General features: G+C 46.1%; 2 protein-coding genes and 1 long non-coding RNA gene across 4 annotated transcripts; 1 reads left to right on the top strand and 2 right to left on the bottom strand.

The window, feature by feature from the left end:
• The first annotated feature begins 2,899 nt into the window (after nt 1-2,899).
• On the top strand, nt 2,900-8,954 carry LOC124076418 (uncharacterized). The gene is made up of 3 exons (XR_006846353.2): nt 2,900-3,034; nt 3,323-3,397; nt 8,321-8,954. It is a non-coding gene; the product is annotated as an uncharacterized LOC124076418 (long non-coding RNA).
• On the bottom strand, nt 4,973-21,978 carry Tbkbp1 (TBK1 binding protein 1). Of its 2 annotated transcripts, none has more exons than XM_046420327.1 (10): nt 21,868-21,978; nt 19,763-20,016; nt 19,347-19,469; nt 18,984-19,088; nt 17,462-17,642; nt 16,717-16,892; nt 16,540-16,601; nt 8,436-8,554; nt 7,495-8,213; nt 4,973-6,487 (listed from the first exon to the last, which is right to left on the bottom strand). In XM_046420327.1, exons 2-10 carry the CDS (start codon nt 19,985-19,987, stop codon nt 6,359-6,361), a joined length of 1,839 nt encoding a protein of 612 aa, XP_046276283.1. In that variant the 5' UTR covers nt 19,988-20,016; nt 21,868-21,978; the 3' UTR covers nt 4,973-6,358. The 2 variants fall into 2 exon arrangements, with proteins under 2 accessions (XP_046276283.1, XP_046276284.1); XM_046420328.2 differs by lacking the exon at nt 21,868-21,978 and adding an exon at nt 20,407-21,298.
• An 8,142-nt stretch (nt 21,979-30,120) lies between these two features.
• On the bottom strand, nt 30,121-60,302 carry Kpnb1 (karyopherin subunit beta 1). The gene is made up of 22 exons (XM_046420329.2): nt 59,905-60,302; nt 59,746-59,804; nt 57,431-57,613; nt 53,112-53,312; nt 51,498-51,650; nt 49,993-50,052; nt 49,146-49,235; nt 48,488-48,598; nt 47,604-47,705; nt 45,400-45,624; nt 43,534-43,725; nt 42,111-42,241; nt 40,774-40,921; nt 40,276-40,347; nt 37,587-37,731; nt 36,355-36,437; nt 34,884-34,991; nt 34,279-34,422; nt 33,863-33,968; nt 33,350-33,464; nt 32,642-32,803; nt 30,121-31,557 (listed from the first exon to the last, which is right to left on the bottom strand). Coding segments are annotated over exons 1-22 (2,631 nt in total). The 5' UTR covers nt 59,945-60,302; the 3' UTR covers nt 30,121-31,556.
• Nucleotides 60,303-65,805: the final 5,503 nt, after the last annotated feature.

The raw sequence follows: 65,805 nt of genomic DNA on the forward strand, positions 1-65,805 counted from the left end.
TAGCCATTTTTAATATTTTATTTAGAGACAGAATTTCTTAACTCAGAGAGACTGAATTCCTTAAGGCCTCACTAAGTTGCTGAGGCTAGGTTTGAATTCACGATCCTCCTGCCTCAGCCTCCTGCGCCAGTGGGATTATAGGTGTGTACCACCGCGCCCGGCAGTTCTTCCTAAATTCTAACCTAAGTTTCCCTCTACTTGCAGCTGTGCTCATGAGCTGGGAGTCCGACCTTCTTCCGACCCCAGTCAATCTTCAGGTAAAGCTGGATTCTCAAGCAGAGACACAGCCAATCTCCAAAAACGAAAACAAAAGTCTCTGCTTATCCCAGCATGCTCTCTATCTATACGTCCTGTCCTTCCCCTGCACCCGGCCACCACAGAAACCCACAGGGCATTGGAGCCTTCATCCCAAAATGAGTCAGGGCCTCCAGAGGGCTGAGCAGGGCTGCAAGAATTTCCCCTTTGTGCCAAGCAAGGGCTCCACTTGATAGTGAACCCCATCCAGCCTCCTTAGCTGACCTTTGGAGGCAAGCTCAGTGGCCCTGGAAGGGCCTCACCCTGGACCCATTCAGGCCCTGAGTTTAATGCCTAAGTATGGAGCTGGGGAGTGGACATGCTCGACATGTGCTCTGTGCCTGCACCACAGTACCCCTCCACATTTTTATTCCAAGCTTCTTCCTTGGTCTGAAGCTGCGGGGACCCCCGAGAGGGTGCTAAGAGTCCAGCTCGCAATCTCCTGGTTCATTCTTTCTACTCTCATGCTCAAGGGAAGAAGACTTTCTCAATGGGAGGGAGGTGCTGGAAGGTTCCAGGACCACTGAAGATGGCTGAGAGAGTGAAGGCAGGGGGTGGCCTGGCTGACCCGTGTAGAAGCTGGTGTCCTCCCTGCACCCTGGCCCTGCACTGCATATATTCTCTCCCCCAAAATAGCATCTCTTGAGGGAGAGTGGGGGAAGTTCTCAGCTCATCGTTCACTCCTTCCCACAGTGCGTTCACAACTCTCCCCGCTGTCTCTCGCGACCTGGTTTCCCTGCCAGGTTCTGCCTCCACCCTCACCCCTCACCCTCCCAGGTCCCAGGACCCCTCTGCCAAAGAGAGCGCTTCCTCACCACAGCCACCCTCCTGCCATCTCTTGTCCCCCAGCTGTGTCCCCCTTACCCTCTTTGGGGCAGAAGTCAACTCAGTGCACATAAATTGAGCATCAGATATGGTCATGAGGGTCTCTGCAGTAGTCGCAGGGGCATAAATGTTGAAGTGGGGCTGGGGGTGCATCTCTATGGTAGAGCACTTGCCTAGCACGTTGGAGGCCCTGGGTTCCATCCCTGGCACCACAATAAGTAAATAACAAGAAAGGCCATCTAACTAACAATCCTGACCCTTTTCTCAAAGGTCTCATGAGGGGGAGGCCCTGCATCTGGAGAGCTCCTCCAAGTGCAGGAGGACTAAAGGCCTATAACAGGCCTCTCGGCCCCCACTACACATCCCCAGGGATAGGGTCTCACACTAGACTTTGATTTACCTCATGCCATTTCTAGAGATTTCTAGAATCTAACCACAAGTTGTCCTGATATTATCTGGACTATTTCCCACAGAGAATGGTCCCTTAATGCTTCTCCCAGACTGGCCAGGGAGGTTTGGCCCCTGGCCTTGGGAAATGGCCAATCTGATGGGGAAGGCAGGATACAGACTATAGGACATTGGCAGAGATGAGTCCCCAGCTGGGCAGCACTGGTCATCACAGTTGCAAGTGGGGCCCTAGGAGAGAGCCCTCAGATGGGGCAGGGTTAAGCGGGCTCAGGAAAAAGGGCAGCGCTGGGGTGTTTGGGGCCAAGGGCAGTGAGAAGCTGGGACGAGGTGTCTGCCTAATGTGAGGGTGGATGAGCAACAGTGGGTGCACTTCCCCTGATCAAGCCAGCTGTGGGGTGACCTCCTGCCCCTGGTACCGTGGGAGTGTTGGAGGCAGGGAAAGAGTGCCTCAAAGTCAACCCCCCCCAAGGGAACCACCTCCCCCCTTGTTATTTCTGGCTCCATTTTCTTGGTCAAGAAGGGTGTCAGTGGTAATGCAAATTAGGAGGTGTTGGAGGTGCTGGCCGACACCCATCCTGTCCCCTGGCCCCTCCCCCTCCCCCATGCCCGCACTCACACAGCCAACTGGAACATCTGTGCCATGCGCCTGGGGACCCTGCCCTCTGCTCAAGTGGCATGGAGGATTGCTGAAGCTGTAGGTGGGGGCTGAGTTATAACCCAGTCCCTTCCTGCCCTCAGCCCTGCCAGGTCTCCCTGGGCCATGAACATAGTCACATGGCATCTGCATAGATGCCAGTGCCACAGACCAGCAGGGACTTCATACCCGAGCCTTCTCTCCCAGGCTGCTGATAGGCAGGGTACGGGCTCCAATCTGCTGAATGCATGGCTCACAACCTCTGCAGATGGGGGTCAGATCTCAAGAGGCACTTAGGCAACCAGGGGGAGCTTCCCGGGGTGCTGAGAATTTCTCTCACGGTAGAGAAAGTGGAGGAAGGGCAGGAAGAGAGGCAGGGTGCTAGAGGGTTTCACACTTCTCCCCCGACTATCTGGCCTCTGCCCTAGATGCCTTTTCCCATTCCTCCCAGCAACGACCCCTCTTGCCCTTGATAGTTCGTCCTTGGGTCTGACCTCAATTCTTCCAAATTTGTGGTTGCCAAATCTGCTCAGTTCGTGTCCTTGCTGAGGGAGATATAAGACTAGGGAAGCTGTCCTGCTCCCCCTACCTTATAAAGATATCACTAAGTAATGCCCACACCCTCTTTTCTTCATCAGCCCTAATCAGCTAGGTAAGGTGTTTCTCATTAACAGGGCTCACCCACACACCCCTCCCTTTGTTGTCGATCTGCTTCTCCTCCACATATACAGTGGTACGCATGCACACACCACCAGCTTCTGACAGGTGCTGCCCTCCTCGGCTGTTTACCTGACCCAGCTTGCATGGGGCCAAGGATCCGGGCAGGGGTCCCGGGGCCTGGTAACTCTGCCGAGAAACCCTAAGGGGAGAAAGGTCAGGATGGAGAGGATGTTGAAGGCTGGCTTTTAATTTGGCATGTGGACTCACGCCCGAGGATGGCTTGGTCTCTGTGAAGTCATCTCCCCTAGCCCTGTCACATCTGGCTTGGGGTGTATGCTGGGGGGAGTGAGTGGGTTCCCCAGGTGTGCCTTTTCCAGACTTGACAGAGGTCTTTCCTCCACCTGGTTAAAGGAAAAATTGCCCCCCTCCCCTGTCCAGAAGCCCAGAGATGATCAACCCTTTGCCCCTGTGTTTTCTCAATCCCTTGTGCCCTCTTCCCAGCCTGAGAGCAATGAGTAGCAAGAGCAGCAAGTGTCCTGTCTGATGGCAGTCCTGTGCGAGAGAAGAGGGAGAAAGGTGAGTGTCTCCCCTGCTCCAGCCCCTCCCCAGCTCTCCCTCCCCCAAGTCCTCTCCTTTTGGGGGCATTAGATGTAAGCTGCAGCTAGAGGACCTGACTAGGGAAATGCTGGCTCTTTCTCTCTTCCCCTCCTTCCGCCCCAGCCCCCAGCAGCTTTCTGCCCTGCACCTGAGCCCTTTCCCAGGTCTCTAGAAATTAAGGAGACAAGCTGACAGAATCTGTACCCTATGTCCCCATGCTCCCCTCACCCTCATGACAGAGCAATTGTCCAGGCTGTGGGATACCTAGGTTCCCTCCCACCTTCAGGCACACTCAAGCACTGTGCTGAGGTTACCTGGGTCACCTCTTGCTTGTGTTCTAGCTCATTCCCTGGCCATTCTCAAGAACCAGGATCTCCCTTTGCTTGTATGTCCCTAGACCACCTCTTATCCTTTCACACCACTCTAGCATTTCCAGAGATCTGTCGGGTCCAGATCCAGAAACCTGGGTGCTGCCTTCCTCCATGACAGGGATGTGGGGACTGTGGAGGGCACTGAGTACCCATGCAACAAAAGCTCCGGAGCCTTCTTTCCTAGGGCTATCAGCCAATCCAACAGGGTCAGCTGGCCCCACCTTTCCTAGCACTGAGGCCTTGGCTCCAGACAATAGTTGTTTATTACAACAGAGAGGTTGGGGAGGCCACTCGGGACCTTGGCATGGAATGGAGAGGGATATCTGCCCTGAGTCTAGAGAGAAGTCTCAGGCTGCCAATGAGCAGCCAATGCCCCCTGCCTGCCCGTGTGTGTGTGTGAGTTTTCATGTGCACACGTTGCTGGGGATGGGACCCGGGGCTTGTGCATGCCGGCAAGTACCGTACCACTGAGCTACATTTCCAGCCCTCTCCTCCTCAAGCCTTCCCTCAGTCCCTTTTTAAGTGAACCTTTGGCCAAAAAGGAAATGAAAGGCAGCCAGGACTGAGAATAAGTACTTTAGGCCCTTTTTTGCAGAGGGCATAACCCCAGTTGGGGCAGAAGTCATGAGTTCATGACCCAGTTCTGACCTCCCAGGTGTGGGACTTCTGAGGCAGCAGGGAGGCTGGAGTCTGGCCCCTCCCGTCTTTAACCTGTGAGGACCTGGAACACTAATGCTCTTCTTCTGTGAGGCCCCGTGTTGGCTCCTGGAATGCAGTATTCATTTGATGAAGAAACAGTCAGATTATTATTTCTGTGGTGCTGGGATGGCACTCAGGGCCTCCTGCGAGCGAGGCAAGTGCTCTACCACTTCCCTACATCCCAGGTGCCCTCGGGCTTTAGAGGCTCTCTACTGGCCAGATCCTCTGGGAGGAAAAGTTCATGAGCCCCTTGCCTGGGGCTGGCTGGAGGCTTATCTATGTTCTAAATGAACTCCTCAAGCCACTTGTGACCACCTGCATGTCAGCAGCTCCAGAATCACTCTCAATGTGGGCGTCCCATGTCCTGTCCCCTACTTGCCAGTGCCCACCCTCTCATGGCTGTGGTTCCCTGAGACAGTTTCCAAGACCTCCTGCTATTAGGCACTGTGGCCCTGCCCCAGCATAGAGGAGGCACAGCCCTGGGGCAGATGTAACAGGTTAAGTTTTATTTGAACTTTCAACTTGTTCAGAGAGCACAGGGCCCCCCTCCACACTCCAGGCCCCCTTCCCCATGTCCCCTCTCTGGGGAACACTCAGGGTACAATGACATGTGTCTCTGGAGTCCTTGGCCCCTTCCCGGCCCAGCACACCCCTTCACTCCCCTGCACTAAGGAGGGGAGGAGTGTGAGGAGGTGGGGGACCTGGAAGATTTGGATCAGAACGGTACATGCGCTGACGATAGCATCCGCTGCCACCTGCCCAGGGCTGAGGCCTGGGGAGGCCTGCAGTGGAGGGGTGGATTCATTGTGGGCAGCAGGCTCCCTCTGCAAGAGGCTCCCCACCTCAGCTCTGGGGCCCCTGGCCTCCTGCGTACCCATCCTTCTGAGGGTATGACTCTGAGGTAGATTTCACAGAGGGAATGTGGGTCGGTGGGGTGTGGGAAGGGGGTTAGCTCTTTGAAGTTGATCTCCACAGCACCCTGGGCCCATTCGCGGGTTCTGGCCTGGGAAGCAGGCACTGATGACACCCACCAAACAGAGGCTGAGTTACACCTGGGCCCCAGGGCATCTATGGTGTCAGGGGCTCCAGTGAGGGAAAAGGTGAAGAGGAGCATCTGCCGTTATGATCTGGGCCTGAGTGTCAGGGCTCCAGAAGGAGGGCATGGGCCTGGGAGCTGGCAAACGGTCCCTTATCCTGAAGGTGATGACACAAGACCCTCAGTCTCAGGGTACCCTCTTTGGGCTGGCTTCTTCCAGCAGTTCAGGGGCCTCCCTTTCCTCTCCCACCCTCCCTGTTCCCCAGGGTGGGCAGAGGGGGAAGACAGGGCTGGCCTGCTGGGAATGACAAGATGCCTCTTTCCCCCAACAACAGGAGCCTCAAGATGGTCATGGGATGGAGGAACTGGCATCAGTGTCAGAGCAGGCTCTGGGACCCTACAGGGGCGTAGTACAGTGCCTAGGAAAGATGGGTGTGGGGGAGGAGCTCAGGCAGCTCCTGGAGTCATCCAACACCTTCCCCCTCGCCTAGGCCCAGCTACTAGACACCTTCTTGGATCCAACCCTGTTTAAGAACAGAAAGGCAGAAAAGGCCGGAAGGTACACCCCTGCCCATCCCAGCCCAGATCCCATCTCCCCAGCAGAAACTGGGAAGATGGAGGGAGCCTCTGCTGACCTCCTGGGAAGAGCCAGAGCTGAGTGGTGCCTGGACCAGGGAAGACGGCACACACATTAACTCGGTAGCTAGTGGAGGTATCTGGGGATTGTAAGGGGCAGGCTCCACCCCCCGCCCCACGGGATTCATGCAGCATTCAAAGTGAGTGTTCAGGAGTGACAGGAGAGGACAGAGAAACAGCCAGTTGGGAGGAGGCGCCCTAGATCTTGCTGTTCTCCAGGTGGGAGTCAATGTGTTTGATGAGGGCATCATCCGGGTATCCGACAGGGAAACCCAGCTGGCAGAGGGGGCAACTGCGGATGTCGGAGCCCACTGTCTCCATCAGCAGCTGTGGGGAGAAAAGGGAGTCACTTATGGACCCCAGTCCCCACCCATGGTCCCCAAATCCCAGTCTGCCCTTTCCCAGGATCTAAGGCAGGGAGGGCTACAGCATTCTGCAGGGGTCTGGGCACCTTTTTCCCAGCAACACCCCCAACCAGTTCAGCATCTCCTCCCCTATCCCAGGACATAGGTTCCTCAGGAGGTGTGTATAGGACAGTCATTGCTCAGCTTGCCAGGGCATCTGTAGTAATGAGGAACGTCAACACCCAGACAGGTGCCTGGGGTGACTAAGACACAGTTTCTGGATAACTCAAAGCAATGGATAATCCCAAACAATGTTCAACCCCAAAATAATTTTCTGACTGGCTTTGGAATATATTTTGGTCCTTCTAGGTGGCAAAGGTAGCTCTGACATTCAGGAAACTCATTATTTCAGTAAAATGATGAATCCCTGAGGTGCAGCTAGCTGTCTTCTAGGGCAGACAGAAAACAGCAGGGGCTCTGAGGCCTGAGGGAGGGAAGTCCTGTCCCTGTGATGACCCCTGACCCACAGCCTTCAGTATCCCCCTCCACAGGTACCAAAATAAGAGAGGTTGCTTGAGTCAGGCACAATGCAAGCTACCTTAGGCTCACTGCCTCCCAAACCTCTCTAAGGTAATTAGATATTAACTGCCCATTTGGCAGATGAGGAAATTGAGGATCAGAGGAGAAAAGTTATACAGTTCCCACAGCTATTAAATAGTGAAATTGAAATCAAAGCCGGGATCGAGGGCCATACCCTTCACAGCGCAATAGACCAGTCTCAGTGGTGCAGGCCCCAATTTCCCCAAACAAAAAGCTATGCAGAGGGAGGTAAAGGGACTTGTACTAAGTCTGGGGTCTAGGGAACAGGCCTCTGCTTATCAGGTGTGAATATTTCGCGTGTTGACACCCGAAGGGCAGGGTCCCCAGGACAGGACAGGACTCTTGGCCCTGCATCTCAAGGTGCGGGCCGCAGGTGTGTGCCCCACTCACGTTGATGGATGGCCAGGACTGCGCGTGCTCTGCGTGGGCATAGGCTGCGGCGGCCGGCGACTCCGGGATGGGGAAGCCGGCACAAAAGGAGGCGCAGCGGATGGTGCCCGCCTCGGGGCTGGGCGGGCTGGCGGGCATGGCCCACTCCTCCTCCTCCGAGGGCTGCTTCTCAAAGCGTAACCGGATGCCCTCGAAGGCGCGCCGCGGGCTCAGCGGTCTGCCGGGGCCGTAGAGCTCGCCGCCGTAGGCGCGGGGCTTGGGGAGCGTGGCCGCCTCGGCCTGCAGCCAGGCCGGGGAGGCGCCCACGTAGGCCGCCCCCTCGGCCAACTCGGAGTAGCTGCGGCGACCCTGGAAGCCAGCCTTCACGTGGTGGCTGGACGGCTTGGCGTAGGCGCGCTCGGCCAGCGTCCTCTCCCCCGGCGGCGGCGGCGGGGGCGGCCGGGGCTGTGGGGCCGGGCAGTTGGGCGGCACCGGCGAGCGGCGCTGCGGGCTGGGCGACTGGCACGGCGGCGGCACCGGCGAGCGGCGCTGCGGGACCGGAGATGGGCAGGAGGGTGACGCCGGCGAGAGGCGCTGCTGGGGCGAGGGGCACGGGGGCACTGGAGAGCGGCGCTGCGGGACAGGGGACTGACACGGTGGCGCCGCTCGGGCAGGCGGGGAGGGCGAGGGGCACTGGGGGGCCGGGGAATGGCGCTGCGACAGCGGCGAGTGCCTCTGGCCTGGAAAAGAAAGTAGGGCGGGTTGAGGAACGAAGGTACGCAGGAAAGCCATCAGAACTGGCTAGCTAGAGGCTGGCGGGGTCCAAAGCCCACCCACTCTCCTCCAGGCAAAGAAGTCCAAGGTGGTACACAGGACTAAGGTTGGTTGCCATAGCCACCACCCCCATCCCCACCTGCCTGCCCGGTTCCGGTATCCTGCCCTGTCATCCTGCCCCATCTCACCGCCACTCCGGGACTGCTCCTGCAATAAGGTTCTCAGGATCCTCCCCTGCAGGGAACTCAACTCACGAAGCCGGCCCAGCTCCTCCGTCAGCTCGGTGTAGGCCAGCGCCAAATTCACCCTGAGGTCAGAGGGCAGGGAGTGGGACAGAGGAATGGGGACAGGGCTCTACAGTTCCAACTATGAAGGAAAAACTGGTTCTGTCACTGCACTGGGTCCCCACTCCAGGACCCTCCTATCCCAACTGCAGGAATTCTCTCTGCCTTTAAGGTTCACCTCAAATGCCATTTCTACCAGGGAGCCTCCATCTACTTCCAGAGACCCATTCCCCAGGCAGAGGCAGTGGTTCCCAGCCTAGGGGCTGGGATGGGGAGCAGAGAGATTGCCAGGGGTCCCCTATTCCCTATGTGCTCCAAGCATTGTCTGTGGCTAGATCATAGCTCACGCAGGTATGTGTGAATGTTTTCCTAATCTCTGCAAAAGCTGTGATGACAAATAAAACACAGATTCATCAAACAGCTGCCCTGAATTTATAGTAGCTTTTGTCACTGAGTTTTCTCATAGCACATACTAAAAGTATAACAGGAGCCATGTGCTGGGGGGAGGGGTCTATAAAAAGCATCCTCACCTTTGAAAAGGCTGGGAACTACTGCTGTACAGCCTATCATGAGCCCATTTCTAAGACAAGACAGAGCCTCCTGGCTGGCATAGGTGCCAACTGATAAATATGACTCCAAGTTGGCCCCATTCTAGATCCACACTCTTGCCTGGACCTCAAAGCTGCCTTTGGCTCTTTTCTGCCTTGCACCTCCCAGGACCTCCTCCTACTGCACTGCACGCCTGCAGGGGGGCACCCAAATTGAGCACCTCTCAAAGGCTACCTCATTCTAGAATGTTACTGGGAGTTCCTCAAGGGCAAGGATTATATCATTGTATTTATATTATCAGCACCTTGCCCAGGGCCTGGTACCCAGGAAATATTCACTAAGTTGATAATGAACTGAGCCTCTCTGTCCATTTCTTTTCCTTCTTCCCTCTCTTTCTGCTCAGACCTCCAGAGGAGAAACAGAGCTGTAACAGATTCTGGGTTTATTAAGGGACATCTCACCATGTCCTTTCCTTTGCTTTCTATGTCACTCTAACCCAGAACCATGAAAGATTTTTCACTCCAGTACCGCTCCTCCGCCTCGTCCACTGTGGCCTGCTCACCCACAGGGAGCCCCCTGACCTCACAGGAAGCTCTGCCATGGCCTTGGGTTCTGCCTTCTTTTCGGTTCCGGACTTGGACAGAGATTGGGATCTCCCTAAAAGCAGCAATTTGGGTTTATTTGACTCTCCCCACCTCCCCAACTCCAGAACAGACTTCTAGAACTTTGGAAGTCTGAGTTGGAGGGCAGTAGTAGATATCACTCCATGTGACTCTCCTCCTCGGTGAGGAAGGACCTCTTGCTCCAGGACAGAGGTCAGGGAGCAGCCAAAGTTCTCCAGCCCCAAAGGCTGTCCCCATCCCATGGCTATGGGGATGGGATGGGGTGAGGGCAGAAGTGAGGCCAGTCTTAGGAGTGCAAGGAAAGATGTCCATGTGTTCCTGTGCTTTTGTCAAATTCCAAAGGGAATGAGGGCAAATTGTGAGTTTAGGGCTTCAGAAGGCAGGAAAAGCCCAAGTGGAGAGGGCAGATAGTGAATGCACTCCTCCACTGACCTGCTGGCTGGCACTCTACTAATTCTGGCACAGGGCTGGAGGGTGGGGGGAAAAAAGTCCCCTTAACAACAAAACCATCTTCAACCAATTTGGGCCAAAGCTGGAGTCCTGCACACAAGCAGGGAGTCTAAGGGACGAGTCCACTTCTTAGGGAAGATGATTTCTCCCCACCCATCTTCAGAGGGATAAGAAGTCCTAGGAACCCTCACCCAAATCCTGTGGCCTGCGATCCCACCACATCTGGGCCCCCTAAATGTGTCCTGTGTTCCCCCACCTCATCTTACAGGTCTGTGGGAAGAAATGGCATCTCTCCCATGACTGTAGGTGCATGTATGCCCCACATCAAACTGGGGACTCCCCAAAGGAAGTCTCCTCCTTTCAGACTAAGGGAATCTGAAAGCAGGATATATGTGTCTCTTGTCAGACTGGGGCTACAGAAGGGCAGGACTATGCTATCTGTTCCGGGGAGGTAGGACACGTTGGGCAAGGCACTGATAGTGTCATTCTCCATCCAGGCTGCCACAGTTGCTCTCCCCATCCACCTTCCCTGCTGTATCTCAGGTGACAGATACAGGTCGTTGACTTCACACCCCACCTTGGAGATCTCACCTGCCACACTCAGTTCCCAGGCCCCGTCTCTCAGGAGCAACCCCAGTTTCCACCGCCTGGGTCCTGGTACCCTCCTCTCCCGAGCAAAAAAAAAAACCAGGAAATCCAAAGCAGCAGCCCCTAACTCAGAACGCTCAGCCCCTCTCTCCGAGTGGACACTAGGGGCCTAGGGCAGACTGGTTCTCTCCTCCAAGAGGTCCAAGCCACCCTCACAAAGATCCTGAGACCCTGGGCAGGGTGAGGGTCCCGACCTCCTCCTGATGCCTCATGGCCATGTGGGACCTCCCTTTTCACTGGGCATCTCTCCCTCCTCAAGATGCACATGCCCAGGCTGCTGAATACGCTAACGACCTGCATGACTCACTGAAAACACTGCCAATTCAGTGGAAAAAAATCTCAACTTCACAACACGACCCAAGAGCTGCACACGTGCAACTAAATGCACATCCATTTCCTGGCCCACACCTGAACACTTTTTCCATCACCATGCCTTTGGGAAGAGTGGGTCAGGTGAAGGGCAGCAGATAGCTGCAATATGGTGCTTCTCGATTGCTTAAATTAGGAAAAGTTCTGAGTCTGTCAGAACCTGAGAGGGACCCAAGGAGAAAAAAGAAAACAGATGATTTGTACAGGTGCTGATCACGGGCCAGGCACTGTGCTACGAAAATCATTTGTCTTCACAACAACCCTACAATGTTGCTACTGTTATCACCTCCATTTTTCAGATGAGAAAAGTGTGACACACTTGACCAACCAAAGTCCTTAAATCTTCTAAGTGGTGGAGCTATTGGGATGGAAGTTCTGGCCTCCTGGACTCCAAAGTCCAGATTACTGACCACTATACATACACCTCCCAAAGAATCAGCAAAGATGAGAGCGAAAAAGCAAGAAGGCAACAGAAGGGCAAGAAGAGGCTGGGGAACTTGGAAGTGACCTGGGAGCCCTGAGAACTGCCTGGGGAGGGGAGAAGAAGGTGCTAGACATGCATAGAAGTGGAAGATGAGAGCGGTTAAGAGCTGGCTCAAGGTCACATAGCAGCGGTGGCACACAGCAGGGATTCAAACACTTGCTCTTGGCACCTCAGCCCACTAGGCTGGCACCTTCAGAGGAGCCAGAGTGCAAATGGCAGAGCTGGCACCCTCGGCTGCAAATCATTCCACTCTTCATTGGCCTATCCTTTCATTCATTCTTTTCACAAGTAACTGGGGTATCTCACAATAAGCATTGTTGTTACTGATAAAGCAACTAAGATCAGTTAGATTAGAGATCTAAGCATCCTCCTTTAGGCCTCTTTCTGCCTCAAACCAGCTTTTGAGACCCTTGGGCTCTCCATGCTGGCTGCTACACTGGAGCTGGTGAGGAGGTGAGGATGCAGCAGGGTCAGAATTCAAGCTAGTATTGGGTGACGCGATTAGACCCAAAGAGAGGCTTGAGGTTCTAAAGTAAGCTGGGTTGGGGTCAGACTAAGCAGAGGGTTATGAGCTCACTGATGGTTCACTGTGGGTAGATATGAAGTCAGGGCTAGGATAGGGTAAGAGTCAGGGATGGGTTCAACATTAGGGTTAGGACTGGGGTCAGGACTACAGCTTGTCCCATGATCAGAATCATCATCTGATTCAGAACTGAAAAAACAGCAAGCCAGAATTCCCAGCCCTTCCATCCCTGCCCAGAGCTGCCCACCACTGCCCCAGCCACCTCACCCTGTAGGGGGAATTCAGGGGCCAAACTTTCCACCACCCACAGGCACACCCAGCATCAGTCTTCCCGCCCCGACCGCCCGACCCTCTGGGAGGGGACCACAAGCACCGGGCCCGTGGAGCGGACTTGAGGTTGCGGGCTGGGGGAGGAGGAAGTCGCTCTGCAACAAGCCAGTGCGCCACCACTTCCTTTCCGGGCGCCTTGAGTCCTTTACTCTCCTCGACCAGCTATGACTTGCGGTCCCCAGAGTACTTCATGGCAACCCCTGCCAGGTTTCCAGCACAGCTAGATATCTAATGTGCCTAGAAGCTTCCCCAAGTGAAGAGGAACAGAGCAGCTCACTGCAGGGCAGGAACCAGGGTCCCCAATGGCCCAGGACTGTCCCGTTCACGCTAGTTACCCCAGCATAATTATTAATAGCGCCCCCTTTCACTTTCAAAAGTGATCCTATTTGGTCAACAAATCACATGGTGCCCCCCCCCCCCCATAAAGGCCTCCTACAGAATAACCTGACGAGGAGAACCACGAGGTCCCACTGCCCCCACCTGCTCGGACCTGCTTGGCATCTGCACTGCAGTTCTCGGGTTCCTGAGCTTCTCTGCAACTCATGTTGTTTATGAGAATGAAACGAGATCTTGAATGCCCAGCCTCACCTAGCACCTCACCCAGCATCCTGCTCAGAGGAAGAATGAGGAGTCCTTGTGGACAGGCAGGGAAAGGGACAAACCTGTTTTGAGACTTTTTTTTTTTTTTTGAGACACTAGCTGAAAACTTGGTTTAAGGAGGAGGAGTGTTCGTGCAGTTTCCCATCAGGGAGACAGCAAGCAAGAACTGCTCTGGCAGGCCTGGTTGGCAAGCTGGGGGTTGAAGCCCACCAGTCCCTCAGACCCGCTTCAGAGCCCTTCCCAGCTGTCAGGGAGCCTGGAGGCTGCAAGTGCTCAAGGGTTAATTCCTCAAGGGTTAACACCGCAACACACACACACACACACACACACACACAGGGTACCCAGGCTGAGGGAGACTTGAAAGAAAGGAAGTAGGGAGGGTGAGAAGCATGAAAGGGGAGGCCCTGGGCCCGCTGGTTCTGGGGCATGAGGCTAAGCTCAGGGTACATAGGGGTCTCCAACTTCCGTCCTGACCCACCCCACACTGCCCTTGACCTCCGTGCAGAGTTTCCATCCTCTCTCTTGAGTTCACACTTCTCCCCCACCACTAACCGCAGCCCACGCAGAGGCTTGTGGGCGGAGAGAGGGGGGTAGGAGGGGTGGACGGAAAAGGGCCCAGGCTACAACACTGAGCCCCCCACGTTGGGAAAAAGAAAGACCTATAGTTTATAGTTTCCCCTCACCACCCATACTGAGTCCCATTTTCTAACTGGGGTCCCTCCCTAATAAGCCCCCTCCCTCACTGGGCCCTCACACCCCTCAGAGGGCCCCTGGAGTCTCATCCCCCTCAGGCAATCCCACGACTCCCCCTCCCCCTCAGCATTAATAACACCCTCAAAAAGTCCCACTCAGGAACTAGAGGGGAGTGGGCCATGGGTTCTGCACCTGCCACCTTGGCTGGGACCCTCCTGGGGTCTTTAGCTCTCTGAGCATCCTAAGAAGCTGGTGGGCTCTGCTTCCACCTCCTCCCTTATCATTGCTGCTGGCCCCTGAGACTCTTGGCATCTGGGGCAATTTGTCCTGCTGGCCTCTGGCCACCAAGAACCAAGGGGACCAAAGGAAATCTTGCCCCAAGGTCAGACCTGGAGGGTGGCAGCCTGTTCAGGTCTGGGCACCTATTTACAGGGGGACATTGAGGGCCACAGTTTGTGGACCAGGAACTAGGAAGGAAGGGACCAGGAACCTTAAGGCTGAGCTGTATCCCAGGCCTGCTCCCTAGCATGGACAGCACCAGGAAGGGGATTCACAGAGGATAAGTACAAAGGAACTGTTTATTTAATGGTTTGCGGTACTGGAGATTTAACCCAGGGGCGCTCTACTACTGAGCTACGCCTTTTTTTTATTTTTATTTTGAGACAAGGCCTTGCTAAATTGCCGAGGCTGGCTTTGAACTTGCAATCCTCTAGGCTCCCTGAGTTGCTGGGATTCCAGGTGTGTGCCACCCTGCCAGGCTAAGAGAGGTGTTTAGTGGTGAAGATTCCCAGAGTCAACCTAGCTGCCCTAGTGTTCAAGCCGATACGGAGGCACCTTTTAGGATTCAAGAGAATCCCAAAAGAATAAGATAGACTCAGGAACCATGTCTCCCCGCCTCAGCTTTTACACCCCAACTCAGGTAATCCAGCCCCAGCATAACACTCCTGGAAAATCCCACCTGTAAATTCTCATTAGTCTGCAGGGTCAGGGGAAGCAGAAGGAAGAGGGGGTTGGTGGGAAAGGCAGCCCACAGCAGGTGACCAAGGCTTTCTCAGGTGGGAGGGCAGGAGGTAGCCCTCGGGAAGTGCCAATTACCAAAAGGAGCTGAGTTTATAAGAAACTAAAACTACTGGGGGAGTGAGGACTTCCTCTGAGAATCAGCCTCTGCCAAGTTGGGGCTGTCCAGAGAAACCCGGCCTGAAAGGCAGGCATGCTGGGCAGGCAGAGCCAGGCTGCTGTGGACGCAGCGATCAAGGAGGGCTATGGCTCCGTGGGAACCACAGGAGGAGAGGATGGCACAGCCTCCAAAGCACATTATGGGATGAGTTCTCTCCACTCAGCACATACCCTAGGGACCCCCATCCCTTCTCTGCCCTTTCCCACCCATCTACCTCACCACCCTTTCACTCTCATTAATGACTGGCTCCAAGCCAGGAGAGAAACTTGGGGTCCAGAGAGGGGAAGCCAAAGCCACTCTGCAGCCTGGAAAGGCCTGGGACTCAAAGCCTGAATGGTCACACTTGGCTCTGCCAAAAAGCCTCAGAGTTCCAGAGCCTTCATTGCTGGTCTTATTAGAAGGGATCAGACTCAATGACGTGTAAGGGGGCCTGCCATATGACTTCTGGGGTAAGCTGGGATTCTAGAATATTTGGGTATGTGTATGTCCAGGTCTGGACACATGGGCAAGATGGGCCCAGAGCCCTAGGCACAGCTATGGCAGACCCTCCACAGGGGCCCTCACACTCCCTCAGTAGCCTAACTGAGGGGTACCACCCAGCAGTCCCACACACTGGGTTCTCACCCTCTCAGATATCACAGCTCCACCCAGGCCCTCACCCCAGGGTGGAGACGGAGATGAGGGGTATCCCCAGCTGTCCAGAAGCTGTGAGGAAGACCAGGAGGATGATTGCTGGGAGGGATGACCCCTGGAGACCTGGAGCTGTGTATGCTGTGTGACAGAGGGTTAGTTCCTGCCCCTTTCTGGGCCTCAGTCTTTTCCTTCAATGCACGTAAGGAGTATGTGCCACTGGCCTCATCTCAGAGGACTTGAGCGGAAGGAGGTTTGAGCTCTATTTCTCAGAAAGTAGGAGAGGAGGAGTTCGGCTGCAGATGTGAAAAGCATCAGGCGCCACCACTGCTGGGTGGCCTTGTGTCCCGCTGTTAGGTCCTCACCAACAGAGCTCCCACACTACTTCCTGCTGCCCTTCTGTCCTGACAGGATTCCAAGGTACCTTCTAGTTCCCCTGACTACTGCTGTGTGAACCCAAGGAAGACCCCACCTCTAAGCCAAGGGTTGCTCCCTTCCAAGACAAGTAGAAAGGGCACAGCAAATCTAGCACGAGGCCATCTCCTTCCTCCTCAATAGGGAGGGAAGAGTACTCGGGCCTTGTTCCTGCTATAGAAAAATGGGGCCCCAAAGAGGCCCCTAAACTCACCAGAGCACAAAGAACATAGCAACAAAGTCATTGAGTAAACATCTCTCAGCCCCTGATACCTCAAGAAGAAATGGACTTGGTCCCAGAAGAAGGCAAAAGGAACATCCTAGAACCTGAATACTCCAGAACCCACCTCCTTCCAGGTATGGACACAGAAGACAAGTGACCGAGACACCATACCCCTGAGGCCTGGGCTAGAAAGAAAGGTCATTCAAATAATGCAGAGGGATGGAAAGCAAACCTAAGGGGTACCTGGGATATACCTCCCCAGGTTAAGAGGGCAAGGGTTACAGATGTGACTTACTGATCGTCCCCAACTCTCTTCACCCACGCCATGTCCCGCTCTGACTGGTTGGTGGCCAGATCCTAAGGGGGAAGATCAAGAGGTCAGAGCCTAGCCTTACCCTTTCCTGGACCCCTTCTCGGCCATTCTGTCTGCACTCCTGGACGTCTAAGGTTGCTCTGTGCCCTCTGCCTTTACCTGGGCCCGGGTCTCTTGTAGCTGCTTCAATTCCCCCTGCAGCCGCTCGCATTCCGCCTGGAGCTGCTCCTCCCGGAGCTGAGCCCCCCGAGCTTCTCCCTGGGCAGCCTCCAAGGCCTCTTCCAGCTGCCGACGTTCCAGCTCACTCACACTCGGTGTGGAGCCAGGCCAGCATGCTGTCAGGGGACAGGACAATGTCAGGTTGGACTTAGCTGCCTCGACTGATATCCAGATCCACACAAAATGAAACAGGTGGAGACTACCGAGAAAAGCCAGGACAGACACCCAAGGATGAGACAGACTGCTACAAAGGGAGTGAGGAGGGAGGGGCTGACTGCTGTTTCTAACCTGGCAGGAGGCCAGGGGGGGAATGAGATGACCTCTGGAAGACATCCCAGACCAGACTGAGCAGCTAGGATATTCTCCCTGGGCCTCTCTCCTAACCACAACCTCAGACAGGCAAGGAACGCTGGGTGGGGGGCACCCTCTGCTGGCGAACCCAAGAATTGCAACTGGTAGCCAGGCACCTATCAAAAATGGCCAAGTGGGAATGTCAGTGGGAGAAATTAGGGAAACAGTGTTTGCAGTGAAAAAACAGTTGGAAAGGGAAGATGGGATGATTGTGGGAGAAAATTAAGGTATTATAACAGGGTTTTAGGTAAGCTACTGGTGTCCAGTGGTGTCCAAATGTGGATTTGGCTTGGGGACTTGGGGATTGGGAAGTCAGGGGTCACTGAGATCTCACCGTGACCCAAGGCAGATCCCCCTCTCAATGCCAGGTAGTGCAGGTCCAGATCAGCACAGGGTGGGGCAGAGGCAGGCGGAGGGCTCAGGCTAGGGAAGGCTGCATCCCGGAGGCCTTGTTGTTGCCGCAGCTGCTGTTCCAAACCACAGATCTGCCGCAGGTGGGTTTCTACCAGGGCCCGCTGCAGACAGAGGAAGAGGGTTGAGGGTCTGCACAGGCCTGACAGGGACTCCCCACACCCACGACAACGCCATGTCTGTATAATCATCATTCTCCAAACTGGAGCAGAGGCCACCAGATCACACATCCCATACTCTTGCTCCAAGTGGCCATGGGTGTGAGGCCTCTTCTTCCAGCAACTGCAATGCAGATGTTTCTGGCTACTGCCCCTGGCAAGGTCAGAGCAAATATCTCTGTCTTATGAATTCTCATAAGAACATTAAGCCTCCCGAGCACAGTGGTGCACGCCTGTAATCCCAGCAACTTGGGAGGCTGAGGCAAGAGGATCACAAATTTGAGGCTGGCCTCAGCAACTTAGCAAGATCCTGTCTCAAAATTTAAAAAAATAAAAAGGGCTAGAGATATAGTTCCATGATGAAGTACCCCTGGGTTCAATCCCCAGTAACAAAATACCCACAAAACTTGAAAAAACAAAAACAAACAACACTCAGCCTTGTGTCTAGTCACTGCCACCCTGTAAGATGTAGGCTGTTTGTATGTGCAGCTTAACTACTTCTGGGTTTCATCTACCTCATGTATAAAATGAACAGCAGTACCATGCCTACCTCTTATGATGGTTTTGAAAGCTAAAATAAGTAAATATGTGTTCAGATATAGGAACAGGGCCTGGCACACAATAAGCCATATGAGCATTTATGCTTACTAAAGCAAAATTGTTTGTTTGTTTGTTTGTTTGTTTTTCAGCACTAGGGATAGAACCCAGGGTCTCACACAAGCTACGTAAGTACTCTACCACTAAAATACATCCCCAGCACCAAAACAAAACATTTTTACACAAACACCCAGTTACCCTCATTACAGCTCAGAAGGGTTATTATTTGCCCCATTTTTCAGAGAGATGGAAGTTAAGTGACTTTACTACGGTCATAGCTAAGAATTGGCAGAGACCAAGTTTCTTGATTCTGACACCTGCTCACATGCACAGTCACATGTTGACTGATTCATACACACACCAAGACCCGTCCCAGCTGTCAGACACTTCTGGTCTCCTTTGTGATCACTCATATCACCTCCCAGGCGCAGTGCTACAGGCACAGGGTAGACCCAGCATGAGAGTCAAACATTCACACACAGTGTCCCATAGGGTCACTACATGACCAAATACAGTCACTCATAAGCTGGATGACACACAGAACCTCACTTGCAAAACCAAGTGGGCACTCAGATACAAGAGGAGTATGAAATGGGGTCACACAATCACAGGGTCAGAATGCTCACAGCAGAACCACACACCCACAACACCTGGCAACACCCTCCAGCACCCCTGCTCCCTGGTCCTCACCATCTCCCCCAACTCTGTCTCCAAGTCGCTCTTCTCCACACAGAGTTTCTCATAAGCCTGAATCATCTCCCCGAGCTGTTCTTCCTGCTCCTTATTCTTCTGCAACTGGAAAGGCCCAGAGGGCATATCAGAGTCATGCCTATCCTCAAATGAGCTCCCCACACTTCCCACCCCATGCCTACCACCCCGACTCCCAGCACTCTATGAAGGGGCAGGAGGAGCTGTAGCTGGTTTGGGTAGAACTGTAGACATCTCTGATCAAAGAAACAGAAGGCCAGAGGCTCTAGTGGGGTGACAGCATGGCAGTGGGTATCAGCAATAGGAAGCTCAGGGAGCTGGGCTAGATGGGGATCAAGGACTCACCTCATGCTGGAACTGGTTGAGCCGTTGCTGCAGACTGACCTTCTCCACCTCCAGCAGGGAGCCATCCTTGATTTCATACAGAGAGAAGCCGTGCTCCTCTCCAAAGTCACTGATCAGCGGGTACTGCAGGAAGGCAGGTTCTCAGGAGGGCTGAGCTTGGCTTCCTGCCCATGCCTGGGCCTCTTCATGCCCCCAACCCCACAATCTGCCTCAGAGTGTCCAATTTCCCCTCCCATTCTCCGGTAAGATTCACCACTCCAGAGCAGATCCTTCATGATTGCTGCTGGGTCACATCCCTCAGAGAGGACTGCCTCTCAACCTCTCTTCTGGATACCTGGAATCTCTACTGGACACCCAGTTCCTGCTACCATCCCCCCACAACCCATACTACTACCTTCCTGTCTCCAGATGCTGACCTTGACCTCATAGACTTTGAGGCGGCGTCGAAGGGTGGCATTCTCCCTCTCCAGGCCCCCTAGCCGCTCCTTGATGTCGCCGTAGGCTGTGATGAGGGCAAAGTGGGAGGCAGAGCACATGTCTCCACCCAACGAGGGGTCTCCAGGACCATCCAGCCACACCTCGCTGGGCCCTAGGGCCTCCTGGGTCAGGATGCTGATGTCCTCCTCAAACATGGACTCCATGGTAAGGGCCACAGCCCACACTGGGCCTCCTGGGAGAATAGGAACAATGTGGAGAGGAACACCTGGCACTTGTCCTCAGATCACTCATGCTGGCCAGAAGCATCCTGTGGATAGCTGAAAAGCAGCCTGGAAGATTTCTGCCCAGAGTTAAGTGGGGGACTGCCACAGCCCTTTCCCAGATGGCTAAGCCCCATCCTCTCTGCTGCCACTGTCTTGGTGGGGAGGGTAGGGGGAAGAGGGCAGGAATCACATGAAGACTTGCGAGTGGGGGAGCAGTGACAGTTGACAAATAGGGACAAGAAAGCGAGGTCAGCAGCAGGATCCTTGCAGAACCCAGGGAGACCTGTAGATGAGAGGGCCTTCCCAGCATGACACATCCTCAGACCCTTTTCCACCCCAGACCTCACTTCCCCAAGTACCTCACCAAGCAGCTCATCCCAGGCCTGTGGCACCCCAGCTCCTCCCTAAGGAAGGCCCAGTCAGCCTCTGGCGAGCCCCCGCCCAACTTCCCAGCTTCCTCCCGCAGGATCCCAGAGTTCAGGAAAAGGAAGTGCCTCCCCCTCTTGCACCGGGGGCCGTGGCAACCGTCCAGGCGCTCATGGCCCCTGACCTGGGACCTGCAGGAAGTCCTTGGCCGAGTGTCAACGGCAGCAAACTGGACAAGGGGACTCAAGTGATGAGGGACGCCAATAAAGTCCCCAGCCAGTCCCAGAGTGCCGGCACACAGGGAAATAGGGCGCCCTGGGAGGGGACAGGAATGACTCAGGGCTCCCGAAAGGAGTAGGCAGCGAGGGGGTGCGTGAGTACTTCTCCGGGCCCTGTTTATGAATGTGTGGTGGCTGGCATGTGGGGGGAGTGTGTGTCTGTGAATGAGTGTAGGTGTGTCACCGTCAATGAGTGCTTTTGCGGGGCGAAGAGTGGGGGTACGGAGTTAGGAAGCGGCCGGGAAGCTGTGTGTGTGCGCGCGCGTGTGAGCACGCGTGCGTGAGCGTGTGGGAAGGGTGGGCACGTTCGGGCCGTGTGTCACGTGAGGCACTAAGGGAATGTCCGAGGTGTGTGCGCGCGTTGGAGCGTGTGTGCGCCTGGGAAAGGGGGCTCGGCGGTGAGGCGCGAATTCAGACAGTGGGGTCTCTGACCTCCCCGAGCTGCGCTGCAGGAGCTTAGGGTGCAAGGGCTCAGGCCCAGGCCCCAACAACCCCCCGTAACCTCACCTAAGTACCAGGGAAACGCGTGTGACTGGGTCTGAGTAAGAAGTGTGTGCGCGTGTTTGTAGGGCTGGCCCCACCTTTAACCCTCTCCTGCCCACGCCATCCCCTCCCCCTACTCTGCTCTCCGGCGCTCACCACACCCCCTAGACCCCGGCCCGCCACCTCTGGCCCACCTCCACTTGCGGGCTCTGTCGCCCGGGCCGCCCCACCAATGCCGCCTTCCTCCGCATTCTTCTCCCGACACCCCAGCGGCCCGGCGGAGCGCGATGGAAGGCGGCTGAGGAGGGGGTGCCTCTGCCGGCCCGGGCCCCTCCTGCGGCCCCTTTAAGAGCCACCCTTTAAACCCCTTCAGCTCGGCTGACAGAAACTGTCGCCCCTCCCCTCTCGGGCGCTGAGACCGCGCGGCCCCCTCCCCCACTGCTGGGCGAGCCCCGGGCCCCCGGCTGCCCTCCCGGGGCCGGGCAAGGGGCTCCGGAGGCGGTGCGGCCTGAGGAGTGCCGGCGGACGGGGCCGGGAGAATGCGAGCGGAGGACGCCGAGCTCTTCCCCTCCCCGCCACCCAGTGCAAACTGCCTGCCAACCTCCCGCCCCCTCCCCGGCCTCCCCGCGACCCCCAGGGCCCCGCGCGGGCGCCGATCCCTTCCCCCCTCCCTCGCCCCGGCCGGGGACTCACAGCTGCCGCCGGTTCCTGCTTGTAATCGCAGCGTACCCCCTCTGCCTGCTCCCTCCCCAGACGGGCACCGGTGCCCCCACCCCCCTGGCACCGCGCTCTGCTCCTCGCCCTGTCGCCGCCGCCGGGTCTCTCCCCACCCCCCACCCCTCCCCCTAACCCCCTCCCTCCCTCCCGCCCCGCTCCTCCTCCGCCGCCGCCGCCGCCGTCTCCTCCGCCTCCTCCTCCCCGGCTGCTCCAGGTTTCTCCAGCTGGGAAGGCGCCCCGGACCCCGCCGCTGCCACCACCACGTGGCGAGGGGCGGCGGCCCCCGAGGTGCGGCCCGGCCCGGCCTGGCAGCGCGCCCGGCGCCCACCCGCTCCCTGCAGAGCGGCCGGCCGCGCGGCGCCCCCCTTCCTGACGCCTTGCAGCGCAGTGTGGCGTGGTGGCGTGTGTTGGGGGCGTCTGCGGACAGTGCAGGGGTGCTGCTGGTGTTTTGCCCGTTTGGTTCGGGGCTGTGTATTTTGAGAGAAAGTGAGGTTGGTTGTTTGCATGGTTTTAATCTTTGCTCATTTGAGAAGAAAATTGTTAGACCTGTCTACTCCTCTGCTCTGGGAGGAGGGGGCACTGAACACAGGGTGCAGTCGGAGAGATTAGTTAAATCTGTAACTTCGAAAGTAAGAGTGAACTAAGATCAAATGTTCATTTAGGAAGACGGACATTCCCCCCCCCCCCATATCACACAGAAGTGTCCACAGGCCAGAGAAATGAAGAAACAACATATTTTACCCTTTCCACAAAGATTATTTGAGCATCTGCCAAACCGCTGGGCAGGAGACACAAGTTTGTTACCCTGCCCCCACTTTCCCACTGTGTGACCTTGGGTAAGTTATTTAACCTCTGAGTTAGATTGGATATCATACTCTACCCCTCACCCTTATTGGGGAAGAACAGGGATCAGGACTAAAGGTACACTGTGAATGACTGGAAGGTGTTAATGAGTCATTTTAATTCCCTGGTAGATTAAAAAATGTACAGAGTTAGGGTCAACCTAGCCGCAGGTGGGGAATGACCAGGGGAAATTGGAAGACTGTGACTACAAAGTATCCTCAAGAGATGTGGAAGGAAACCCTGCAAGGGGGCATAGCCCAGGGAGGGGGCTCTTAGTGGGGTCAGCATTTTGTTATAAACGCTGCTGGGATCCTTTTTGATTGGGGGGGGGGCTGTATTGGAGAGGGGGAGGATGAAAGAAAAGGTCTCTTGCATCCTGTGAGCTTTGAAAACGCAACAGCAACTGTCATTTTCACTGTGGGGAGAAGACTGGACTAGGATAAGCAGCGCCCCCCAGGACCGCCAGCAAGAGCTCTCTTCAAAGGATTTCTCACTGGTTTCCTCCTCCTCCTCCTCCTGCTGGCTTCCCTTGCAGCCTTTCCTGCTGGCTGCTCCCTTTTATAGACCAGAAGGGAAGGCAGGTCAGCCCTTGCCCTCCCAGGCACCAGCTTTCTCTGAGCCATGTGGAATGACCCACCTACCCTCTAGATGTGAAGGCTGTGATGTGTGTCTTCCCCTAATCCAAGGGTGAGGCAGATGTCCCCTTCCTCAGTGCTCACAAGTTCTCTTCTGAAACAGACCAGGAAAGATTGGAGTGTAGGCCAGAAGGTGTGATGGGGTTGTCTCTGAGACCCTCAGTGAGCACTGACTTTGCCACAAACGTAAAATCAACTGAGGAGCTATCCCTTCCTTGCTGGAAAAGGCAGTAAGTCCAAGTACCCTCTGAGCACACTCTAGAATGTCATCAGCCCCTGCTGCTACTTGGATGCTTAGGGTACAGCCTAAATAAAGTCACCTGGTGAGATGGAGCCAAAGAGTTCTAACCTGGCAGGTAGAGGGGCAAAAACCAGAGATTAGGCCTGGTTCAAGTGCTCTAACATGTCCCTCAGCACCAGATCTGGACCTGATCTCATTATATTCTCCCCATTACTAGTTCTGTTGATCACACCAAACAGATAAATTTGGGAGCAGGGACTGTGTCCCATACAGCTTTGTATACTTGGGCACCCTGAGGGTACTTGTTCATTATACGCTTACTCAACAAAGATTTTTTGAACACCTATGTGTGTTCAACACTGGAAATGCTGTGATGAGCATGTCTCTCTTGACCTCATGTAGCTTATACTCAGAAGGGTCAGAAAATTAAAAAGACAAATCATTAAGACAATTACATATTCTGATAAAAGGTAAAAGGAATAAACGGGCAGCAACAGAGAAGAATAGGAGGACAAAATTGCTTCAGAGTCACCCAAGGTCTCCTGATGTGATGGCATTTAAGCTAACTACTAAAAAGCTAAGGGCAGGGGTTGTAGCTCAGTGGCAGAGCACTTGCCTCGCTTGCGTGAGGCACTGCCTCAGCACCACATAAAAATAAATAAATTAAATAAAGATATTGTGTCCACCTACAACTGAAAAAATATTTAAAAAAAGATAAGAAGGAATTTTCTTCGAGTGAATCAAGGGATGAAATTATGTGACTTGAGAGTCATTGCTTCACCTTTCTAAGACAGCTGAAGATTGGTGAGAATCCCTCCTAAGACTCTTAATAACTATCCAGGCTCATCATGGAGACAGAAAAAAGTAGAATCCAGGGGTGTGGCAAGGGGAGGGGAGGTGGAAAAGGGAAAGGCAAGCCTGGGGAAGCATTGTCAGGCAGTTGTGAAACCTTCCTCACTGGCCTTCCCAGGGGCAGTGAGAGAGGACCAACTGCTAGTCATTACTGGTAAGAGAGAAAGCAGGGCCCTAGCAAGTTTCCACCTAGGAAGCCATCAGGGAGATACTGTCTCCCACTTCCATGACTTTTGCTCTGGAGAAAGACTTTTTCTTTCTTGTCCCATTCTTGCCTGCAAAGAGTAGGAGGAGGTAGCGTTAGACTGAATCAAAATAAAACCCAGATGACTCAAATAGAATCTGGCTAGCAGAAAAATTGATTAGACACATGTGACAATGCAGGATCCAGTGCCACCTTCACCCCCCTCCTCAAGTTCCAGACCTTAGGAAATTAGGGTCACTGAAGAACAATCCTGGGCCTCCAAGTACAGTTGTAGGTCTCCCAGCTGACCAGAGGCAGGAAGATTGCAAGTTTGAGACCAGCCTCAGTTAGGACAGCAGGGGAGGACTCATTCCTTCACCAACTCCCCAAATTCTTTTACAGGTTATACAAGGCCTCTAATTGAATTAGGAGGGTTTGGTTGGAAATAGGGTTTGTTGTGTTTTGTTTACAGCTCTCTATATGCTTTCTCCACAGTTATGTTTATGTCTATCTCCCCAAATTTTTATTTTTGTTTTGCAGTGCTAGGGATGGAACCCAGAAGCTTGCACATGCTCAGCAAACGCTCTACCACTGAACTACATCCTCAGCCCCTGAATCCCCCCAAAATTATATTGGGGCTGGGGATATAGCTCAGTGGTAGCACTTGCTGAGCATGTGCAAGGCCCTGAGTTCCATCCCCAACACTACAAAAAATTATATTGAATTGTTGACCACTTCCTATGTATTATCCACTAGAACAATCGCTCCATAAGAAAGAAATTTTGTTTAGTTTGCTGCTGTACCCTCAATCTCTTGAACAGGGTCTGGTATATAAATAGTTGTTGATTAATTGATTAATTATGTAGCATTGAAGGCCCTGTGCTAAGAACTTTATGCATTATCTATAATTTGGATTCTTGTTTCACAGATGAGGAGACTATAGTTCAGAAAAATTGAAGAATTTTGATTTGGGAGGCTGAGGCAGGAGAATTCCAAGTTTGAGACCAGCCTCAGCAACTTAGCAAAGCTTAAGCAAAAGTAAAAAATAAAGAAAGAGCTGGGGATTAGGTCAGTGGTAAAGCACCCCTGGGTTCAATCTCCAGTACCAAAATAATAATAATAATAAAGTTGAAGAATTTGCCCAAAGTCACACTCAAAAAGACTAAAATATTGCAAAGGACAGTGCTCAGAAAAGAGGAAGCCTTGCTCATTGCTATGGAGAGCTTATTGACACAATTCTCTCTTAGGATGGTGACAGGCTGCCCCTCTGCATCTAGAACTCAGGCTGCTGCCAAAACTGAGATGTACTTTCCTTTCAGACAAAGGTCTGTTTCACAGAGGACAGCTCAGCTGGGGAACCTGTGGTCAAAGAGCACCTGGTAGAAGGACCAGCTTGGGCTTTGTGGGCCTCCTGCCTGTGCTTCGCTTTGCAAGATCAGTGAGGGAATGGGGTAATTCAGATGTGGAGCTTACTCAGCAGCCTAGTGGTTGCACCAGCCCTGGTTCTCAAAAGCTTCCAGCTCAGAGGAAAAATGGAACAGAAGTGCAGGGAGATGTTTTAGTTCAAACTCCAATTAGGAGGAAAGTTGAGTTTAGGTTAAGAATCACACACACACACAGCCCATTGAGTTAAAAGGCTCAGGATGGGTCTTATAGAACACAAAATGGCTTGGCTATTGATTTCCAAAATGTTTTGTTCAGGGTTTGCTCTGATCAATAGCTAAGCTCACATTCAACATTGGCACACATGGGTTGTGGTACAGGCACAATCTACAGTGTCAGCACTGCTTGTTAGCTTGCATGACTTTGGGCAGGACTTTTAGCCCATTTGCTTCCATTTCTTCATCTATAAAAATGGGACTAAAAGGGTACCTTTATAATAATATAAATGACGAATAAATTTATACTCTGTGAGATACTAATTACTGACTAATCTTGTCCCCATTCCTCCCATTAACCCAAAGCTAAGAGGCTAGCTGGAAGTCATCTAGCAAATGAGGGAAGAGCTAGAAACCCCACTTCTAAGGCCTGGCCATTCCTAGTTCTGGATGCTCTGCCCTTCAAACACTGAGGCCATCAAAACTCCCTGAGCTGTACTGACATGTCATTAGTTCAACAAATATTTATTGAAGGTCTGCTGTATGTCAGACACTGCTCTAAGCTGAGCATACAATTGTAAATAAAAGACAGACAAGGTCACTGCATTCGGGAGCCTACATTTTTTGCACAGTGCTGATGCTGGGGACTGAACCCAATGCTTACACATGCTAGGCTGTACCAGTGAGATATGCCCCCAGCACAGGAACCCACATTATAGTGGGAGAAACCAACAACAAATAAGTTAGTGTATGGGGCTAAAGGTGTAGCTTGGTGTTAGAGCACTTGCCTAACCTATGAGGCCCTGGGTTCAAACCTCAGTATCATGGGAAAAAAAAAAGGTTTAAGATATAGATTTATTTACCCATTTATTTTTTTGGTACTGGTGATGCTTTGCCATTGAGGCATCCCCAGCTCTTCTTACAAAAAAATTTTTTTGAGGCAGGGTCTCCCTACATTGCTTAGGGTCTAAGTTGCTGAGACCCCTACGTCAGCCTCCCATCACTGGGATTACACGTCCATGCCACTGCACCTGGCTTAAGATATGCTTTTATACAGTGCAAAGGAAGTGGGTGGCACATCCCAAGTGTACGGAACACGGACCTTTATGTTGTATTGCTAAGGTGCAGTTGTGCAGGGCGAAGAAGTGAGATGCTGGATGCTGTCTTCTGACTTACCTGGGTATTCCTGGCTCGCCTGAACTTGATCTTACATCAATCTTTCTACCCCTTCTTCCTCATCACTAAAACAATAATGGCCATTAAAGTTGTTATGAGTATTAATAATATAACTTTTTCAGTGTATTGTATTGTATTCAGGTAGATTAAGCTGGCCCTGGAAGGAAATGTAACATTGTACTGTTTTCTGGAATTGGGCGGAGAAATATTAGGACTTGTTTCTCATGTAACTTTTTAATTTCCATTTTTATCTTAAAATTATATAACGTGGGTTCAGGTGTATATAAACACATGGGGAAGTACGTGTGATCAAAATTTCTGATGGGGGCTGTGGTTTGCTCACTGGTAGAGAACTTGCCTAGCACGTGCGAGGCACTGGCTTTGATCCTCAGCACCACATAAAAATTAATAAATAAAATAAAGGTATAAAAAAAGAAAAAAAAATCTTATGGGTTTGCAGTAAGAAAGGGTTAAAGGTAGGCCAATTAAACTCAGCCTTCATTTTACTTGCCCACCATGAACTAAGGTGTCAGTTAACTTGGTGCCACTATGCTAATCAATAGTAGAGTGAAAGAAAGAACCCAGTTTAATCCCAAATTACAGTTCTTTCAGTTTCTGGGGAAAAAAGGGAAGGGGAAACTAAATGCATGTTGCAAGATAGGTAGCAACTTTTAGATGGGCCGTATCAAGTTCTCAGCCTGAAAAACATGCATGAGATAAGGACATCTCTGTACTGCTTCAAAGTCACTCACTCTCCAAGAAGGAAACCTATTTGGTGCCATCTCCTTTCCTCATTCACGGTGAAGTGTTTCTATTTCACATCACACTGCAGTTTTCTGTTTGTTTTTGCAGTGCTGGGGGTTGAATGTGCTAGGCAAAGGCAAGTATTTTGCTACTGAGCACCACCCCAGCCCTTTGTGTCCTTCCACTCTCAAGTGCACACACACATACACTCACACACACTCCCTATCACCACACTCTGGCTCCTTTCAAATCACTCACTTTACCTCTATAGAGGCGACACAATCTGTAACAAAAAACTGAAGCAGCAAAATGTTGAAAATAAAAATAAAGCGGACTTTATTTAGAAGATAAAGGTGGTGGTATCAGTTTTGGTTAATAAAGTTGGGCTCAAGTGTTTTAACAGGTCTTTAATGCCATCACACAGACTGGCATGCCAAGGGCATTCTGAATGCCAATTACAGATTGAAGTTGTTTCAAAAACCAAGATGCTATCAAAAGCTGATGGAGTTTGGATTTCTCTTAAAGTCAGACTAACACACTTCTTAAATAGTAAGAGTAAATAGTTGCTTGGTTCTGAAAGTTTAAAACACTACACTGAGCAATTCCCCTCCCTTTCTCCACAAGTCCCTAGGGCAATATTACAGTTGCCTCTGACAGCTAAAATTTCCACATTTCAAGAGGGGGGCTGAGGGAAACAGGGAAAAATGAAAAGCAAAATTAAATGTAATTGGTATAGGCAGCTGCCACTTGTGGCAAACCAAAGTCTAGTCCGATGCCCATTTTCTTCACATTTGCACTGACATCTTCCCAAGCAGACGGTAACTACATTCTTAAAGGAATGTGCCAAGACTAGGGTGGGGGAAGGCCCAGACAATGATTGGACAGAATGCATTTGCATCCAGTTGCCTTAGGTGGTACAACTGATTAAGGAAAATACCCAGACTATGGAAAATCCACTTGCCAAAGGTATCTAGGAAAGAGGAGGATTAAATACATAACCAGTGCAGAATAACTACAAGGCACCAAGACCACAATCCAACCAGCCCATTTCCTCCTCTCCATCACTGAATGGATCTGGGAGAAAGCATTAATAACAGCACTTATCAACTGGTTCCCTGGAACAAAACATGACAAAACACACGGAAGGTTTTGTTTTTATTATGGTTCTTGGTGTACTTTATTCTCCTGCTGTCTAGCTAAGCAACCCACACAGGACAGAAATGGGTAGCACTGAGGAATGATCAGATTATTTTTTCTTTCTTTCCCCAATATTCCTGCCCCTCCCTAAGCCCTGACCCAACCCTACCTAATATCAGGAATGGTTAGTATATCATTCTCCCTCACTCAAGAAACAACTAAAATGGAAACAAGGCATTAAGAGGACCAGGCCCTCTTCTCAATAGGCTTAGGAGCTGGTGTGAGTTCTCTATTCACAATGGAGCGTCTCTCCTTCAAACACCTGGATTTTTTTTTTTTTGTACACTGGTTCATAGATCGGCACTTGACTTTGAACCTGGCACCAAAAGGCACAATATTTGATACCCTGTACAAGAGCTATTAGAGATGCTGCCATACGGATGGGCAAAACCGAGCCAATCCCACTTTGAATGGAAGGCTGGATCAGGGAAGGGAAGATGCAAAGGAAGAGATGGGAAAAAACATAAGCCCATGCTTTCTACAGGATGAAAATGAAAGTGGGTCTTGCCTTTTAATCCTCAAACTACTAGGAAGCAATTTAAAAACCTTCCTTTTTTTTTTTGAAAGCCGCATACTCAAATGCCAACAAAAACTCCCTAGTATCTGCAAAAACCAAAAGCTCACCAACATCCCTTCTTATTGCTGAAAGTCTAAAATTCAGGATGCCCTGATCCCTTGTAAAAGGGAAAATGATTCTGGTTTATGGTAATCACAGCACATTACACTTGAAAAACAAAAAACTAAAATGTGTGAACAGGGGAGTGTTTGACACCATTTTATTAATCTTCAAACTTCAGTGGAAAAATATAACCATTTTCAAGTGCCACTTTCATCATGAGTTCTGCTGTGTGTGTGTCTACACATACATATAGACACACACACTTTTGTTTTGTTGGTTAGTTGGTTTTGAAGTGCAGCAAGAGACCAATACCGCATTGGAGTCAATCAAATAAAAGAGAACAGAAGGCCAAGCAGTTTCCAAATGGTTATTTTATCAGATTGTTTAAACATTAAATTTATCCTCATTTGCAATCCAAAATAGTTACCTGAAGTCTGCTGTTGTGTATGTTTGTATGTGTGTGCGCACATGTGTGTTTACTTTTATTGGTTATTTGTCTTCTAAACTCTTTGGCACAATTCTCTGGGGGCGTTCAGACTGCCACGATACAAGTCAGGAGAGAGCTTTTCTTTTGTGCTGCCAATTTCAAGCATTTAAATTTTGGTTTGGGTTGTGGCTTTTTTGTCTTTTAAGTCTGCATTCTTTATTTGTAACAATTTGTATTTTTATTTTTCTATATCCTCTAACTTCAGAGTTTTATTTTTCTCCCCCCTCCCCCCCCCCACTTCTACATTCACAGTTGAACCATATTATTAGGAAAGGCGCCTTGATGAAAAGATCAGGATAGGAGCTCTGACCATTCGTCAGTGTTTTCCCTAAAATAATTAAAAAAAAAAAAAAAAAAACCAACAAAACAAAACCTAAAGAGCGTCTTTCCTTTTTTTTTTCCTCTTTGTTTTTTTACATGTCTTGTGCTGCATCAGTAGACAGAACTTCGGTTAGTTTTATGAAATGCAACATCTAACCCCTTGTTTTCTGGGAAAAAGAAACTGCAATGACTTGAAGTTGAGAATGTGGATACCGCCTCACTCACACACACTCATTCTCAGACTGTAAAAATCCCTCACCCTCCTTCTAGCCTGCACGTGTAAAATACCGTGTGGCAAAGGTACAGCGAAGGTGGGCTTGAGACCCAGGCTCCATCTTTCTCCTCAGTAGCAAAGGCCAGGCTGCCTTTTACAACAAAGCACCACAGCTGAACCCAGTCCCTCTTCCTCTCCCAAACCAGTCATTCCACTCGGCACTGCCAAAAGACCGAAAAGCTAGTTCTAGCCTCCCCTGGGAAGAGACAGCTTTTTTGTAAGCAAGTAAATCCGTCGTTTCTCTCTTTTCCAAGATGGCTGATGTTATGGTTTTCTACGAAGTCAGTGCTTACTTAGCTCACTAACAGCGCTGCTGTTGGCGGCTGCGGCTGCTGCTGTGGCAGGATTTTCAATGTGGTGTGTTTTCAAGCCTCACTCACTCATCCTCTCATTCCCAAACATTCAGCATCCGTGCACACTCCTCACTTCCGGGTTTTTCAAAAGATTGGAGATTTCCAGTGGGGGTCTCAGGTTATCATCCCAATGGTAACAGATCTAAAAACAGATGGAAGGAAAAGATCAATCCTAGGATCACATATGCTCAATAAAACCTAAATACCTCCAATTCCTACAACCAAGTGCTCATAGGCTGAATGGATTTGTCAACTTCAAGAATGAATAATTTTCCTTCTCTTCCTATGTGCCACCTACCTGCTCTCATGAGCATATCCATCAGGGGTAGATGGGAAAATAAAATTAAAAACTAAAAATAGCCCTCCCCCCCTTTTTTACTAATTACTAAGTTGCAGAAAGCAAACAAACAAACCTATGTTCCAAAGCAGGGGTCTCAAAGGATATCTTCTATGGAGTTTGGCAATGTCTTAAAATACTTGTCTAGCAGACACAAGGCCCTGGGTCTGATCCGCAGCATTGCGGGCGAGAGGGAATGGGGAAGGGTGTAGAAAAGAGAATTATGGGAGAATGCCTCTATCAATAGTTTTATTAGGGTCCAAATGTTTTGGGAATTTTTTGTTGTAAAAGTTCTGTTCTAACCAGGTGTTGTGGCATATGCCTATAATCCCAGAGACTCAGGAGTCTGAGACAGGAGGAAGGCACATTTAAGGCTAACCTCAGCAAATTATTGAGGTTTTTAGTGAGAACCTGTCTCAAAAACAAAAAGGGACTATGGATGAAGCTCAGTGGTGAAGTGTCTCTGGATTAAATTTCCAGAGCCCCCAAAACAAAACCACAAAAAAGTTCTGTTGGCAGGCAGGGCAGTGCATGCCTGTAATTCCAGTGACTCACAAGGTTACGGTAGAAAGATGGCAAGTTCAAAGCCAGCCTCAGCAACTTAGTGAGACCCTGTCTCAAACTAAAAAATAAAAAGGGCAGGGAATATAACTCAGTGATAAAATGCCCCTGGGTCCTATTCTCCAGCACCATAATCAATCAAATATCTGGCTCAAGAGAAATGAGACTGCCTGACTTTTCCCTTAGTACAAGAATGAGGAACAAAGGTCTCGCCCGGAAGCACCTATAAGGGAAAGAGTACCAATAAGATACCAGCACCTGCCACAATAGCCTAAATGTACCTCCTCCTAAGAAACTTGAAGAAAGAAAAGTGGTGACCCAATCTTACCAAGCTTGGTTCTTCAGTTTTCTCAGTTCTTTTGTGGCCCATGTAGCAAGGGTTTTTGCTTTGTTAGTCTTCGATCTCCGTCCTTCAGTTAACAGTTCATGGATCATTGGCCTAGCTTCTACTAATTTCAGTACATCTTTCCCAAATGCTGTACATAAGTCCCTGCGTAGAATAAAACCACTTGTGAATGAACTCCAGGAACCATGTTTTGAACCTGTCAAAACACTGCTGAGTTAAATACGTAGTTCTTAGCATTCATCTACTTTTTAAAGCTAGAAGAGCTTTTAGATATAAATTAGGATAATTTGTCCAAGATTAAACAGCTAAATTCACTGTAAAAACCAGAACTAGAATCCAGATCTTTGGGCTTAAGACCAATGCTCTCTTAACAATGCATCAGAAACCCTCAAAGGATGTTAAACAGAGGTATTGACCAATACCAGAGTTTAGCGGGAAGAAATTACAGAGCTCTAGAGGGTCTGAAATGGATTATCACTTATGAATACCCAAGAGAGACACTATGAGCTTACTATCTCCTTGATGGTAGAGTATTGGTTCTGGGTTCAATCCCCAACATCACAACAAACTAACTCCTGAATCTCCTCTGAGAAGTGGATTATTACCATCTATTAGTCTCTCAAGATTCATTCCTACACGTTTCTCATTTTGCGTGAGAATACTTAGCTACTGGAAGCAGGTATAACTCACCCTATCAGTCCAGCAGCACAGGCTACTACTCCATCTGTATGATCCTCATCCCCAGCAATGTGGTCAATGAAAGACAGAATAAATTCTACTCTGGGTTGTACCAGCATCACATCCGCTATAAAAGAAAAGAGAAGGTCTGATGAAGTTGCCTTGAATTTGGCAGGACCACACCTTTTCCAAAGTTTCCAGCTATTCTACCTATATCAGGTTTGAGCTGGATAACCAGCTGCAGAGTAGTACCAAATTATTCTTCCTAAATGAGGATGTAATTTTTCAAATCAACAGATGAAACAAATAATAATAATCAGATACAATGTACAAGGAACAAATGGAACTTTTTCTTCTGAACCTTGAATGTCAAAACAGGTAAAGTACAAATATCTCCCCCAATAGTAATATGGGGGTAGTCATGTATCAACCATTCATGGTTGGTCAGAAAGCAACCAGCAGAGATAGCTCATCTGGCTGTGCAATCTGGTGGGTGGACTTAAGGAGCTGGGTTGTATACTCAACGGTGTACGTTCTCCTGATCTCCCTTTAAGCCCTGGACGATTCCAGTATAGGCTTCCAAGCAGCCTTCTCTTAGTTCATTCAGATAATCCACCATGTCGTAGTCGGACTGGAAGAGACAAAGAATAAAAGTTCCATCACAACAATTATATATATTTTTTGTGGTACTGGAGACTGAACCTAGAGATATTCTACCACTAAACTATATCCCTATCCTTTTTTATTTTGAGACAGGGTCTTATTAAGTTGCCCAAGCTGGCCTTGAATTTCAGTCTTCCTGCCTCACCTCTCCAGTCACTGGGATTACGGATGTGTGCCACCACATCCAACCACTGATCACCTTTATGGTATGTTTGTAAATAGTCCTCTCCTCCATTTAGAGCTGGACTTAACGATTAACGGGACAGCTTCAAGCTTACCTTGTCCACTTGGGCTTGGGAGGCCTGCTGAAGAGTATTCAATACAACCTCTAGGTATTTTTTAAATTCTCCACCAATAGCAAGGGCAATATCACCAAACACAGACAGAATCTGCGGCTTCACAGACCTGTGGACATTCTCATTCTGATTAAAAAAAAAAAAAGTCAATTAACTAACATAAAAATTTGATCCAGAGACTCAAGAAGAATCTTTGGACAGACACAAAAGTTAAATGATTATTGCTGGATAAAGAATTTTTTTTTTAACAATATCGTTTAGTTGTCAATGGATCCTTATTTAGTGCTGGGAATCAAACCCAGTGCCTCACATATGCTAGGCAAGCGCTCTACCACTGTGCCACAACCCCAGCCCACAAGAAACTGTTTTTCCTTTATACTTTATTGTTCTTTTTTTCTACAAGTAGAGTACACATTCCTTTAATTAACTTTGTAGATTCTAAAATCATCTGAAAGAAAATAATTCCCTTCTCCCATAAGCTCACAGTGCTATGGGAACTTATAGCTTCCTATCATGGTCTTAATGCTTAAATTTCTTGCCAACTTAGATTTTATTCAGAGTGGTTGTTCATATGTGTAGACACTCACCCCCAAGTTCTCCAGCAGCAGCTGCATTACCTCATCACAGAAAGGTAAGATGTTGGATTGCAGGGCACGGCACAAATCTCCCACTAGGCCCACAGCTGCCAAACAAACCTGAAAAGAATCAAGGAAATAATCTCCCAAAAAGAAAAGGTGGCCTATATGGGTAAGGCAGGACCTAGAATCAAAGACCACCTCCCCCAACAACAGCTGAGATTAGTTAATGGCAAGAAGTAATTAGGAGTATTAGAGATACCATTAATAAAAAAAAAAAAAAGAAAGAAAGAAAGAAAGAAAGGAAGGACATTATTCACTGGAGCTGCTGGTGGTGGTAGAAACAGGTGGTTAAAAAATAAGCAGCTTGGGACCGGGGATATAGCTCAGTTGGCAGAGTGCTTGCCTCACACGCACAAGGACCTGGGTTCAATTCTCAGAACAAACAAACAAACAAAACCACAAGAAGCTTTGCTCTCTCTCTCTCTCTTTTTTTTTTTTGTGGTGCTGGGAATTGAACCTAGGGCCTTGTGCATACAAGACAAGCCCTCTACCAACTGAGCTATATCCCCAGCCCTCCCCCTCTATTTTATTATTTTTTAGTTGTAGTTGGTCACAATACCTTTATTTTATTAATTTTTATGTGGTGCTGAAAATCTAACCCAGGGCCTCAAAGTGCTAGGTGAGCACTCTACCAATGAGCCACAACCCCAGCCCCTAGGTTTGCTTTTTAAGGTACTTATGGGGTAACTTTATAAGCTGCCCTTGTATTCATACTGTACAGCCACAGTCATTCATTGTATAGTCCCTTATTGGGTAGATCCAATATCCTTTTTTTTTTTTTTGGTACTAGGGATTGCACTCAGGGGCAATCAACCACTGAGCCACATCCCCAAACTTATTTTGTGTTTTATGTAGAGACAGGGTCTCACTGAGTTGCTTAGCATCTCGCTTTTGCTGAGGCTGGCTTTGAACTCAAGGTCCTCCTGCCTCGGGCTCCTCCTGAGCCGTTGGGATTACAGACATGTGCCACCATGCCCAGCCCAATATCCCGTTTTAAATAGACTATTTCTAGTTCAAACAATACAAAAAGGAAAACTACTTAGATCATAGGAACCTGATCTTTTCTGTACTTCAATGGCTAACAGGTATGAGAATACGATTATATTTTGAGGGCTGGGGATACAGTTCAATGGTACACAGTATCTGCCTTGCATGTGTGAAGACCTGGGTTTAATTCCCAGTACAACAAAAGCCATAATAAATGAATGAATGAATGAATAAATAGACAGATAGATAAATAGATAAATAAATAAATATTAGGGTTGGGGCTGAGTGGTGGAGCACTTGATCAGCCTCTGTGGGGCACTGGGTTCGATCCTTAGCACTGCATACAAAAATAAATAAGGCAGTGCCATGCTGTCCATTTACAACTAAAAAAAAAATAATAATAATTTTTGAAAATTTGAAAAGCTTATCCTACCTGGTACTCAGCATAATTCTTCAATCCAATACCCAGGAAGGGTTTAAAGGCCTCCATGTACTTGAGGAATTCACCACCCAACACTGAAACAAGATAGATATTAGCAAATGATAGCAACACAGGATATCAGGTGAGCAAAATAACCATCCTAGCTCTCCTAAAATTGTATGCAATCCTCAACAAGTTGGTGGAATGTGTTAGTTACTGTTTCCATCTCACATAAGCCAAGTTCATAACTAATAGGAGGGCTTAATTCTTATGTCCCAGAGACAGTACCAACTTTAATACAGAATGGGATTTTACTTTTGCTAAAACATGAAGTGGCAGGATCTTAAGGAACTTCAAGGTAAATTATGAATTGACTGAGCCAGTAATACTGCTTCTTTCCCCACCTCCCCTCATCTGATTATATGTCCTCTCTAGAGGTCAGCTTCAAACCAGGGTTCCTAGGCAATCCCATCAAGGGCTTAATAAGCCAGAGCCAGGAAAAGCAGCACAGAGCTTCAGATTCAAAACACCACTTCAGGAGCCAAAATTAACTTCCTTGCCCTTCTCAGGTAGTCACATGTTGCCAGACCAGCTGGACACAGGCTCTTTATGCCAGCAGTAGGACTGGTCCTCAGGAGAGTGGTCCTCAAGAAATGGCCTCAGTAATATACTTATAGGTCTAGGTCAACCCTGAAGAAGCATGCCAGATTTCTTAAGTGCTCTTTTATGTGCTTTTAATGGCCCTTCAAAGAATTTTAAGTCAGATATGGCTTGCCCAGAGCAATTTTGCAGTCAGACATGTAACAATCAGAAAAATCAATTAATTCCTAAAACTCACTCAATGTTTCATTATATCCCACACCTGAGTCCAAAGCATTAAAACTGGAACCAGGAGGTATCACATGACAGTAATGAAACTAGAAACTTTTACTTCCTCTACCCTTGATAGGAGTCAATAAAGCAAGTGGACTTTCAAGGCAAGAAGTAATCTATTGAGTTGAGATAGGTATAGTTTCCTCTGAAAAAGGTTACCAATCTTGACTCCCTGTTGCAAACTGGCTCCCCATTGACTTCAAGAAGATTGCCAAGGCAATTATATAATTTATACTTAGGTTCAATCTATGAACTGAGTCACTCAGTCCACAGTAAAAGAACTATGTCTTTTTTTTTTTTTAGCAAAATTTCAGAGATATTAAAACTTCTGCTTTCTGAAGTCATTCCCCAACTGATTAGTGCTCACTTACCTTCCACCAGTGTGCTAACTGCCATGAGGGCATCCTCCTGGACTCCCCCAGAGCCAGCTGTGCTTTGGAACATCCTTAACAGGGAGGCCATGACCACATCAGATATCTGCAAAGCATCTTGATGTTGCACTTTCCGGAGAACATTCTGTGAACAAATGAGAATTCAGGACCTATTAATAATTCCAAACCTTTCTATCAGAACATTATATCTTTTCTTTTTTAAATCAGTTAAGACCCCCTCTCAAGTTTTAGAAAGGCCAATTTTTTTTTCTTTGCTCAAGAACTTTGACACTGCAGAGGCTGGGGATGTGGCTCAAGCAGTAGCACGCTCGCCTGGCATGCGTGCGGCCCGGGTTCGATCCTCAGCACCACATACAAACAAAGATGTTGTGTCTGCTGAAAACTAAAAAAATAAATAAACAAATTTAAAAAAAGATTACAGATCAGGGCTGAGAATATAGCTGTCAGTAGAGTGCTTATTTAAAAAAAAAAAGAACTTTGACACTGCAAAGCATCTGCAATGCTACATTCATTTTAATAACTCTTCTGTTTTTCAGTTCACAAAAAACATGATAGACCCTCCATGGGGCAAAAGTAAACTCTGTGCTTCATTTACGCTGGCCCGACAAACCCCTATCAGTAGTCTCCCTATTCTAGTCTTACTGGAACGACAGTTAAAATAAAAAGGGGTGGGGATATGGTTAGTGGTTAATCACCCCTGGGGTGAACCCCAGTACCAATAATCAATTAATTAATTTAAAAAATCATGTTGCTTTAGAAGTTCCTACTTACAAAACAAAAAGCAATGCTTCCTGTATTCCAACAGACTTGTAAGTGATCAAAAGTACACAGTCCTGATAAACATTTTCCAATTTCATACATTACACAGCAATCAAATCTGTCTCCTTATTCTTTTGTTTGCTTCAACTCATGTCACTGAATCTTTCCTGTATTTTGTCTGATGAGAAATGAAAATCTCTCAACAGTCATCTATTAAAAAGTTAAAGTCTGGGACAAAAAAGGAGTTCACAGGTAAGATGACCTAATTAATGTAATTAATACTAAAATTCAATACTACAAATAAGTTCCAGGGCTTTTTTAAAAGAAAGGAATAGCTTCCCAGCTACTGCATTGAGATGAGAGCAACATTTTATTTTAGCTTTCAGCCTCTCCTTAAAAAAAGATTCTACTGTGAATACAAGGCACTATATATGGTGTAACAATGATAAAACTTTTAATAGCAAGTGTATCAAAAGATGATGGTAGAAACGCCATACTTTTTTTTGTTGTTGTTCCAGGGACCAAACCCAGGGCTTCACACATACTTGGCAAGTACTCAACCACTGAATTAAAACCCCAACCCACTTTTTTTTTTTTTGGTACCAGGGATTCAATCCAGGGGCACTTAACCACTGAATCACACCTCTAGCCCCCTTAAAATTACTTTTTAATTTTGAGACAAGGTCTTGCTAAGTTGCTGAGGCTATCTTCAAACTTGCGATCCTCCTGCTACAGGCTTCCTGAAACACTGGATTACAGGTATGGGCTATAGCACCTCATCCTACCCCCTTTTCTAAAAAAGAAGAACCACAGCTGGAAACTGAATCTGACTGAGCTAGTCTTGTTGGAAACCAAGATCAAAAGCTGCCAACACAAATTAGCTATTCAGCTGGAAGGGACCAATACATACTGAGGTGTTTCCTTCTCAAAAGACAAACTGGATCTTTCTTGACAGAAAGGAAAGGAAGGTAGGAAATCACTCTTCCGAAGAGTCATATACCAAACTGAGAAAAGCACTGTCTACACCATTTCAGAGCTGTGAGAGTATAAGAACTCATGAGACAGACTTTCTTCCCTGAAGCTATTAAGAAGTGGTTAAGGGGTTGGAAATGGAAATGTGGCTCAGTGGTAGAGTGCTTGACTCTCATGAGTGAGGCCTGGGTTTCTTTCTTTTTTAAAAAAAAAATTTTGAGAGAAAGAGAGAGAATTTTAATATTTATTTTTTTTAGTTTTCGGCGGACACAACATCTTTGTATGTGGTGCTGAGGATCGAACCCAGGCCGCACGCATGCCAGACAAGCGCGCTACCGCTTGAGCCACATCCCCAGCCCGAGGCCTGCGTTTCATTAAGGTGAGGAGGTTGAAGCAGGAAGATCACAAGCTAAAGGACAGCCTCAGCAATTTAGCAAGACCATAAGATCCTGTCTCAAAACTGAAGAGTGGGGGGGACACACTTTTTATATAATTATAATGAACTAATTAAAATAGTAATAGAAGGAAAATTAGCAAAGTTCTCAAGCAGATCAGGGGAAGGGAGGAAAGAGACTGACCAAATTGTTATATGGCATTAGCCAGGTGTGGTGGCACACGCCTATAATCCCAGAGGCTCAGGAAGCTGAGGCAGGAGGATCATGAAAAAGCCAGCCTCAGCAAAAGCAAGGCGCTAAGCAACTCAGTGAGACCCTGTCTCTAAATAAAATACAAAATAGGGCTGGGGTTGTGGCTCAGTGGTTGAGTGCCCCCCTGCCGCCCAGTTCAATCCCCGGTACCAAAAAAATCAACCAACCAAACAAAAAACCAAAACCCCAAAAACAAATATGGTATAATGAATTCCACTATTATTTGTAACTATAGTGTATGAATTAAAAAAAAATAATTAAAAAAAAAAGGTGATAAAGCACCATCATACCTGAAGAGTTGCACAGAGTAAAGACTGAAGGTCATTAAACTGGATTCTATCAGACGTGCTCTGGATATGTGACTATAAGGAAAAGAAGAAATCGTGTTCTAAGTGAAAACCTTCCATCATTAAATAACACATAAAATAAATTTACATATTTTATTTAATCATCTTTATTTGCTGTTTTATATATATTTTATTTACAGGAAAAAACAATTTTACTGTAGAAAACTAAGTAAAAACAAGAAATATAATACAAATGCAAGTGAACTGTGACAAGCAATGAAAATGTTAAGTTCCATTTTGGATGGGGGCACTGGTGCTGGGGACTAAACTAAGGGCCTCCTCAAGACTGCAATATTGGTTTTTTTGGTTGTTGTCATCTAAGCCTTGTATCTTTCTTAAACCTTATATACTTGACTTGAACAACAAAAAGAAATAACAGCAGCTATATTTGTCAAAAGTACTATCCCCTTCACCCCATAGCTGAGGGTACTCCAGTCTTACCTCCATCTGAAGCACCTGCTGTAGTCGTTCCATGATGACCAAAGTAGTTTTTTGAACAGCAGGGTAACAATCCTTGGCACTGTTTTTTACAATTTCCATTAAAGATTCATATGCAGAACTCCTCAGGTTGTTCTGGTGTCCATCAGGTCTGTAAGGAACATATGGCAAAAATCTTAAAGCCTCAACTGTGGAAAAAGGACAGAGAAGTTTTGGAATGTCTCTCCAAAAATAGAAAACCAGAAACTGGTACAACTGTAGACCTTATCTGAGTTTGGCAATATAATACCTAGAAATCAGAACTTAAAAAGAATCCATGTGGATAATTAAAGAGGTTGCCTGAATAGATGAGGAGATACACCAATTTTTTTTCATACAATCTTAACAGGGAAGTAAGGATTAAACATGGAAGTTTATGCCCAGTCCCTACCTAATCATTTACTTTGCTCATGGCTTTAGGTATAACACACAAAACACAAGTTTGGGGTCCCCAAATTTTTTTTTAGGGTAACAAGAGATTGAACCCAGGGGCACTTAAGTCACATCCCCAGCTCTTTTCAATTTATTTTTATTCAGATACAGGGTCTTGCTAAGTTGCTAAAGCTGGTTTAGGACCCGAGATTCTCATCCCCTGATCACCCAAGTCATTGCAAATACCAACTCCAAACTTAAGCTCATTTATATATCAACTGTATAAATACTAATGCTAAATTTTATCCGATATCATAAAATTAACAGTTACTGAGTTGGTATAAATCTTCTGATTTACAGTGTCACCATTTCTCCTATACCATTACCAAATACTCCACCATCAACTGTCAATACTGCAAAACGATGAGGCTTCAGGCTGAGGTTGTGGCTTAGTGGTAGCACGCTTGCCTAGATGCATGAGGCACTGGGTTCAATTCTCAGTACCACATACAAATAAATAAAGTCCTTCAACAACTAAAAAATATTAAAAACAAAAAGCAAAAAAATGATGGGGCTTCTTAACAATCCTAAGTAGCATAGTTTACGTTTGTCATTCCCTTTTATTTAAATAAATAATGCAATCTACAATAGGATTCTTGTAACTCCCCTAGGGCAGGTAAAATCCAGTCCAATCCCTCTACATTACTATCCTCCAGAGGACAACAGGAGCTGCATGAATAAAACAAATAACAACAAAACACTTCTTTTCTTTTTTTTTTTTTAAAGACACAGTCATGCTATGTTGCCAGGCTGTCCCCCAACTGCTGGGCTCAAGCTATCCTCCTGTCTCAGCCTCCTAAGTACCTGGGGCTACAGAAGGGTGCCACCATGTGCAGTGATATCAGCCACTTCTATGGATCATTGGTTACCTGTCTGTGGTTTCCAGGAGTTTCTGAACTATGAGCTCAAATGAAGAAGACAGGCAATAAGTGGCTGGTTCTTCTTGATCATCAGCTACATCTGCAGCTTCATAAGCAGCTTCAGCCAGACTGGAAAATGCCTAAAAAGCAGACAGATTAAATATTAGTACTGAGGGAAGTGTCTCCTAGGATTACCTCATGTTTCCTTAAGATACCATGAGCAGTGTTCTCCAACTGACTTACGAACATATCAATGCTAATAAAACTCAAAAAAGACTTTTTCTGTCAAGGTCATCACAATACATTCTACATTTTATAGGTATCTTTAAAACTAAACATTTACTTACTTATATTGTCTACTTGTCCTATCTCATAAATACGTCCAGCTCTTTTTTTTTTTTTTTGGGTACTGGGGACTGAACTCAGGGGCCCTCGACCACTGAGCCACATCCCCAGCTCTATTTTGGATTTTATTTAGGAATAGGGTCTCAATGAGTTGCTTAGCACCTTGCCATTGCTGAGGCTGGCTTTGAACTCACGATCCTCCTGTGCGCCACTGAGATTATAGGCATGAGCTGCTGCACCTGGCTACATCCAACTCGTTTAAGCAGCAAAATATTTTCACCTACCAATACTGTTATTTTTCCATTCACAGAAAGGCTTTTAGCCCACTCCTTCCTTATTTCATCTTCCTCCTCTATACCCCAAAGGCCCCCAATAAATGACATGCACTCTATACTGACTCAGCACTGAGACCACCCACTTTCGGTCCTTTTTGTCCCTTTCTTGGCAATGGTGGCCAACAACTGTCTACCTTAATTGAAATTTATTGTCTGGGAGCAACTCAAGGAAGAAAAGCAAGACCAGAGACAGGAGGAGAGTGAGTTCAAAGCCAGCCCCAGTAATTTAGCGAGGCATTAAGCAACTTAGTGAGACCCCGTCTCTAAACAAAATACAAAATAGGACTAGGGATGTGGTTCAGTGGTTAAGTGCCTAAGTTCAATTCCCCGTACCTGCCCCCCCAAAAAAGAAAAAAAGCAAGTACAGAGTGCCTCTCCAGTCATGATTGCCATGACTGCTCTAAGTGCTTTGAGATCTAGTCACCATGATTCAACAGTTCCCACTGGCTCCTGCTATAGACAACTCTCCCACGTTTTAATTGAAGAAATTAGAAAGGAGACGGTATTCAGAGAAAGCCTTCCAAATGAGGTAGATCCACTTTTCTCTCACACCTCCTATTTTCTTTTTTTAATATTTATTTTTTGTTTGGACACAATATCTTTATTTATTTTTATGCGGTGCTGAGGATCGAACCCAGGGCCTCGCATGTGGTAGGTGAGTATTCTACCGCTGAGCCACAACCCCAGCCCTACATACCTCCTATTTTCTTGACATTGGCTCAGGCAAGCTCACCAGGAAGAAAATCCCTTACCCAGCATACATTTGAAGCCACTCTGGGTTCAGCACTGAGGCCCTCAATCAGACACTGCAGCAAGGGAGCCAAGTAGACATCATTGATGGCAGCTTCAGGAAGCAATTCACAAATTCTGCCCACAGTCCATGCAGTTGTGTCTCGAACAACTACACTGGGGTCTTTCATTAATTCTATTAGGGTGGGCATAGCCTGAAAATACAGTAAAACAAAACAAATTCACACTGACAACTACTCAAAAGGAAATACTGATGGGTGGATTTATTTTTTTTTTTTTTTTTTTTATATTTATTTATTTTTTTAGTTCTCGGTGGACACAACATCTTTGTTTGTATGTGGTGCTGAGGATCGAACCTGGGCCGCACGCATGACAGGCGAGCGCGCTACCGCTTGAGCCACACCCCCAGCCCTGATGGGTGGATTTAAACTCAAAATATCATCAAGATGCTTTTGTGCTCCTGAAACATTTATCAAATAAAAACAGTAGAGTGAAATGTGACAAAATTCTTTCTCCACCAAATTCCAATGTGGAGTTCTAATAAGAGTTTGGTATGCATGTTTCTAAGCACTTTATGCTGACTAATTTAGGATACAGGTATGATGGCAACTAGTATATCTCAAAAGACTTTGAGTTTTGCAAGCTCTAAAGTCAATTATATGAACTGATGATTTATATCAGCAAAACAAACACATTTCCATAGATTATTATTACAAAAGTGTCAATTTTGTCTAAAGGAGGGAATAATCAGTCATTAAAAATTATAGGGCAAGGCTAGGGTTGTGTTGTGGCTCAGTGGTACAGTGCTTGCCTAGCATGTGTGAAGCACTAGGCTTGATCATCAGCACCACATAAATATAAAGTAAATAAATAGTCATGTCCATCTACAACTAAAAACATCTTTATATACACATATATATGTATGGCAGCTGGGAACAGTGGCAGAAAGATTGCTTTAGTCCAGCAATTTGGGGATAGCTTGGGCAACATAGTGAGTCACTACCTTAAAAAAAAAAAAAAACACAGGTGTGGTGGCACATGCCTATAATGCCAGTGTCTTGGGAGGCTGAGATAGGAAGATCACAAATTCAAAGCCAGCCTCAGCAACTTAGTGACAACCTGATCCAAAAGTAAATAAATAAATAATTGGGAAATGTTTATGCTATGATGTTGAAAAATCATACCCTAAACATAGTTATAAGACTGTAAGAGCCCTTTCTTATTATACACAAGTACAATGAAAAAAGCTGTACAGATCAATATTTAGTTAAGAGTAATCCCTAGAAAATGGGACTTTCTTTTTGGTTTTCTCTGCATTCAAAAGTTTCTGGATTTATGACATTTAATTTAACTTAATTTTTATTTTTTCTGGCAGTGCTGGGGACTAAACCCAAGGTATCACACATGCCAGGCAAAGCATTCAACCACTGAGCCACATTCCCGGCTCAATTTACATAATTCTGAAAAGTTAAAAACAAATATTTTACTTTAGTTGTTGGTAGACCTTTATTTATTTATATGTGGTGCTGAGAATCAAACCCAGTGCCTCACACACGCCAGGCAAGTGCACTACCACTGAGCCCCAGCCCCATCCTAATACTTTATTTTTTTTTTAATATTTATTTTTTAGTTGTAGTTGGACACAATACCTTTATTGTATTCATTTACTTCTTATGTGGTGCTCATGATCTAACCCAGGGCCCCACATGTACTGGGTGAGCAATCTACTGCTGAAACACAACCCCAGCCCCCGATACGTTATATTCTTAATGACAGCAAATAACTAAAAACAAAAGCACACTCAAAACAAAAAGTTGAAACAAACAATAAATATTCCACTAATATTTACAAAACTCCCTCAGCTTTACCTGTATAACCAGTGGTTTGAGCTGATTGGGCTCTGGTCCTTCCAAGATACACCCAAAAGCCATCACTGCTGCATCCCGGTATCGCCAATCTGGGTTTTTGATGTGTTCTTTGATGAAGGGGAGGACATGTGGCACAATGTCATCTTCACAGCAGGTGGAAAGAAGCATGAGACACACCCCTGCTGCTTTGCAGGGGTTCCAGTCATCATCATCATCATTTTCATCCTGGTGAAAGATGTGGCACTAGTTGAGTTTGTGTTCAAAGAATTACTTTTATTCAAAAGGTTTTCTGATGACTCCCAAATACCTTTAGAACTTAAGCTTCTTGAAATAAAATATTAAGCCCTGATTTTTAAGTCTCTTCCAGAAATACTCACAATAGCATAGCCTTTATAACAATTGAGAATGACCAAGTTTTAACAACAGGTTAAGTCACAAACATGTAGAGAATATATATAATGACTTTAGTTATCGTTTATTTCCATACAAAAACCAATGGCCAAATGTTTTCTCTGATAAGTGAATGCTGATCCATAATGGGGGTGGGGAGGGAATGTGGGAAAAATGGAGAAACTTTGGATAGGGCAAAGGGGAGGGAGGGGAAGGAGGGAACCATGGGAAAGTAAAAATGGTGGAACGAAATAGACATCATTACCCTAGGTACATGTATGAAGACACGAATGGTGGGTGACTCTACTTTGTGTACAACCAGAGAAATGAAAAATTGTGCTCCATTTTTGTACTATGAATTGAAATCGAAGTGTTGTCATGTATAACAAATTAGGACAAATAAATAAATAAAAATTTTTAAAAAGTAGACTAGGTATATCTATTATGGCGAATCACCACACAATAACTTAACGCATGTTGCCTATGGAGTGTCAGAAAATTATACACATAAAGAATGATTTGTTGGGCTGGGGCTGTAGCTCAGTGGTAGAGCACTTGCCTTGTACCTGTGAGGCACTGGGTCCAATCCTCAGCACCATGTAAAAATAAATAAATATATTGTGCCCATCTACAACTAAGAAAAAAAAAGACTTGTATGCAAGCCAGAAAAATAACAAAAATACACAAAAGCAAAGACACTAAAAGATCAAAAAAATCAACGTAAAACTGAAAGATGAGATGAAAAGGAAACACAGTTCATTTCAAACCAAACATCTCTACTTATCCTTTGAAGACAAAGTTAAAATGTGTATATTCCTAAAAACAAATTATATTACCATGTACAAAGAGATTTCTAGGGCTCAAATTAACTATTTCCACAGAGCACTGCCAATTCTTTGGTAATATTTCACATGCACTGTAAGAACTGAAGTGGCAGAAAAAAAACAAAAACAAAAAAGCACCTGTCCCAAACATCATACCAAGAAAAACTGATGCATAAAGTCAAAACAGAATGGCAGCCGGGTGCAGTGGCACATGCATGTAATCCCAGCGGCTCAGGAGGCTGAGATAGGAGGATCGAGAGTTCAAAGCCAGCCTCAGCATCGTCCAGGCGCTAAGCAACTCAGTGAGACCCTGTCTCTAAATAAAATACAAAATAGGACTAGGGATGTGGCTCAGGGGCTGAGTGCCCCTGAGTTCAATCCCTAATACCCAAAACAAAAAGCAGAATGGCAAGGAAGACACACTTTTTACAAAAAATTTGTATTAGTAAAGTTTCTTTTTATGGGTCAGAATATAACTCTTAAACTAACCTAATTAGCATTTTAAATATATATATATATAGCACGGATTTATGAAGATACCCTAGGTATTAGAATGGCTTAAACCTAGTTCATCTCTCCTCCCAACTTTTGTTTTTGATGCCAACCATTGAGCCTGTGCCATGCACCCACTAGGCAAGTGTTCTACCAGAGTAACACTCCCAGCCCCCAACCTTTACTGCAAATTTTACAGAACACACCTCTTCTATTACTGTGGATAATGCTGTACTCAGTAATATCAAAACAGTGTGTGCTCTCTTCCCAATTAAGACACATGAGATATTCAGACCCGTTTTTTTATAAACAGCTCAAAGCCTAGGAGATCTTACAGATCCAGCTCAGTTCAGCTCAGTTATTCCTGAGTCATCTATAACAGAATATCAAATAGTTGGTGGGCTGCCAAGCTGCTCCATGGAAACTGTTCCACAGCAAACCAACCCACCTTAAATAAGGTTTCACAATTTACCTTGTTAGATTTGGAAGGAGGCTCACCTGTTTAGTTAGCGTCTGTGTGAGGATGGGAACCAGGTATTGTAGTGCTCCCTTGGCATAAAACTTACTGGTGTGCTCAGGAGGCCGTCCTTGTTCTGCTGCCTGAGGAGAAATGTATAGCAGATTCTAAGACAAAATCGAACAAGCTGCAATACTAAAGGGATACAATGAGAGCCGACCCAAGATCAGTGACAAATATATGGGGCCAACAGTAATATTTTCTGTGATCTTTGGAAGTGCTCACTTTTTCATCTACTTGACATGATATTCTTTTGATTATACATAAAATCTATCTTAAAGGACCAAGGCAACTTTAAAAATTACATTCTTTTTCACAAACTCAACTCATTTTAATAACCTTACATCTAGTGTTCTTTGGATTAAGAGATACGTGAAGTTTACATAGGATGACAAAAATAAGGCTGTTGTTTTAGAAGAACAAGATGACAAACAAGGTTGGAAGTAAAGCTTAAATTTGAAGATTCTAAGGGCACAACTACTCTTTTCCTTGTACCTCTCTATCTGATTCCTTCACCAGTTAGTAAACTATCAAATACACATCCTGTGCATGCATTAGGACTTCCAAAAAGGAAATAATTTAGCATCAGGTGTCACTAAAGATAGACTCTAAAGGGTCAAGTTTGTGTATGGGTAAAACTGACTTCTTACTGCCCCCTTGTGTTCATAGTACTAATACCATTATGTACAACAAATCATGTCAGATATCTACAAAAACATAAGTTGCCTCATTATAGATCTGTTTCCTTTGTGAGGAGGTTTGGCTGGGGGGGAGGTGGGGAGACATCCAGAATCTACAAATGGAAATACCTTTCAAGCCCAGTCAGAATAGCACTTCCCCTATGGTGATGTTCTCCCAGGCTCACCTCTGAAGCTTCAATGGCCAAATCCATTTCCTCATCACAGACATTGGACCAGAATTCTATCCCTTGTAGGGCCACCTCATCAATGTCACTTTTCATTGCTTCAATTGTGATCTTAAGAGAAAAAACATGACACCGCAGACCTCAAGTAAGTATTGACTCAAGTTAGACCCTCCTCTTTAACCAGATTCAAGTTTCAAAAACATAATTTATGAAAGCTAGGTCTGAAATAAAGAAACAAGAAATATACTCCTTTTACCAAGACAATAATAGTACAAGTTTTTTTGGCACACCACTGAGCTGCTTATATTTACTCACACATTCAAGGAATTTTCTTGATTTCACAATATTAAGTAAAAAATTACAAAATTACAAAACAGCAACTAAGAATAATGACTCCCTGCAATCAGCTAGAAGCTCATATCACCTAAAAATTGAAATACTTGAGACTGGGCATGGTGGTACACCCCTGCAATCCCAGCAACTTAGGATCTGAGGAAGAAGGATCACAAGTTCAAGGGCAGCCTCAGCAACTTAGTGACACCCTGTCTCAAAATTAAAAAGGGCTGGGGATGGATGTGACTCAGTGGTTAAGCATCCTTGTGTTCAATTTCCAGTACATATACATACACATACACACACACAAAAAAGAAATACTTACTGCAAAAAGAGCAGGGCCCATATACGTCTCCATGTACTGATAATACAAGGACATTATCTTCACCAGATTCTGCAAAGCTGCCACTCGTACCTTTTAAGAAGAGTAAATTAAATAATTTACTAAAAATAACACAATCTGCAATGGTAGACTCTAATGGGTCAAGGTTGTGTATGGGTAATGTCAAAAATCTCCCCCTAAATCAATCTCTACCCCCAGTTCTCATTATCCCTTCCCATTTCCTTTTTTTTTCCTTCAAAGGTGCCCAAGGGACATATGACAGCCCTAAAATCACTAATTCTATTCAGAATGAAAATGCCACTTTTAAAAATAGACTTTAAAGGGAAAGTTTAGGTTACACCAATAGCAAAACTATTCCAGTGGCTACAGTTGAAACAATCATTTGAATAACATGGCAATAAAATAGCAAAGCTGATCAAAACCCATTCTTCTGGGCAAATGCCTATAATCCCAACAACCTGGGAGACTGAGGCAGAAGATCATAAGTTTGAGGCCAGCCTCAGATACTTGTGAGATCCTGTTTAAAATGGAAAAAATAAAAAAGAGGTGGAGCCATAACTCAATGGTAGTGTGTCCCTGGGTTCAATCCTAGTACAGAGAGGAGGGGGAAAAAAAAAGGACCCACCATTTCTCTCTCCTTTACAACTTCCATTACGCTCTTTCCAAGTAGTACTATTCTCTCCTCCAATACGTTGGAAAAAATTCTTTATAATATTACTCAAACCTTGTTTTAGTCCATTGACTCCCTATATTTCAAACTAAGTTAGAGTTGACATTTCCAAGGAAGTACATAAGAGAGCCCTATTTTTTCGTATGACCACACACTTACCCGTGTATCTGGACACTGTGTGGCTTCACAGACCACCTGCATAATAAAGTGCCTTTCGGACTGCGGAAAGAACAAAGAAAAAGAAAATTATGAAAATATGAACCATACTTATTGATTCCTGAATTCTCAATATAAGGAAAAACCTGCTGCTCCTTGAGGGCCCCATACAACCCTGGTATAATCCACCAACTATTCCTTGAGGCAACAATGGCACTATGGAGGCTACACAGTTTGCCTCCAGTGTCTGGTATACAACCTACCTTATAAGGTTTTAATCCTTTTTAATCTCTAAGATGACCTTCACTATTAAGAATTTAGGCAGAAAATAACAAAGTCACGTGGTTTAAATAAAGTTGATCATTTCAAGAAAAAACCAAAACCTACATGTAGAAAAATTAATGTCTTTGTATTTAAAATTTAAGAGAACTCAAAACATCTGTACTATTTCAGGGGCCAAATTTGTTTTCTGGAGGGTAGCAAATCCTCATCAAATGTGAGGAGTAAAGGGAGAACAAAATATGAACTTCATTTGCTACTCTCCTAACTCTTCTGAAGTCTATAAGGAAAAAAAACATGCTTTCTAATCAATTAGAACTGCAGTTTCCTCTGGCTTCTCAGACCTCTCCAATAAAGGCAAACGCCCAGCTTAATTGTCAACAAATACAAAAGTCTTCAGACTAGATTACCCAGTAATTGCACTTTTGGATATACATTCAAAAGAATTAGAATCAGAAAGGTATATACCCATATTTACAACTGCATCATTCACAACAGACAAAAAGATGGAAGCAATCCAAATGGATAATTCAATAAACATAGTATATGTACATAAATAAATAACATTGAATCTTTTTTCAATGTACACACACAAACATTTAGTTGTAGATGGACACAATATCTTTTATTTTTGTGTTTTAAGTGGTGCTGAGGCTCAAACCCAGTGCCTCACACATGTGAGACAAGTGTTCTACCACTGAGCTACAACCCCAGCCCAATATTCAGTCTGACATTTTTTCAAGATGCAAAAGCTCTGAAGATTGGTTCCATTTTCACATGAATATACTATTGAAACAGTAAATTTTAAGGGAAAAGGAAAGTACTAGGGAAAGAGATTGATCAAATTATGTGTATGTATAAATATGACATAATGAATCCCACTACTATGTGTAATTATAATGCACCAATAAAACATGGCAAATTTTGTTGTATGCATATTTTACATTATATATAAACAAGTAAATGACAGGAAGATTTTCAGGCAAAACATTTATATCGTTCTTAAAGAGCACCTTCCTAAAGTGAACAGCCCCACTGCTATAATTTTTTAAAATTCCAAAATATTCCCACTAAGTAATGCTGTTTTCTTTTACAAGTAACCTCTGAACCTATACCAAAGTTTTAAAAAGAAAACCTACTTCAGCTAGGTGTGTAGTTCACAAGTAGAGCACTTGCCCAGCTGCTTAAGATCCTGGGTTCCACCCCAGGGAAAGAAAAAGAAAACTTACCTCTTTGTCAAAGTTTGCTTTGGTGAACTCCAATGAGTTCAGGAGTGCATTAGTAGCAGCTAGCTTCACATTATTACTAGGCTCCTCTTTCCTCATCCCCTGGATTATGGCAGTCAGAATCTCATTGGATTTATCCTGTAGCTGCTCTGGGTCCTGAAAAAAGCAAAGAAATGCAATGAACATAATAACAAACTCATGACTAATCAGCAGTCCTTTTAACTGTAAAATCCACGAGTTAATTATCATTACTTTGTGATATTTTCCAAGCATTTCCATTTTGGGACACTATTGCAAAGTAACCATAAAATAACCAAGAGAACTAGTAGTCCAAAATTTGAACAGAAACAAATTAATCTCATCAATTTTGTCTCTGATTTCTTAGCATAATGTCTATGGGCATAAGTTAACATTAGCTTCTTCTCCTTTTGTATAATGTATTTCACCTGTACCAAATAATTTCAGAATAGCTGAGGGCCAAAGATCAATACCTTAGTATAATACAACTAGGTGTATCTAACTCCAAGTCAAGTGCTGAGAGTTTGCTACATGAAGTCTACATAAAACAGTTACCAAGAGTAGTAACCTCATGTTAGCACATTGGCACACGCCTGTAATCCCAATAGCTTGGGAAACTGAGGCAAGAAAATCAAAAGCTCAAAACCAGCCTCAGCAACTTGGCTAGGCCCTGAGCAACTTAGTAAGACCCTGTCTCAAAAATAAAAAATACTGGCTGGGCGTGATGGCACATGCCTGTGAAATCCCAGCAGCTCAGGAGGCTGAGGCAGGAGAACTGCGAATTCAAAAGCCAGCCTCAGCATCATCCAGGCGCCAAGCAACTCAGTGAGACCCTGTCTCTAAATAAAATACAAAACAGGACTGGGGATGTGGCTCAGTGCCCCCGAGTTCAATCCCTGGTACCAATTTAAAGGGCTAGGGATGTGATTCAGTGGCTAAGGACCCTTGGACTCAATCCCTGGTACAAAATAAAAAAGAGTGGTAACCTCCAGGGGCAATAATAATCGTAGGAGGGCTGCGGCTGCAACTGAAGTACTGTGCTGCGACCCCAACTGTATGAAGAACTGGCAAATCTTTCTGCAATTTAGTAAATGGAAAAGCACTCAGGAATTCATGGGACATTGAGGATCTCAATTCAGGGATGCGCCAGATAAGAATAACCTCAGGGTGTAGGTCAGTGGTACAGTACTTGCCTAGCATGCTCAAGTGTTTAGATTTAATCCCCAGCTCTGCAAAAAGAAAAAAAAGGGAAAAAACCCAGTTTCTCCAAACATATGGATTTCAATTTTAAGTTTATTATTACTTTTGTTTGTTTTACAATGCTAGAAATAGAACCCAGAGCATTGCTCATGCTAGGCAAATGTGCCACCATGGAGTTACATCCCTGGTCATGTTTTGAATTTGTGAATTTCAAGTTTCTTTACTCAGTGCATGATTAGAACTATGAGGATAGATCTAAATTAACAAACAGTTCTACTTCAAAACATTGCAGCAGCATGGTTTTCTTTATGATTTGATAGGCTAATCCTAACATCATGCAAGTCCACAGCTAGAGAGAATCAGAGATAGAAATATTAAATACACCAGGCAAGCACTTACTATATCTTGGCAAATGTACCCAATAGCTTCCAATGTTGACTCTTTCATGTGCTCTGTGCTGTTGGGGTTTGTGACATTGGCCACCAGCTGAGGAATGAGTTCTGGCCATTGGTTTACTGGGATCTCTGCACAAGCAATACCAGCTACACACTGTGAGGCAGAGCTAGGCCGATAAGTTTCTGTGCCCAAAGTCTGTAAAACCTGGAAAACAGGGGACAAAATTTGTCAGTTTGTAATAACTTCAGCATATTTGCCTACCACCACACCCCTTATATCATTGTCTCTTAAGTTCTGCCAACAAAACAAAGCCCAAACCATGCGAGCCTCAATACCAACACCTTTAAAAATCAACATTCCCCAGAGCCTAAAAGCAAAACCAACCATCCCCTGCTGTGAATTACAACCACACACCTCAATCAACACAGCAGAAAACAATCAACACAGCAGAAAACTAGTGGTTAGGAGAGATAGTGTTAAAAGTTAAGTGGGAACCAGGTATGGTGACCTATGCCTGTAACTTCAGCTAGTACATGGAGGCTGAGGCAGGAGGATGGCAAGTTTGAGAGCAGCCTGGGCAACTTAATGAAACCTTGTCAAGGAAAATTAAAGGGAGCGGGGGAAGAGCAAGGGATAAAATTCATTTTTCTAGGGATGAGGATATATCTTGGTAGCAGAATGATTACCTAACACATGCAAGGCCCTGGGTTTGATCCTCAAGACAGAAATGACACAAATCTTCCATGCTCCTTGATGGTGATATAAGGGAAGAATGCTCACAGCCTTGTTGTGGAAAGAAACGTGAGGCTTTAGAACAACACCTATGGGGCATCCAGGTGGGTCTGATTCACAGTAGGACACTGTCTAAAACCTGCCTCAAGGAAAAGATCCTACTTATAGGTGACATGTGAAATAAACCTCCTTGCTTCTAGTTACCAACAGCCCAGCACTCTGAGTGATTTAAAGAGAAAGGCCTTGGTTAAGCAATATCACTGAATATGGAAACAAAAGTTCCTGATGCTACAAAAACCTAAAAATGAATTCTTATTTTTAAAAGGATTCATTCTGTTTGCCCAAGAATGGTTCCCTCTACTACCAACAGATTCCAAGAACTAGACAGATATGCCAATTAAAACAAGATTCACTTGTCATTAAATATATCTCATTGGAAGTGTTAATCACTCAAACATTTATGTAATGGGTGAAGTCACAGGTTAGGCTAAAGGATGAAGCCACAATTGACCCAGTGTTAATCATTACCACGATCAGCTAAATTCAGTCAATGAAGGCACTAAGAATCCCCAGTCCACTCAAAGTCAAACAGTTAACTGTTCCTGGCATGAACACAGGACAAAGAATAGCTACCAGATATTCAGGCCAGCTCTGCTGACTGGGTCAGGTCACTTAGTACTCTGCTTTGTAATTATCAGCTAATAATGAACTCCCCACCTTTCACTTTTACACAATATATCACCATCCCTGACTGCCCTCACCCCCAACAGTTTTACCCAGTAATAAACTAATTTTAACAAAATTTTGTTCTCTAGGCACAGCAGAATGGACAAAAACTATGTTAAAAACACAATGTATCGAGGGGAAAAATGAACTGAATTGTCCCAGGGGCTAAATGGGTATTTTTAAAGGACTAAAGTCCATAGTACTTTATTTATTTATTTATTTTTGGTGGGGTAGATTGACTGACAAAAATTGTATATATTAATGCAATACCACCTGAAGCTTCAATATACAGATATACTATAAAAAGTTCCAATCAGGGTAAACATAACATTCCTTAAACCTTCGTCATTTGTGGTAAAAAACATTCAAAATCCTTTCTTGTAACTTTTTTGAAATATACCATTATCTATAGAAAATTTATTGTGTAACAGCACCCCAGAACTATTTCTCTGATCTAGCAATAATTTCGTACTCACTAAGCAATCCTTTTCTTTCCTTGCTTCCCCATGCCAGGGTATCTTTATACTATGCTGAATCCCATTCACACCTCTGTACATATATGGAGCACATTGAATCCCATTCACCTATCTCTTCTTCTTTTTTTAAAAATATTTTTTAGTTGTAGATGAACATGATATCTTTATTTGATTTATTTTTATGTGGTGCTGAAGATTGAACCCAGTGCCTCACGTGTGCAAGGCAAGCGTTCTACCACTAAGCCATAATCCCAGACCCTTTTATCTCTTCTTTAAAATTGCTTTTAGAAGACCCTTAGTTAATACTACTTGAAGTAACTTAGAGGCTAGAGATGTCCAATTTCTGAGTACAAAAACCTTTTTTTCCCCTTTAAACTAGGAGTGATGCTATAGCAAATGAGACCAGCCTAGACAACACAGAAACCCCATCTCTTCCCACTTTAAAAAGACCACCAACACTAAGAGTAATAATTAGATATACTATGAAAAAGGACAAGTTAATGGCTTCTTTTTTTTTGGGGGGGGGGGGGCACAGACACATAGAATCTCACTATGCTGCCCAGGTTGGCCTTGAACTTGTGAACTCAAGCAATCCAGCTGGGTCTCAGTCTTCCAAGTAGCTGGAATTATAGGTGTACACCACCACACTCAGCTCATGCTAATTTCTTCTCAGGCAATAGAGTTCAACCATGCCAATATTGATTATTACCCAATTTTTTAAAAATTTTAGCATTGCTGGATCCGGTGGCTACAATTCCAATGACTCAGGAGGCTGAAGCAGGAGGATCCCAAGCTCAAGGACAACCTCTGCAATTTACTGAGCAATAAATTCAACAACAACAATAATTATTATTCAATAAAAAAGTAAAGAAAATAAAGAACCAGAAATGTTGCTCAATGGTTGAGCCCCTAGGTTCAATCCCTAGTACCAAAAAAGAAGTGTCAAGAGCAATGTGCCAATAAATTCAATTACAGTTCCAATATGTGTGTGCGTGTACACACACACTTTGAAGAAATGAGAAATCCAATGGGCACAACGAGCATCAAAGTTTTCAGTGATGAGCCATGCGTGGTGGCACAAGCCTGTAGTCCCAGCTACTCAGGAGGCTGAAGCAGGAGTTTCAGGGCAACCTGGGCAATATAGGGAAACACCATCACAAAGAGGAAAAAAAATTTTTTTGATGGAGTATGCTTCCCTTATGTCAACTGGCTGAAGGGAGTGTTGTTACACAAGCAGACCCAGAGTGAATTGAAACAGCTTTACACATTCCAAAAAAATATTAAAAGTAAGACAGCTTTCCTAACTGCAAGACTGCAAAAAGAAGCACATTACAAAGAGAAGTAGTTGCCTTAAGGGACACTAATTTGCCTAAAGCTACTTATCATATAGAACTAAGATATAGTAAATATGGTGTATAACCATGATCTGCCCACTGGTTTCTCCTCAAAATGACTGCACAAATGTTTAACTTAATCTCCTTTGGGCCTTATCCACATAACACAGGCCACTAAAGAACTTCATTAAGACAACCAACCAACCAACCTACCCCAAACCTATCTTTATATTCTACATCCCATACTTTGATAGAATTATGAATTTCTAATTCAACAAGAAAGTCAAAAGAACGTTATGATGCAAAGCAACAAAGGATACTTCATTTTCCTCAAAATTCATCATCTCACTCTTGAAAAAAGTCAAGTATTTAAGTTTTTCACAATTTGCTAAGTAGATAAAAGCATCCATCATTAATGTCATACTCATTCTGCAAACTCTTTGGGCTTGAAAGGCCCAAGAAATCATTTAGTTCTTCTGATTCCACACAATGCCAAGCTTAAACCAGCAAAGAATGAGAACTATCTACAGCAGAAGTTCAACAAGAGCTAGATGCTGGTTAACTATGAAAGAATCACATAGGATAACAGTTAAAAAAAAAAAAAAAAAAACTTTTATTCTAGGCCTTCCAAACCAAAATATCTGAAGAGCTTAGAAATTCACACACCCACACCCCTTTTTGGGGTGTGCTGTTGAGGATCAAACCCAACGCCACGACAGCCATGTGGTCTGTGCTCTACCACTGAGCTACATCCCCAGAGATTATGTAAGTGATTCTGATATAGCATCCATTCATATACTACTCCAATTCAAAGAGATCCAATTAAAACTCTCCAAACCATTGCAGGCTACCTCAGTCATTTGATACTGAATTCCAATCCATCAGACAAACTGAATTGAAAGACATTAAAACCAAATACAACTTTCACCTTCAGGTAGAGTTTAGAACCCACAAATGTCACACTGTCAAGCTCCGTCCCAAACAAATGACAAAAGAACAAAGATGTTTCTTATTCCCTAGACAGTATGACCAAAATGAGGTGCAATTTACTTACATAGTTCTTGACTTCCCGTCGTGCATTAGCATCAATAGCAAGCCACCTCTGCTGATACTGTGCCTTGATATCTGGATCTTTTGATGTCAAAGAGTTCTTGATTTGTAGACCAGCTGCAACTCTGGCAACCTGACTGTTTCCTGGATTTGCCAGCACTCTGGACAGTTCCACGAGAAAAGTGGGCTGTTAAGAAAAAATGCATTTGTAAATGAAAATTTCTTAGAAATTTCAAACAACTCTGGATAGTTTATAGAGCACCAAACCATGCGGGATCGGGAATGGGGATAAGACCAGTCAATTTTCCAGGACATCATGTTCAATTATCTTAGAAAACATCAAATTTGTAATCCAAAGCTGGGCATGGTAGCATATTCCTATAGTTCTAGCACTCAGAGGCAGGCTCCTTTGAGTCCAGAATTTTAAAACCAACCTGGGTAACACTGCAAGACCACGTATCAAAAACAAACTATAAATGTCATTGAGTATGTGATGAAGTTCCCATCTTCTGCAGCCTCACACTTATTAAGATTCCCCATTAAGATCATCTTTCCAAATTTTCACATTAGTACTCAATAAATATTTGTTGAAGGATTATGACAGGGAACAAAAGTAAAATTCTTTTTCTAAATTTAAAATACCTTAGCCCCCCAAAAATGATACTGAGGGCAGCTTTTGATCTCATGGAAGCAAGTAATCTTTGATAAGAGGGAAATTCTTGTAGATAAGAATTTCTAGTCTCCAACACAAGACTTAGGAGCCTAGCTCTGAGGAACAATAACAAGCCGAGTTATAAGGCAAAATGCTAATGAATATTTAGAATTAGGGAATAACTGAAAAGATAGAAATGGCAAGGCAAGTTGTTGCAACAAAAATGTACTAAGGCTCCTACACACTTTAGACTAGTCTACTAAATATAATAGATCCCTGAAAAGCATACTCAATCTTTTGTAACACACAGGTCCCCAAAGCCACCCCTTGTTTAAAAATTTTCACACCAAAAAAGCCCTATCCAAAGAGGAAAGTCAATAGAAGCCAAAAGTAGATACAATTTCTTACTGCTAACAAATTCTAAAAGCACAGGAGAGAAAGTAATTCCTCCCAATTTTATTAACTATGTACCATTAAAGAATTTAAAGAATAAAAGGCTTTTTTGCAAATTAGTAAAAGCAGAAACAGGAATATACTCTTAATGGAGTTTATCAGCCTATAGGAGCAGGAAAATTTATTCTAGACAAAGGATAAAAAAGTTAGTAAAAGCTAGCACACATAAGTATGGAAAATAATCATTCAAAGGCAGTTTGTATAAAATAAGCCCTGCCACCTTGTTGTCGTTGACATTATTGTGCCAGGATATTGCAAAAGAACACATCTGGTTACAGTGTTCTTCAGACTTATTACCTATTAAAAAGACTTGAAGTATCATCCACCCTTCCCTGTGCTCCCCATCCCCCCCCAACAAGGGAGGGACACCAAAGAGAAACATTTCTGGCAGCAGGCTATTTTAACCAATCCACCTCACTTTTTTAAACAAAGGTCCAGCCTTAGCGAAATTATTTCCTTTTTTCTTGGTGCCCCTTAAATTTGAAAACATGAGAGGCAGGAACTTTCCTCTGGGATTTCATCAGGAAATAGGCCTGATCTCAAGGATGAGTCTGTCCGTTGTCTGGATGCAGATCCCTAGTGATCAAATCTCTACTCACCTAACTTCAAATATATATCTATCTATGTATGTGTATGTATATCTCAGAAAAGTAATAACCAGGCAGCAAAGGGAAAAATTTTTACTGAGAATGGGTTGAGAGGCGGTCGGGTGCCAGGCCTGGCCATAAGCACAGACCAAGAGAGATAGGAAAGGGTAGAACTCTGGGAAGTAGGTGGAGAGAGACACAGGGGCCAAGGGACAGGAAGGAGAAGCCGGCCTCGGCCACCACCCGGCAAGCAGGCGGGCCAGGAGCTTCCACATGGCCCCTAGGCCCGGCTCCCCCACCCCCACCCTTGCTGAACACGCAGCGCCGTGCAACCTAACTTCCCTTCCCTCCCTCTTTCTCCCTCCCGCTGCACCGCCGCCCTCAGTCCGCACGGCGATTGGGCAGCAGTCACCCCGGCGCGGTACACCATTGGCCAGCCCCGGGGCCCGGGGCGGGACACACCCACCGGCTTCCCGATGGCGGGGTTAGGTTGGACCGGGCGCGGGGGGGGAGGGGGACGGGATGGGGCGGGGTGGGTTCCCGAGGCCTGGGCCTCCGGGAGGGCGGGAAGGCCCGCTCTCAGGGATGGGGACGCGGCGGGATGGGGCGCGGCGGGACGGGACGCACCAGGTTTTCTACAGCCGCACGCTCCAGGAACTTCTGCGCCGCTTCCAGCTCCAGCCGATCTGGTGGGAGGAAAGTGGGAACCGGAGCAGGGTCAGAGGGGCCGTGCTCCCCTCCCCCACCCCAATCACCTCAGCCCGACCCCCAGCCCCCGCGTCCTACCCGGAGATACGGTCTTCTCGAGGATGGTGATCAGCTCCATAGCGGAGGTGGCGGCGGCGACTCCTCCTAAGACGACGGTCCGGGCTCTCGGGCGGCGGCTCCAACTGGGGATGGGGGTTGGGGGTCGGGTGGGAAGGGAGGGTGGGGTGGGGGGCGGGGGTCACCACAAGCCCATTCACCGACTCCCTCTGGGCAGGCGCTCTAGCTCTCCTTCCTCCCCTCTTTTCTTCCTTCCGCCCTCTTAATGTGCTGCTGGCGGCGGCGGCGGCAGCTGCTCCTCTGGCGGCGGGGGAGGGACCCCGGGGGCAGCTCAGAGCGCGGCTGGTGCTCGGGTGGCGGAGGGAGAAAGAAGGAAGGGAGGCAGTAAGTGAGCGGCGGCTCTCGGGGAGGGAGAGAGAGAGGGAGGGAGGGAGGAAGGCGGAGGGATATTGGGCTGAACCTCTCCGCGGCGGCACCGCGCTCCACGTCGATTGGCTGCCACTGTGGCCACGCGGAATCCCCAATTGGCCAGGCGTTCTTCGTTGAAGGGCCGCCCTGCGCCCATTCGTCCGCAGGTTTTAGGGTCCGGGTTGGCTGGGCGGGCAGCGGGATGGGGCACGCGGATTGGCCGAGGAGAGGGAAGTCGGGGTGGGGCAGGTGAGAGCCGGCTACTGATTGGATTGACTTGGTCAAGGCCTTAAGCTCAGACAGGCTGAGCGCGGGCAAAAGGGTGGGCTGAAGGCGAGTCTCGGAGTCCTTGTGATTGGCTGGGATACTAGACGTTGATAGGACAGGGTGCCCGGGAGAACTGGGGAGAGGAGTTCGGGGTCCGGGCGCGGAAAGGCGGGAGGCGCCCCGCCGTTTTAGGAGCGCGGAGCACGATGGGACGCCTCCAGGAAGGGGTGGAGCTGACCGCGTACCGCTCGGACAGCGGTCCGGAAAGTGCAGTCACTCCGAGGGGCGTGTTGAGCGAGGGTTTCGCGGGCCTGGGGAGGGGGGGGACCGTTAAAGTTCTGTACTGCGTCCACATGAAGCTGCTTTAATAGCTAGATCTACTTGTTATTAGACTCTTGGCTGGAAAAGATTTTGAAGACCATGTGGTTCAACTTCCAAAGCGCAGACGTGGAAATTGAAGTCCAGAGAGGGTATGGAACTTGTATAAGGTCGCACCGTGGTTTAGTAATAGTAACTTGGTCTGGACTGGACTCTAGCGTTCCTAACTACTCCTTGGCCTTTCACGACGCTTTCCCTCCAAGGAGGCCCCTTAGGTCTGTTTGTAGGTTTTGAGACCTGTGTTTTTATAGTCTCACTTAGGGATGGGCTTAGATTTCCGTCCGTAGTTACCAGGTATTGACAGAATAGAAATGTTTCTGCCCTTCAGAGGTGCCCCTACGAAGGCATAACCTTGACCCAGAATGAATGTGTTTACAGTCATAAAGGATCGTGTTTCTTGGTCTTTTTTAGTCTTAGGAACTCATGAAGATCTTTTCTTAGCAAAATTCCTGTTTAAAAAAAAAAAAGTGCGGTTTCTTGACTTCCCCTGACATTGGTAGGTGGGCTCCAGGTTAAGCATTTCCTGAATTGATCGGGAGTTTGCATTTAATACCAGCGACTGGGGCAGAGGCAGAAAGATTACAGGTTTTAGGCCAACCTGAAAATGTAGACTTTGTCTCAAAAAAGGCTGGGGATGTAGCTTAGTGGTAGAGCACCTGCCTAACATGCACAAAGCGCTGGATTCCATCCCCAGCACAGCAAAAAAGAAGAAAAGTTACATTTCATTTTGTTGATTCAAGGTGAATTGGATGTAGCTGATTTATAGAGCTCTTCACTATATAGCTTGAGCTTGAAATTATTGCTCTACATTGCCACACTGGGAAAACTTTCAAGTCAGTCTTTGCTGACTTGAAAAAAAATTAGGAAAGCTTGGCCATTTATCTTTGATTTTTGAAAGAAGAAATGATCTTTCTCTGCTAGCAATTTCTTTGCAGTTCTGAGGTTAGAAGCATATGGAGGTCATTCCTCACACCATATTGTGACTAGTTATTTCCTGTGGCTTCACCGTTCCCTCACCCCAGCCTTGAGCACTGTCTACTAATGGTGGGAGAAGCCCTGTGTGTGTAACTTTGCAATAAATTGATGAAGATTTGGGTGTCATCCATGAAAATTTTGAATTGTCCTTCCATGGATTACCCACACTACAGATGATCTACATACACCTTTGCTTCTTAGTCAAGTTTTTCCTGCTCTCCAGCAGTTTGCCAGACCACTTACTCTACCTCAAAACCAGTCATGACATTGGTAGGTGAGGGCGAATTCGTTCATTTGCTAGTTTATTCATTAATTTTAGCAGTGCTGCAGATTGAACCCAGACCTTGTGCATGCTAGGCAAGTGCTACATCCCAGGCCTCAAAATGGATTATTTATTTATTGGGGTATCAAGATAGAACTCAGGGGCACTCACCCAGTAAGCCACATCACCAGCCCTATTTTGTATTTTATTTGGAGACAGGATTTCACTGAGTTGCTTAATGCCTCGCTTTCTTGAGGCTGGCTTTGAACTCACAGTCCTCCTGCCTCAGGCTCTCGAGCCACTGGGATTGCAAGTGTGCACCACCATGCCCCACTCAAATGGATTTTTAAAGTAACTGAAATAAAATCCTGAGAAAATAAAAGTTTAGCAGTAAAGTTCTGGTCAACCATTAGACCCTGGGCTTGGGGTTGTAGCTCTGTGGTAGAGCATTTGCCTAGCATGCCCCTGGATTCCATTCCCAGCACTAAAACAAAATGTTTATAGTCTAAGGTTACTAATGGAGCTGTTAGTCAAAAGTACTCCCATGCTACTGCATTCAGCAGGTGTTGCTGAGGCACCGATAGCATGAATGTTGTGCTCAGACTCCAGAAACTGGCTTCCTGTGTTCATTTCCTAGCTTTACAGACTCTTAGCCTGTGTAACTTTTAATGTAAAATGGGGGTAATAATTGTACTTTCCTCATAAAGCTTTTGGGAGATCCTAAGTGAGTTAGTACATGTTGCATAGGAACACTGCCCTAAAAATGTTATATATGCATTAGCTGTTATCTGTTTAGCAAATTTTATGCTAAGTTAGTACTTTTGGGTCTTTATCCTGTTAGGGAAGATAGATTTTAATCATTTAACCTCTCAAATGTGAAGTGAAAATGACACTGCCAAGGAATAACCAGTTGGGACTCAAGGCAAGCATACCCAAAGAAGGGAAGAATTGGGCTAGGGTTGTGGTTCAGTGGTAGAGCACTTGCCTAGCATGTGTGAGGCACTGTGTTCAATTCTCAGCACCACATATAAATAAATAAATGAAATAAAGGTCCATCAGCAACTAAAAATTTTTTTTAAAAAAAGAACGAAGGAATTGCATGTACAGAGGCTTTGTGGTGGGAAGGAATTGGGGGTTACAAGGAACAGCAAGACCAATATCCCCAAAACACAAGATAACAAAGGACTGAGGGAACTAGAATATTGAGTAGGGAAACCTTGCATACCATGCAAGCAGTTTTTTCTGTATCCTAAGAGCAAAGAGGAGCTATTGAAGTGTTTTAAGAAGGATGGTGGTTGCAGTGTGGGATTGGATGGAATGAGATAAGCAGATGCAGGGAACCAGGTTAGGAGGTCATCAATATAATCCAGATAAGAGTTGGTACTTGTGAAAAGGAAAACCATAGCAGGAATGATGGAAACAAAGGAGTACCAAAAGTAATTAACTTGGTGATTGGAAGAAAGAGTTGTCACTATATCTATAGATTTCTGGCTTGCACTGTGGAAGGGATACTGATGCCACTTTGCAGTGTATCCCAAGTGGGAGGAATTGGACCTTCCTCTGTGATTAATAGGACAGGGTAGGGTACATGGGGCTTCGAGTTGCATTTCTTGGACTATGTATGGATTGCAAAGTGCATTTCATTTTGACAGGTTTTTCTCTGTAACTTTTTGTATGTCAGAAGTATTCATGACCAATGCTAGGGCTGAAGTTCAGAAAGTATTGTGTTCATCCACAAATAAAAAAATATTTAAAAAAATTCATGACCAAAACTTTTTTTGTTTCGTTTTTTATTTTTTTTATTTGTTCTTTTTAGATACACATGACAATATAGTGTATTTTGACACGTACAGGAAGTATAACTTCCCATTCTTGTGGTTATACATGATGTGAAGTTACACTGGTCCTGTATTCATATAAGAACATAGGAAAGTTATAACCAATTCATTCTACTGTCTTTCCTGTTCCCATCCCCCTTCCCTTCTCTTCATTCCCCTTTATCTAATCCACAGAACTGTTATTCTTCCCTCCCTCATCCCTTATTGTGTGTTAGCATCTGCATATCAGTACATTTGGCCTTTGGTTTTTTTGGAGTTGGGACCAAAACATGTTTAATTTTAAAAATGAATGAATTCTGACATCAAGAGAGAAGATTGGGTTTCAGTCTTAGATACTTCTGTTTGATCCTAAACAAAGTACCTAACCTTTCAGATCTATAAAATGGGAGAGCCAGGTGTGGTGGCACACACTTTTAATCCCAGTAGCTACAGAAGCTGAGACAGGAAGATTGCAAGTTCAAGGTCAGCCTCAGCAATTTAGCAAGGCGACAAGCAACCTAGGGAGACCCTGTCTCAAAATAAAATACAAAAAGGGCTGAGGATGTAGCACAGTGATAAAGCACCCCTGGGTTAAATCTTCAGTACCTGGAAAGCTTGCATCCAAACAAAAGCTTCCCAGTGTACATGTGTAGCTAAGCAGTGGATGAGATTGCTACAGCTTTCCCTCCCAGTTACCCTGATGATACACAGCAAAGCCAGCTGACAGGGAGTTGTTCAATCTTGGCCTCACTGGCCTTGAGGGAGAATGGAGCTGAATGTGACATCCTAAAGACAGTGCCCACCAGCTTAGTATGGGGCAAACTCAGTTGCTGTTTCCACTTGGCAATTCTTCCAAGAAATTTAGCAAAGCAAGAGCATTCACTGAAAAGCAGCAAGACTTAACTACTTCATCTTCATTCCCAGGAGCAGAGAGACTTGTTATCTTAAAACACTTCTCTAGGGCTGGGGTTGTAGTTAAGTAGTAGCACGTGTGAGGCCCTGAGTTCCATCCTCAGCACCACATAAAGATAAATAAATAAAAGTATTGTGTCAATCTACAACTAAAGAATATATATATTTTTTCAAACATTAATTTGGGAGCAGTGGTGGTGCCTATAATCCCAGCTACTGAAGAGGCTGAGGCAGGAGGATCACAAGTTCCAGGCCATCCTGGGCAATTTAGCAAGACCCTAGCTTAAAGTTTTAAAAAGGCCCTGTGGATGATCTGGGTGTAATAGTGCACACCTATAATCCTAGCAACTCAAGAGGCTGAGGCAGGAGGATTGCTGGCTCAAAGATAGCCTCAGCAACTTGTTGAGACTGTCTCAAAATAAGCAAAATAAAAAGGGTAGGTGACTTGGCTCAGGGTGAAGTGCTCCTGGGTTCAATCTCCAATACCAAAAATATTTCTTTGAAAAAGGATGTAGCTTAGTGGTAAAGCTCTTGTCTAGCATGCATAAGGCCTGGGTTCAATCTCCAGCACCAACAAACAAAACCCTCCAAATATAATGGGAAAAAAAAAACAAAAAACCTTATATGTTGTTGAATATCATCTAATCATATAAAAATGTTCACAATAAATGGCTGTGTACAAAAAGGCAAATTATAATATTGTGGGTATATGTATGAAAAATCCATCATCTGTATACTTAAGATGAGTGCTTGGGGGCTGGGGATATAGCTTAGTTGGCAGAGTGTTTGCCTTGCATGCACAAGGCCCTTGGTTCAATCCCCAGCACACAAACAAAAAAACTTTAAAATACACTTGACTGGTAGATCAAATATAGCTCAGTTAAAAAAAAAAATTAGGGAAAA

The sequence above is a fragment of the Marmota monax genome, unplaced genomic scaffold (genome assembly GCF_021218885.2).
Source record: "Marmota monax isolate L192 unplaced genomic scaffold, Marmota_monax_Labrador192_F-V1.1 WCK01_AAM20220418_F8-fsc00064, whole genome shotgun sequence".
Taxonomy (NCBI): domain Eukaryota; kingdom Metazoa; phylum Chordata; class Mammalia; order Rodentia; family Sciuridae; genus Marmota; species Marmota monax.

Excerpts from the sequence above, each read along its gene's own strand:
- Kpnb1 (XM_046420329.2), bottom strand. The coding sequence starts at position 59,944 with ATGGAGCTGATCACCATCCTCGAGAAGACCGTATCTCCGG. Across the intron at positions 37,732-40,275 it reads TACTCTGTGCAACTCTTCAG|AATGTTCTCCGGAAAGTGCA; the intron begins GTATGATGGTGC and ends ATTTGTTCACAG. Across the intron at positions 34,423-34,883 it reads TGCTGCTGGAGAACTTGGGG|AATGAGAATGTCCACAGGTC; the intron begins GTGAGTGTCTAC and ends TTTTTTAATCAG.
- Tbkbp1 (XM_046420327.1), bottom strand. The coding sequence starts at position 19,987 with ATGGAGTCCATGTTTGAGGAGGACATCAGCATCCTGACCCAGGAGGCC. Across the intron at positions 19,089-19,346 it reads TCAACCAGTTCCAGCATGAG|TTGCAGAAGAATAAGGAGCA; the intron begins GTGAGTCCTTGA and ends GGGCCTTTCCAG. Across the intron at positions 8,555-16,539 it reads AAGAGAGTTGGGGACGATCA|GGTGAATTTGGCGCTGGCCT; the intron begins GTAAGTCACATC and ends CTCTGACCTCAG.